This window comes from Monodon monoceros, unplaced genomic scaffold (assembly GCF_005190385.1).
Source record: "Monodon monoceros isolate NGI ecotype Baffin Bay Population unplaced genomic scaffold, NGI_Narwhal_1 Super_Scaffold_21, whole genome shotgun sequence".
In the NCBI taxonomy this organism is placed as follows: Eukaryota; Metazoa; Chordata; class Mammalia; order Artiodactyla; family Monodontidae; genus Monodon; species Monodon monoceros.
The window spans coordinates 67,112,956-67,182,759 of record NW_021703778.1 but is presented as its reverse complement, the minus strand read 5'-3'; the positions used below and the strand labels follow the sequence as shown (position 1 = coordinate 67,182,759).

The window sequence follows — 69,804 nt, the reverse complement described above, 5'->3', positions numbered from 1 at the left end:
GTCTGACTAAAAAAGGGGGGAATCTTAGCTACAGTGAGGACTTAGGGGTATGCGGAAGTAAGCAACAGCTCTTTATTTCTGTATGAATATTTTTGACATTAAACCCAGAAGGATTAGGTAAAAGACCCAAAGATAGTTTCTGAGAAAAGCTTTCGTTTCAAGGATCCAGCAAGTCTGAGTGACACTTCCAGTTTACTCCCCTCCATCACATGGCATCTTTGACTCATCCACCACTTTCTGCCCCTCACATTCTCATTTCCCATGTGTCAGCTTCCTGGAAAGGACATATCTTTTGCACCAGCCATGCCACAGCCCTCATCACCCCCTTCTGGAATAGTCGCTGCCTGAGCAAGAGGGGCTTCCTGTTCCAAAGACAGCAGTACAGAGCGGGTACCCGAGCTAAAGGCTGTGGCAGAGCTGTGGCTGTTGAAGGCATCAGGCCTCAGCCCCACCCTAAGCAGGGTCAGTCCTTGAACCCAGTCTGGCACAGCAGCAGCCTCGGGAAGCTTAAGTCGAGGAGGACCCTGCAACCCGATGCTTCCTGGTGATCAACTGTGGCATTGATCCTCTCCAAATGAAGAGTAGGCTATGCTGATTTCAGTTAAAAGATCCTGGCTCACACAATTAGGGTCAGGGCTTCTCCTGCCTACGCCAGGGAGCTAGCTGGCTGGGGGCAGGGATGAGATTAGAGAGAACCCTTAATCCTTTCATTGGTAGCATGTGAGAGCCTCCTAGAGTTCCAAACATCATACTTTTCTTGGCATTTGTTTGCCTTAGTTTAGCCTCCATACCCACTGACCTCCGAAGTTGCATTAAATAATTTTGCCCTCTGTATGAAGGGGCACACAGTGCAGGCTCTTCTCATGCAGCCCTGAGGACCCCCAGCCTTGGTTCAGTATAAAGGAGGATGAGACTTTCAGGTTGGGGTGTTAGACTGAGAAATAAGCCTTCTTCATCCTTCTTCCAAAAATGCCTGCTTCCGCCCTGCTGCCTAGCCTGCAGCACTTTGACGATTAGGTTTGGAATAAAGCAGCTCTCTCCTTTGGCTTTCCTGGCAGACACTGCCCACTGCCTCCAGTATGTGCACTGTAGATGGCGGGCGACCCTGTGGGTGGGTGCCAGGGGGAAGTTCCACCCCTGCAATAAGCAGAGGCAGGCAGAAATCTGTTGGCAGCTGCGGGCCTCCCGCACTGACTTGTGGTCTTCCTTGTGCTCCAGGTGCTGCTGCTTCTTTAAGAGGAAAAGGAAGAAGACTGCTCAGCGCCACAAGTGACCCGTGCCTCCCAGGAGTCCTCAGGCCCTGGGGACTCTGACTCGATTGCACCCGCAGCTCCTGCCATTTCTCATTGGAAGGGACTCCTCTGTGGGGGAGGGTGGAGATCCAAACCAAAAAGAAGAAAAACAGATGCCCCCAGAAGGAGCCAGTGCGGGCAGCCAGGGCCCAGTGGGTCAGTGGCTGCCCCTACCTGCCTGAGGCTCTGAGCAGGTCCCAGAGCCACTGGTCCTCCACTGCTTACCCTTGGGGCTGCCTGGTTGACTCTCCTTCCTATTGTTTACAGTGAAGGTGTCATTCACAAAAACTCAAGGACTACTATTCTCTCCCCTCCCCTTAGTTTACTTGCTCCTGGTTCTTGCCCCACCCTCAACCCTCTCCAGCATAAAAGCTAATGAGCTGAAGGCTTTGTCTGCTGAAGGAGCTTGAGAGGCTGGGGGTGCGGCCAAGAAGGTAGGAGGGAGATGCAGGCCAAGGCTGGAGAAGAACCTTCTCTGCCCACCAGGTGTGTCTGGCAGTATGGCTCCCTCTTCCTCTGTGCCTGTGCAGCCTCCATCCCGAGCTGGCCACGGGGTGCAGGTTACTCCCTCCTTCCCTCTTGTGAAGTTACACTGTAGGACACAAGCTGTGAGAAATCTGCAGTCTACTGTCCCCGTGTGTTGGCGTTCTTAGCTTTCTTGACAAGCGGACTCTGTTCTCCAGACAGTAGTAGAACATTGCAAATTGTTCTGAGCAAAGGACAAAAAAAAACTGACTTTATTGCACTTTTAGTTTTTTTTTTTTTTTTAAACAAAAAAACATGGCAGATGCATATTGTGTCTGGTTATATTGGGAGTTTTACTTTTTTTTTCTGTTTTGAGGGGGATGGGGCCAGCCAAGCCATTCAGAGAGAACATGGGTCCAGAGGACATTCTCAATGGAAAGAGTTGGGTCTGCAGCACCCAGAAGAGAAGAAGCCAAACTCTGTGTCATTCTGAGTGAACTCTCAGGTTGGCAAGGAAACATACTTGAATTTTCATTCGTCTTCTCAGCTGCTGAAGAATGTCCCTACCAGAGCCTCTTGACCTCATCAGCCTGCAGTTTGGACAACCTAGCTCTCCAGCACATGGGATGAGCCAGCCAAGCCAGACTGTGACAGGAGACAGTTCATCCCAGAGAAGGAGATGCTTAACAACAAAAATCTGAAATATCTGTTTCCTCCACTGCCAGGGACTTCCAACTAGATAGCCATGTGACTTCCTTAGTGACTTGGGGGACAAAATTAGTGATGAAACAGCCACCACTGTATTGCCACTAGTGGACAAGAAGGAGGAAAGTGATCCTGCCTTCCAACTGCCAGAGGAACCTCAGGATTTGGCTCATCATAGGGCCAGGAAATAAAATTGGTCTGTACTGTTTGCCCCAATAGCTGAGTTACAGCATTTGGGCTGGCCTGCCTTATCAGAAACCAAGAACCTGCAAATCTTCTTCCAGCAGGTCCATAGCTGCAGGCTTAGGCCTCAGTGTATGGGGCTATAGTGAACAGGAGGGTGAGACTGGTTAGTGCTGGAAAATTCCTGGGGAAAGGAGACTGAAATGAAAGGTGTGAAATTATCCTCTCACTTGGACTTAGACTCCTTCTAGATGAGATGGCCACGCATCTAGAGCCTGTTCTCCCCGGTACACTCTCCATGTCCAGACATGCTGCCATGAAGGGTCTTGGTTCCTCATTCACTGCTTGAAAAGTCGCCAACGTATGGAGTTAATAGAACTTCTCGTGCTTGATTTTCATTTGAGATGAGCGACTTATCCAAACAGTGACTTCTCATTCCAGATGTGATCGAGGAGAAGGGATTAATTACATCAGAGAACGAGGTCTTGTATCTGGGGGTAGAGAGAGCTAACCATGGAGGACAGTGGCTGGTGACTTAGTCTGGGGGTTTTGGGAACACGGAAATCATTGCCTCTGGCTTGAGATGTAGGGCTGTCTTTTGGACTGGAGGATGCAGACATAACTTTCTGGTAGTTGGTATTTTCTGACAAGTCCCTTGATGTGTCTTACATGGAGCAGAGATAGCAGCGGTAGCGTGGATCAGAGTTACTGGGCTTCACCTGTGTTCCACTGGTCCTTGGCTAGGAAATATCACTTCACTGGCTTCAAATTTGCCTAGCTTATATAAAGATTGTAATCATTCATTTCTTTAAAAGAAAATTTCCTATTAACAGAATGGCTGGGAGATTCAGGGTCACACTGCTTCCCCACAAGAATTTTGAATATTGGGGTTTGCTTCCTTGACATTAGCTAAGGCACTGTCACTGAAACTTACATAGTTTCTCAGTTGGCATTTGGGTAACTCTTCTCAATTTGGGTAACTCTAATTTCCCGTATAGAATCTTTAACCTCCACATCCCTGTGTAGAAAAAGCCTTGCTTCTCATGGGAGGGCAAGATGAAATGGTGGCAAAGTCCGGAGCATCCCTGGCACCCCTTACTCCACTAAGTGCCTCCCCACTTCCACAAAAAAGCAAAGGCAGTTACCAGCTTGGCTGCAGGGCAAGCCCTCTTGCAGCTGGGTTTGTGACTTTTTCAGGGTCTTAACTTTGTTTTAAAGGCTCACTATTGCGGGATTTAATGTGAGCAGTTGTGGGGTTCTTCCTAATGCACTCTTCTCACTCTCTGCCCCCCCTCAGATCTCTTACTAGATATTTGATTTTTCATAACAAAGGTGAAGAGCCCAAGTCCTTCTGGCATGCACAGTAATGGTGACCTTCCCAGGGCCATTGGTACTCCAGGGCGGTTCCAGACCCCCGAGAGAGTCTACTGTGATCTTCCTTTAAAAAAGAAAAAAAAATTTTTTTTTTTTCTTTTTAAGAAGGATACCTAAGGAGTAATTTGGCCATGAGTTTCATCCCCATCAGCACATCCCATCAGGCCTCCCTCCTCAGCCCCGTTGCTGTCGTCAAGTAGCTATATTCCTCAGCCAGGGCCTCGGGGTTGGGCACTCCCTCCACCTACCGCCCACCCAAATCCACTTGCTCTGTAGTCTTTGAGCTTCCTTCACTCCATAACCATGATACCTAGGGATCTTTTTCTTCAGGATTGATGCAGTTGCTGGGTTAGCATTAAGCACTAACAACATTAGGGGTTCTCCCAAGCCCTGCAGTCCTTCAGGCATTGCGTCCTGAGCAGATTGAAGCAAGCAGGCCAGGAATCCACCAAGACGTAAGGGATCCTTCCCTTGTGACTAGAGCATGGCTGTGTCTGTGCAGTAAGGGTTGATTACTTGCTGTGCAGCCCTTGGCGTTTCCCAGTGATTTCACTCCAGACTGCTCTGCAAGGATGTGCAGAGTGTGCCAGCAGCAGCATGCTTTCATGTCTGCCTTAATTAACATACTCCTGCCATTTTGGCTTTGTCTAGGAGGAAACGGTCTAGGAAGGTACAAAGTCAGGTGATGAGGTTGGCCTCCAATTAAAGCCCCATTTTATTTTGGGATATAGGGCCACGGAAGACAGCAGGATCCTGAGTTTTCCAGTAGAAGTGTTGATTGCCTCTTCATTCTCAGTGAACTCCAAGTTCGTAGAGACAGCCCCTGCCATTAGCCAGAAGACGTGTCCATCGCCTCTAAAGTACCTTCCAACCTGGTTCACTGGAAATGTACCTTGGGAGTACATATTCAGTGTTGGTTCTCAGTGTTAGTAACCACTTCTGTTGTCAGAAATGAGTGAGGGTAAGGTTATGTCAGAGTGGTTACTAAAGATCATAGCCTTAACTTTTTTTTATGCAAAAGAGACAGCTTGCTCCCCCTCCAGTGAGCAGCATGGCCTGCATTTTTCAAAAATAAGTACTTCCACGGCAGCCTAGAAAGGATCTCCTCTAAGGAACTTGATCTTTCTTCTGATGCATCTCTCCCAAGTCTGCATGCCTCGTGTGTCGCAGTCACCTCTTCCATTTTCATATTTAAACTAGTTTTCATTCCCAGTGAGTTGCCCTGACAACATTGTCTCCAGCGTCAGAGCCATGTTAGGGCTAGAATTTCTCAGATCGGGAGCTTGCATTGTCATACAGCCAACACTGCCTTTGTCAGGCCACTGCCACCAAGCCACTATTGCCCCAAGGTGGGCAGGTGAATTCCAGAAACCCTTAGGGAGCCAGGATAACTTGGCACCCCATATGGATTGGCCTGAGCAGCAGGTACTTGTCTCTGGGGTTCTTGCTTTTGCCAACTTCAGGGCTCCAGGAAGGTCCCTCTAGAGGTTGACGGCCAGAGTCTTCCCCATGATGGGTTGGTAGGAATCAAAATGGGATGCCTGTGGTTTGGTTTTCTTGGGTGTTTGTTTGTTTTTGATGGGGGAGGGGAGTGATTGTGTTTCTGAATAAGAAAAAGAGGAAACCATGGCTCTTCTGAGGGTTTAAGCAGTGTTTTAGCCACAAATAAGGAATCTTGGAAGTCTTTGATCAATTAAGCAGTCTTAAAAATGTTTTTCCTAATTCCTTTTGCAGGTGACTGAGTGCAAAAGAATAGGTTTCTCCATTGTATTCAGAATAGTAAGTAGGTTCCCTGGATATAGACAGTAGTAGTTGACATATTTCCTCAAAAAGCGACCAGGAAGTCCACTCCAGAGTTTGTAGCTCAGCTTGTATTACAAAGGAAAAAGTGAATGTGTACTCCATATATTTCTAGTTTGATTACCAAACTCAGTGTTATAAAGAAACCTCAGTTCTGTGGACAGAATTTATTTTGTTACTTTTCTTTTTTTACTTCTCACAATCATCTTTCCAGTGTCATCACCACCTTCAAAGCAGAGGGTTATCCATGGTAAGAAATGGGGATGCAGTGCAGTCGTCCCAGTAACACACACAAGAGGACAGCTATCCTGATTGCCCCGACCCCGCAAATCCCCTCTTTCAGAGCAGGTGAGACATTTTCAGTGTTCCTCTTTTTGAGCTCCAGACCAACTCCCAAGCCAGCCCTTACACCGAAAGCTTTTTTAAGAGGCTTATCAATCTGTTAGGAATGTCTCAGGAAGATGAGCCATTTCTTTGGCGGGGGTTTACGGGGGACTGTATCTACAGATGGGTGTGTGTGGTTGCATCTGTATGCGTGTGTGTGTGTGTGTCTGTGTGTGCACGTGCGTGCCAGCACTCATCTGTATGCATTTCACTTCCATAAAGACTCACAGCCCACCTGAAGAAAAAAAACCTCACAGCCCAGGTTGCTGGGACCATGTGTTCCTGAATATTCTCAGAAGTAAACAAGAAACAAATGAGTTTCTCAAATTGGTGTGGCAGCAAGCTGGCTCTGGGAATGAGCCCCATTTATCAAGCAGAAGAGTAAACAGCAGAAAAAAAGATGAAACCAAAAATATTATAAGCCCTCCCCAATGGAAAATAATGTTCATTCATCAATTCCCATTGGATGTATTACATGCTCTAATTTATTATATTATTATTTTGTCTGTTTCTTTAATCTTTGCCCATTGTACTTTTTAAAAGATGTTGGGATGTTGACTGCAATTTTTTAAGACTAGATAATGTATAAATCAGCTGTGGAAATCAGTTTTAATCGATGCGTGGATGTGTCTGATTATTGTTAAATGCCTTTTTTTTTAACCTTTTATTTTAGATACGTAGTTTTGTTTCATAAACCCTGGCACTGGTCTGCAAAGCTCAGCTGTGAAAATGAAACTTGTAGTATTTTTAAACATGAATGTCAATTTCAAGGGTATTTGAAACAGTTCCTCCAGGAGAGAGATTTGTACACCATTAAGTAGAAACTCCTCTGCAGAGGAAGAAGCCTTCTTTGGAGTAAATGGAAATGGGTCTTGATATTATCTCAGAGTAGCCCATTTCCTAGGGCACCATGGAAAACACAAATGTGATCTTTAAGTATACCTCTTCTCCAATCTGGGGAGGAAAGGACTCAGTTTGCACCCTTTTTGTATGTACAATAAAATCTCTTACCTTTCTTGGCTAATTTTGCTTGTTTGGTTGGTTGGTTTGTCTGCTTTTAAGCTCTCCTGGTTCATTTGTAACGGAGAATCCGTCTAGGACTCTTAGTAACAAGGCTCCAGGAATGAAAATAATGCCTGATACTTTGGCATTCTTGCGTCATTCTTTTGGGTTGAACATTGACCTCTCCTGTGGGACCCTCAGAATGGGAGAAAATATTTGCAAATGAAGCAACTGACAAAGGATTAATCTCCAAAATTTATAAGCAGCTCACTTTAAATATTTCTGGGGCTTCCCTGGTGGCGCAGTGGTTAAGAATCTGCCTGCCAGTGCAGGGGACAGGGGTCCAAGCACTGGTCTGGGAAGATCCCCCATGCCGCGGAGCAGCTGAGCCTGTGCGCCACAACTGCTGAGCCTGCGCTCTAGAGCCTGCAAGCCACAACTACTGAAGCCCGTGCATCTAGAGCCCGTGCTCCGCAACAAGAAAAGCCACCACAACAAGAAGTCCCCGCACTGCAACAAAGAGTAGCCCCTGCTCGCCGCAATTAGAGAAAGCCTGCGTGCAGCAACAAAGACCCAACACAGCCAAAAATAAATAAAATAAAAAACAATAAATATTTCTGGTAGAATTTGGACATTCATCACACATACTAATTCCTGTATCCCTGTGGTTCTTAGGTGCTAGAACACCAGGAAGTTAGGATCTGCTCTGGAACAACTATGAAATGGCAGCTTTGTAATTCTGCTCTACTGATGAAGAACATCTATACAGACAGAAGGTATAACTATGATGTGCATATATGGCACAAAACACCAGTCTGGCCATCATTGGTTCCAATTTTTTCTGTTACTACTCAATTGCTACTTAACGATTTCTTCTTTCACTAGTAAAAAACACGTTTAAGATCAGCATGAGAGGGACTTCCCTGGTGATCCAGTGGCTAAGACTCTGTGCTCCCAATGCAGGGGGCTTGGGTTCGATCCCTGGTCAGGGAACTAGATCCCACATACTGCAACTAAGAGTTTGCATGCCATAACTGAAGATCCTGTATGCTGCAACTAATACCCGGTGCAGCCAAGTATTTTTTTAAAAAATCATCATGAGAGAAAAACTTCATATTGAGGACACTGTATCCGTCAAGCTTATTTTTTTTCATTAATGCTGTTTTAGCATTAATTAGTTCCTCATGTGGAGAAGGCTACTTTGAAAACATAGCTTGGTAAACAATTTTCTCAGTGTGGGCAATGTGAGACCAGTGAGTGGGGAAAGAGGCTTAAGAGACCCAAAAAATGAAGGAGGAGAGGAAGAGGGGGTTGAAAGATCATCTTTCTCAGTGCAACCGTTTTACGTAGAAGAACCTCCACCTCATTGAGAGGTGGTCTGGATTGAGGTGTGAGAATTAGAAACAGCAAATGTTATTTGCATTTATTTGAGAGAACTGTCTGTTGAAGCTCTGCAGTGACCTCAGTGTAAGGAAGGACAAGGTAATGTCAGTGGCCATGCATAACCTCAAACTCAGGTCGGCACCTTATATAGAGACCAAATTGCCAAGTTCGACTATAGAAATGGAGCCATGTCTACCTACAATCTGGGCTGTGAAGACCAGGAATTTCTGTAAAGTTAATCTTTGAAAATTAAAGACATTTAATAATGTCATGGTTCCCAGCTTTAGAAAGATGTCAGTGGCAATTTTGGGTGTGCGTGTGTGCTAGACTTGCAGTACTTAAGTATATATGTTGCGGACTGTTGGGAACAAGCGTCTTCGGAGCCCTGAAATACTGCTGGGGGCGCATCTGACGACTACTCCTGACCTTCCGGGAGGTTTCTAGAAAAGAGGGACTCAGCCTCAGACCCTTGCAGATATTATTTCCCACCTCAGTGCCAACGTGACGGCTGTTCCATCCAGCATTTGTTGAGCACTTAGCCCTGAAGCAGTTGGGGGAGCTGTATACAAAGTAAGAGCAACAGTCCGTTTCTCACCAAAATAAATAAATAAAAATTTTAAAATGTAGTTGCTTGGGAAAACAGGTAAAAAAAGGAAGTTAAGAACCACAGTATACAATAGTGTGCGTTGACTCATACAGCAGTAAGCACAGTAAGATTAGAGAAGGGAGAGAAAAAAGGTAGGACAGTGACAGGGATTAAGTCAAAAGGAAGTGGGTTTTGAAGCAAGTTTTGCAAGACAGACGGAGCTGTATAAGGTTATATACTCTGGGTAGGCATAAACGTGCCCTGAGTTTTTGGAGGCTACACATTTAAACCCAATTCGGTGTGACTAACCCTTGACTGGCCCAATACGGACAACGACCAGTGTCTTCTGCCCCATCCACAGACTTCCTAACCTAAAGCCTCGGTCACCACCTGCCAAACGACTTCCACTCCCACAAAGGCGCGGCGGGCCATGGGGTCTCTCCGCTTGGGCTGGTAGCCTCTTCAGAAGCCCAATCCGGGGCTCTTGGAGAGGGCGTCGCCTTCCGCTCATCCCCTTCCTGTTAGTGGGCGCCGACGAGCTGTGAAGCCAATGAGGCCACAGTAACGTGGCAGCCACCCACGAGCCCGCGTCTCCGCCCGCCCAGTCAGCGAGCCGGGCTCCGCCCCCCAGGGGGACCTACCATCTGGCGCCCAACCAGAGGGGGAAATGGGGCCTGCCTCCCGCTAGGAGGCCTGCAGGAGCCCCGGTTCCCCCCGGCTGCGCTCGGTGGAGGATCCGGGCCCACGTCGCCGCGCCCCTACCCTCCTCCAGCCTCGGCAGCCCGGCCCGCGCTAGCTTCTCCCGGTGGATGCTGCGCCTCTCGGAGCGGAACATGAAGGTGCTCTTCGTCGCCGCCCTCATCGTGGGCTCCGTCCTCTTCCTGCTGTTGCCTGGACCTTCTGCTGCAGATGAGAAGAAGAAGGGGCCCAAAGTCACTGTTAAGGTCCAGCCTCCCGTCTCCAGACCTGCCTGCCGAGGCCTGCCCTCCGCCGCCTGGGTTCCGGCCTTGGCGCCTCTGGTCACGCATGTCCGAGGCATTTCGGGTCCCAGAGCTTGGGCCTGGGCGTCCTCGGCCTTGGCTCTGCCCCTCCCTAGTTTCCCTGTCGTGGCCTCTTGGCGCCTGGGCCGTCCTCCCCCATTCAGACTGGAGAATGACCCGGACCCTCCCCGAGAGCCCAGCCCTGACCCAGGCGTTGGCGCCCAGGATGCCCAGCTGGGGCCGGCATTGCAGACTCAGAGTCGCCTATTTGCAGATACCCCACAGTGCTGAGGAAATGGTGAAAGATCACGCCTGCCAGATTGCCAGTCTTTTCTCTACGTAGGCCAGATTTTAGCCACTTCAGTTACAAAGCACAGCAGTGTAATAGTTTACACCTGAGTGGTGTGCTTAGGCTCCCATCTTTATGGTGTTTTGATGTTAAGTTTTAGAATCTGGGCCCATTATTTATTTAGAGCAAAGGTTGTTACTCTAGTCTAAGGAGAGTGTAAACAAATGGAGCTTTCATTAGATTCTCATGGGGTTTTTGTCGCCACCAAAATCAGATTCAGAAACTTCTCTTAAAATATGGGTCTGTTTTCTCGCATCCTCCGGGTAGCTTCTTGGACCCTCGGTTCCCTAGGAAGGACCCTTTTAAGAGGCTAAGTTTGAAATTGTCTTTTTCCTCAGGTGTACTTTGACTTGCGAATTGGAGATGAAGATATAGGCCGGGTGGTCATCGGTCTCTTTGGAAAAACTGTTCCAAAAACAGTGGATAATTTTGTGGCCTTGGCTACAGGAGAGGTAAGTGGCTAGAGCGGAGGTAGCCAAGCTCACAGGCAGTGGAGTTGGCAAGTAGGGTTGGCGGGAAACTGAACTGCAGAGCGTGGCCCACCCATAGCAGTGGCCGTCACGGAGTACCAGCTGTGTCCTCTGGCACTGGGAACCCAGTATTATCATATCTTCTCAGTTTTTTTTAACTAAATCCAGAATTAGAATTTTTTTTTCTTTTTTTGAGAAAATTTTTCATCTTTGAGACTTTGCAGTAACCAAAGAAAACATCCAGGGAAACTAGTTTGTGGTCTCTGCACCAGAGTGAGGGGCCCAGAGCTTTCCAGGTTTTAAGGAAATGAAAGCCCCATTTAAGAAAGTCTGGGGCTTCCCTGGTGGCGCAATGCTTGAGAGCCCGCCTGCCGATGCAGGGGACACGGGTTCGTGCCCCGGTCCGGGAAGATCCCACGTGCCGCGGAGCGGCTGGGCCCGTGGGCCATGGCCGCTGAGCCTGCGTGTCCGGAGCCTGTGCTCCGCAATGGGAGAGGCCGCAGCAGTGAGAGGCCCGCATGCAGAAAAAAAAAAAAAAGGAAGTCTGCATTCCAACTTCCCATTGGGTCGGCAGGTAACTTTTTTTTTTTTTTTGGTCAGTTTTCTTCTCTTCCTATGATTAGATTAGGAAAAAACGAGAGGGGAAAGGTGGAGGCATTATGTATGAAGTAGAATTGTATAAAGGCAGAGGAAATGTGCGGTCTTATAGCCTTTCCTGGATCTGTGTGCTCCAGGCCTGGCCTTTGATTACTGGTCACCCAGTGGCACGTTGAAGGATGAATCTGCCAGCAGGGGTTTCTCTTCTGTGAGCAGTTGTTGTTGTGGGCTGGGTTCCTGCAGGGCCTATTTAATGTCTGCCTGGTGCCTCATGCCGCCTTCTCACCTTCTCATCCCTTTTTCTAGAAAGGATTTGGCTACAAAGACAGCAAATTCCATCGTGTGATCAAGGACTTCATGATCCAGGGTGGAGACTTCACCCGGGGAGATGGCACTGGAGGTAACCTCAAATCCTCTGGGCAGAGGGGTCTGTCGGTGCAGCCCCCAAGGTGGGAGGGCCAGGGAACCCAGTACAAAGGAGAGGGAAGAATGGGTTTCAGGTGGACATAAGAGACTCTCACGCAGCTGGCAGACCAGCTGATCCAGGCCTACAGCCTCGGTGACTTGCCTCGCAGTACGCCCTGCGGGGAGGGGAGCAAAGTGAAACACCTGTAGGTGATTCTAGGTCAGGCATGCAAAGCTTGTGTGGGCGGCCTTGGAAGCCCCAGCAAGGGTGGGAGAAGTTGCTCTCCTTGGCAGTCTCCCCCCAGAGACCACTTGACAAGAGCTGGCAGTCTCACCTGCGCTACTTGTACAGTAGGACAGACAGACAGCCTGGACTAACCAACAGGTCTCACCACACTTGGGTGCACAGCCTGCTGTTCCTTTAGACCACAGCTGCAGCTCACCCCACCGATCAACATTTACTGGGCCGGGCTCTGTGGTGGGTGCCGAGGATGCAAAAACCGGTGGGACGGCAACTCCCTTTCACTTCCAGCACCTGAAAAGTCACAAATGGGCTGTAACACAGCTTTTAGGGCTCAGGCTCTGTCCTCAAGTGGTTTATCGTCGAGGTGGGAAGAACGAGGAGAAAACACTACGAAAGTGACATAATACAAGATGTAAGTCGTAGCTAGCTGGACGACAAAGACAAAGCAGACGTGATACAAAAGCACTGTAGTCATGGAGTCACACACAGTTGGGTGTCTGCCACCTTCTTACTTTGTGACCTCAGGCAAGTGAGTCCTCTGAACCTCAGTTTCCTCTTCTGTAGAGTAAGTGGTAAGAGTTGTGGGTGCTGGGAGGGTGAGGTGAGATGTTGAGTGCGTAGTGCCCAGCGAGTGGTAAGTAAAGTCAGCTGTCGTCAAAGTGCCGACAAGTAAAGGACTCACTTTGCGCCAAGGTGATCAGGAAATGGCCTCGTAAACGTGAGGACAGATTTGAGCGGGGACAGATCTGGCTGGGGAGAATTTGCATGGGCAGGGAAGAGGCAGGGTTAAGGCGTGAGCTCAGGTCTGGTCTGCGGCAGGAACTTGGCCAAAGGTGGGGTCAGGAGGATGGAAGTGAAGCTCCCACCGGGAACCCAGAGTGGCGGGCCGCGGCCAGGCCAGGGACCCAGGGCTTTGTCCTCCACGGAGTGAGGATCCGCTGAAGACTTGAATGGGAGCAAGGCCTGATCGCAAAGGAGTTTGAGGGATAATAATGTGGCAGATTCAGGACATGGACACAGGAGAAGCAGACTGGCAGGGGTGTTGGTGCAGCTGCCCCTGCGTTGGGCGATGTGGGCCTGAACCCAGGCAGGATACCTAGTGGGTAAGAGCAGAGATTCGAGAGCCAGACCACCTTGATCTTGGTTTGAATTCCAGCTCTGCTACTTCCCAGCTGGGGTGCCTTTAACCTCTGTACCTCGGTTTCTTCGTCTTTGAAATGGGGCTCTTAGCTCCTGCCTTACAGGGTGGGTTTTTTATGCTTCACATGCTTGCACCAGCCCTCTGGCACAATGGTCCCATTCTGAGCATTAGCCGTGATTGCAGCGGGGGTAGCAGGAATGGGAGAACAGGATGAATCCGTGATGGGGGTGAGGACAACATTGACAACGCGCGGAGGAAACAAACGTCCAAAGAATAACTGAAGTCTGGAGAGAAAGGTGACAAAGTATGTTGAGTTTAAAACCTTCACTATCCATTCAAGTTTGGGACTCCTTATATCTTGGTAAAGTGATTGGAGCTAAGGATATAGACTTGGGAATTTTCTGGATAGCAGCAGTAGTTGAAGTCCTGCAGTTCACTGAGATGTACAAAGAGGATTCTCACATGGGAATCCTCTTTTTTTAAAGAAAAACTAAAAGAGTTGACAGTTTTATTTTCGCATTTCACATTACAAATAAAAATTGCTTTATTTGGTCCCACTACTCCCCTCCAAACCTATTCTCTCTTTGATAGGAAGGGGGAACAAGTCTTCCTTGTCATGCTATTAGAAAACACCCCAAGTCACAGCGCCGTGATCTCTTGGTGAAGTAGAACAAGTAATATAAAACTGATGTAAAGAGGCTCCCCAATCTCCTGTCTGGTTGAGTCCTTCCTGGCCAGGTGATTTTCAAACTTCCCACTTACTGTACAATCAGAAATACCTCCTCAGCATCAGTCTAGGACAGCTTCCCAACCTGGTTCCACTCTGTGGGAACCACAAGATGAAAATACGTGTATTGAAGAGGAAAAAGGTTTCGTACGCAAATAAGTTTGAAAGGTGTTGGGTAAAACAAAATGAAAATTACTTCTTTGCTGCTGGGTTTCCTGGGGCCTCTAGTGCACAGTGTGAATCTCTAGGAGAGGACAGGGACAAAGAAGGGTGCAGTATTTCTCCTGGAACCAGCCTTGGGAACTTAGGTTAGGATCTCTGGAATGGGGTAGAGATCCTCTCGGCTCCACTGTCTTGTATGCTGGCCCCAGACCCTCCACAGACAGACACAGTAAACACACTCAGAGCCACCTTTTATTTTGGTTCATGCGTTGATGAGAGGCTCTTGACTTTCCAGAACTGAAATGGCGGCCCCTCTCTCTTGCTTCTCCCTGCCCCTCCCCACTCATCTCTCCTCCTGCTTTGGAGTGTCCTCAGTATCTTTTGGGCTCTTAGGAAGAAAAGCTGGTCAGCCACAGCAGTCCTCCTTTTTCTTTTTCTTTTTTTTTTTTTTTTGTGGTACGCGGGCCTCTCAGTGTCGCGGCCTCTCCCGTTGCGGAGCACAGGCTCCGGATGCGCAGGCTCAGCGGCCATGGCTCACGGGCCTAGCTGCTCCGCGGCATGTGGGATCTTCCCGGACCGGGGCACAAACCCGTGTCCCCTGCATCAGCAGGCGGACTCTCAACCACTGCGCCACCAGGGAAGCCCTAGTCCTCCTTTTCTGGAGGGTTCTTACCTGCCCTGCATCCTGCACAGCACCTCCCTCCACTAAAGTAAGTCCCCATGGCAGGCCTCTCAGGCCACAGCCAAGGTAGTTTTTAATATGTGCCTTATTTGAAAGTCGTAAAACTATACTCTCAGAGTAATCATTGTGTGAGCTATTCACTAAATCACCCTGGCCTCATGTCCCACTTGGGCTGTCAGTATGGTTTGGCTCCAGGGCCAGAGGGTAGGAAGGGAACCGCTTGTACGTCCTTGTACTCCACTGGAGCCTGGCCTGGCACGGGGGACAGGTTCAGCCTCTGGAATCCTCGCCCCGAAGATCTGCTTCGTTGGGGCTCCCCCAGCTCCCCTGACCTACTCTTTCTTCCCAGGGAAGAGCATCTATGGTGAACGCTTCCCTGATGAGAACTTCAAGCTGAAACACTATGGCCCTGGCTGGGTAAGCATGGCCAACGCAGGCAAAGACACCAACGGCTCCCAGTTCTTCATCACAACGGTCAAGACAGCCTGGTTAGATGGCAAGCATGTAGTGTTCGGCAAAGTTCTAGAGGGCATGGTGAGTTTGGGGGGGGAGGGACTAACTGTAGGCAACCCTGATCAGGGATCTGACACAGACCCCAGGGCAGGGGATCCATATATTTTATCCCTTCCCCAGAAGGGAATGTACAGATTCTGACCAGTGTTTTTTTCTACAAACCTGGGGGGAATTGAGACTAAACAGCCTCTCTATGCCCCCGAGTTTTTTTTTTTTTTTTTGGTCATGCCGTCTAGCGTGCGGGATCTTAGTTCCCCGACTAGGGATCGAACCCGTGCCTCCTGCCATGGAAGCCCAGAGTCTTAACCACTGGGCCGCCAGGGAAGTCCTGCCTCCAAGTTCTAAATCCCTCCAGGCCCCAGGCAGAGGCCAGCCAGGAGGTCTCGGTGAGGCTGCACAGTTGAGGACCCTCCATCCCGTTATTCAGTCAGGCATGTCCTGGCACCACCGTCGGTTGTACAGGGCCCAGCCGCCCCCCTCCTCACCCCTAGCCCAGCCTGGGTCATACTTCAGAGGATCGAAACTACTGCATCCTCCTGTTGTCAAATCTGGGTTCTTCTTGCCCTGGGCTGGCGCCCGGCCACGATGCCCTTAGGATTTTGGTGCCTCGTGGTTCGTACACTGTTCATCACGTGCAGGTTTCAGCCCTCGCAGCCGCACGCTGGGGCCTGTCTCCCTCGACCAGCAGACCGCCTGACACTCTGCCTTCCTCCCCAGGATGTAGTGCGTAAGGTGGAGAGCACCAAGACAGACGGTCGGGACAGGCCTCTGAAGGACGTGACGATCGCAGACTGTGGCAAGATCGAAGTGGAGAAGCCCTTTGCCATCGCCAAGGAGTAGGGCCCCAGGGACCTCTTCCCTTTGAGCGACTGTCTGTGTGGCCCTGTTGCCCTCCTGGGGGTGAAGACAGCCCGCCACAGGGCTCCATGCTGCACTGGCCGTAGTGCTGGCATCTGATGGAGCGGACCCCTCCCCCCACATTCTGCGGGCCCGCGGGCCCAGTTTTGTAACAAACTCCTACCAACAAACACTGACGGATTAAAAAAAAGGTGTTTATAATCTGCGTATGGGCTGGGTTCTGGGGCCTCCGGCACACCCACCCACCCACCCGACCCTAAGTCCAGTGCCAGCCCGCCTGGGGCTCCTGTGGCAGTGGTGCCTGTCCCCTCCTTGGGTTCCGGCCTGAACCCTTTCCCTCCAGAAATGAGGGAGAGATGAACACAAACCAGACATTTCCAACTGGCCACACAAGTCTGGGAGGGCAGGGGGAAACAGATCTGGACATTCACAGAAAAATGTGCTACGCACAAAATGTCAAACAGAAGCTTTTACCCCTTGCTTCTGAACTTGGCTAGCCACTGTGCCTCAACCTTTGCATGTCCCCGCCATGCCTTTCTCCTGACGTAGGTAAAGGAATACACCTGCCCCTTTTCATAGCCCACCTCCAAACTGGTGGGCTATGAACATTCTAAAGGAATTCTCCCTTTATTCCCTATTCTCTGTTGTCCCCACCCTGGCCCCTGGGCTCTAGGAGTGCAGGATCCTACCACCTCAGACACCAGTGCAGCTGAGTTCTGAGCCTGGAGGGGTGGAGGGTGGTGAGTCCGGGGTCCAGGCCAAGGCTGACCCAGCCCATGTCCCTTTCATAGGATTGAGGTCCATGACTGTCCTGGCAGGTGGCCTAAAGCCCTCTGGACTGGTCAGGGCATCGGTGGCACTGGAGCAGGGTGACAGGCAGACTCTGGCTGGGCTTTAGCTGTGCTGGCGCTGAAGCCATAGAGGCCCTGGAGCACACCGTTCACCACCACGTTGGGCAGAGGCTCTAGGACAGAAGGAAAACAGGAGTAAGGGGTAGGGGCTTCAGGGCAAGAGGAAGTGGGGCGGGCCTGGCTGCAGGCCTGCAGCTCCCTGAGCTCGGGCTCATAGGCTCAGCACCCCCTGTTCCCCGAGAACAGGGGTCCCTGCCAAGGCAGCAGGTAGCAGCTGGCCACCTCAAATGAGGCCTTGGCATTCCCAGTTCACATTCTGTTCACATCTTGGTAAAGCCAGGCTGGTAAAGAATGGAGACCAGGGGAGCCAAGCTCATTTCACCATGTCTACTTCCTGGAGGAAAATACAAAGCAGGCTACAGGGGCACAGGAACAGCAGGGAGGTGTGGCCCCAAAGGGGGGCAGTAGGAGGGAGATGCTGCCTAGGGGTCCTGCGAGCTGAGAAATATCAACTTCACCCTCACTCCCACCCTGGTACCTGGGCCCTAAGTGTGGATTATGGGTCAGAGGCACCTCCTCACCTGGGGATGGGATGCAAATATAAGGATCCATGCAGAAGCTGATAACAGGCCGGTGGTACAGCTGTGAGCTAGGAAGAAAAGGGGTCATGAACAGTGGAGGGGGAAACAGAAAAGTGTCAGGTTGGGTGGAGACTAAGGACTGAGATCACCAGGGACCCACAGAGGAAAAGTGGGAAGTGGGCTCAGGAGGCAACAACATGAAAACCTGGAGCACGGGGACAGGCCAGAGACTTCAGGCCCTGGCGTATGGCCACGAGGGGGCAGCAGGAACCCAGTGCAGACAGGGACTTGGACTTGCCTGCTGTTGCCGGGCAGGAACTCCCCCAGGGCGCTGAAAAGAAGAGAGGCTGTGAGCTGCCTGGGGATGCCCGTGGGGGGGCAGGGGGGCGTGTGGCAGGGGTGGAGATGCGGAAGCCCAGAATTTCACCTCCCAGGGGACTGCTGCTTCTATTTCTAACAAACTCAGCTCGGGAGGCACCCGGGGTAGCCAAGGCTCTTCAGAAAACAGCCCCTCCACAGGGGTCAAGAAAGCCTACTGGGGAGGTGTGTCTTAAAGAGGAAGAACCAGGCTAGGGCCTGGCAGATACAAGAAGGAAAGGGGCTTGACCTCTAAAACCTTTCCTCGCCTGCTGGCTGCAGAGAGCCCCTGTCCCCACAACACTGGGGCCCCTCTCATGCCAAGCGCCTCTAGAGATGCTCACCCCCAGCTGCTGGCCTTGGGGACTATGGGCAAGTGGCGAAGACTCAGGAATTCCAGTAGTTCCTTGGGCACATCCTGGTTCAAGTATAGGATGCCCTGGAGAAGAGAACAGAGGCAACCTGTAATCAGATTCAGCTGTGTAATACGCAGAGCCTGGTGCAAATTGAAAACACGTGGGCCCTTCCAAAATGATAAAGAATTTCAAGACAGCCAGAGCAGAGCATTAAACCAAGCTAGGGCCCTTCTGAGCACTGGCCCTGGGTGACTATACAGATTGGCCCACGAAGCCAGCCTGGCCTGCAATTGGGCATAACCGTGTGGGAGAGGGGGGAAGGATCTCCACCCTCATCAGGAGGGCAGTACAGGATCTCACCCTGGAGGACAGCTAGCCTTTATTTAACTGGGACTACCTGCCTCCTAGGTACCTCACTCAATCCTACCAATTCAGAGAGGGACTAGAACATGGCCAAAATGTAGGTCCCCTTCACCCCAATCCCCCGCACCTCTCTGCCGGTGTCACACCTCTGGTCCAGCAGGCTGAGAGGCAGAGTGAGACCCACACGCACCTGGATATAGGCCTCCAAGCTCTGCCGCCGCTGCTCCAGTCCTCTGGTCCTCCAGTTGGGCAGGCGTTTCGAGGGGAAGTCGGGCACTTTGGACAGTTTCTTGATCTGCCAGGAGGTTACCGCAGTGCGATCACAGCATCCCGATTGAGCCCTCAAGCTCACTTCATCCTAGCCAAGAGCCCTCCCCAGTCCTCCCTGCCACCCACACCCCCAAACTTCAGGCTGTACCCTGAGACACGCCCGCGTGGTGAGTAGTGGTTGGGACAAGGGCGAGAGGCGCCCCCAACACCCCTGTCCGCCCCCAAGACGCCCGACGCCAGACCAGCCGCGCAGGGGCACGGGCAGCACGTGGGACCTAACCATTTGCGCGCGTTCGGCAGCCCGCAGGGAGGTCTGTGCCCACGACCTGAGCTCTCTAGGGCCCGGTAATGGGGGTGGCAGAGGCTGGGGCCCGCCAGCTTGTCTGCCTGCCTCTCAGGGCTTGGGAAGGAGCCGGGCCGGGGTCGGTCTGTCGGTGGTGGGCGCAGCCTCACCCGTTTGTGCAGCGCGTGGAACTCGCTGTAGCGCCTCTGCACGGTGTGTCTGCGCCCGTGGCACAGCACCTCCACTCGGAACACCTGGCGGGCGCGGGAGGGCAGCCGGGTGCGCGTGAGGCCTGGCGGGTTGGTGCAGCAGGACCGGCTCCCGGCGACGCACCCACCCTCCGCCCTCAGAGGCGCAAAGCGGCCTGGGAGCGCCGCTGCTCTCCAGGGACCCTCCCAAGTCCCCACACACTTGGGGGCTCTGCTCCGTGCAGTCAGTCCCTCAGGAGCCGGGACCGCCGTCGGCGGGGCTGGCAAGTCCAAGCGGCCCAGAGACCCTCGGCAGCGTGTCCCCAGACGGCCTGGGCCGCCGCGCTCGGACCCCGAACCCGAGGTGCGGGGTCCGCATTGCATTTGACGCAGGGAAATCCGGCGGGTCCCCGCGCCCCTTCCCATCCACTGCCCCCGCTCACCATGTGGCCTTTTTCGGGGCTCTGCCGGGTCCCCTCGGCCTCGGGCCCCACCGACGGGATGCGAACTTCCAGCATGCACGCGCCGCTTGCAGCCGAACTCTCCGCGCTCCGACCAGAGACCGTGGCGTCGCCGGCCCCGCCTCCTCGTGCCTGCGGGACCCGCCCCTACGTTGGCCCCGCCCAGGGCGTTCCCCAGCGCCGCCGGGTCCTGCAAGGGGCTGATTAGGCTGGAGCCCGATGGCGCGAGGCGGGCGCCGCCCACTGAGCCTAGTGGGGCCGCAGAACTTGGAGACCCTTCGGCAGAAAGCCATCTGTTTGTCAACATGTCCACATTCACCGACTCCCCAGTGATTGACAGGAATGCGGGAGAGCCAAATTTCACCTGCTCTCATTCGAGCGCCTGCTAAGGGCTGTAAGCCCCTGTGGGCATTGGCAAGGAGGGAGGCTGGGCCCAGATCCACCAGGGGCGTTCCTTGCGTTCCTCACACCCTTGCCCAGGACCAGGCTGCACCCCCATCTCCTTCCCTCCACCTTCAACGTGGACCCTGGGAGCGCGGCCTGGGGTAAAGCTTGGACGCACTCTGGCTTTGATGTCCCCCTTCCCCCAGCATTCGTAGGCCCCATTCATTCATTTTTTAAAAAAATATTTATTTGGCTGCATCTGGTCTTCTTTGCGGCAGGAAGGCTCTTTGTTGCAGCACGTGGGCTCCAGAGCGCACGGGCTCATTAGTTGCAGCACACGGTCTCTCTAGTTGTGGAGTGCGGGCTTAGTTGCCCCGCGGCCCGTGGGATCTTAGTTCCCAGACCAGGGATCAAACCCACCTCCCCTGCACTGGAAGGTGGATTCTTAACCATTGGACCACCAGGGAAGTCCCCATTCATTCATTTTAAAAATCCATTCCTCCATTTCAATCATCTTTCAGCCCAAACCTTCATCAGGCGGAGGAGAGGCAGTGTAGGGACAGAGGCTCTGCTTTAGCGGTCAGACAGCTTGGGTTTCCCCAACTGTGTAGATCTGTGCTCATCTGCAAAATTGAGATAATATGCCTCCTTCGGGCGAGTGTACGAAAACTGAGAGAGATAATCCCTGCTAAGCCCTCAGCAGAGTAGGTATTAGGAAAATGGCAGTTTGTGGGCTCATCCTGGAAACACAGGTGGGTGATGCTGGTATGCAGGGCAATGGATGGGGAAGAGGGACTGTGGGAGGTGGCACGAGGCTGCCCTTGCCCACTCTTCTGGCAGAGTCTTTCTGGGTGTGTGACAGGATTTAATCCAGAACTCTCTCACCTCCTGTGCTAGGAGAGGCTTCTGCTCCCACCTCTCAGCGCTCTTCCCCCACCCGCCTAAGGGAGCTTTCCCATTCAGCACAAGCCTCCACTCCACTGACTCCTCCCCAGATAGTCTTGGGGGGCAGTGGAGGAAGGCGAGGCCCCTGCCTCCCAGAGCTCACCCCAGCAGAAAGCTTGATGGTGGGAAGGAGCAGAGAACCTGTCGTAGGAGCTGGGGTTGGGGGACCACTGACTCCCTCCCTCCCTTGCTAGTGCAGAGGTGTTTCTGAGCTGGAGCAGAAACTCCCCATTCCCAGCTCTGCCCCCAGAGAGAGGCTGAGAGGATGACCCCATAAGGGGGCAAGCAGGTCTCACCAATACTATGTTCCACACTTTCCCCCCGCCAAATTCCATCTCACGGGGGCCTCAGAATCAGGAAGCTGAAACCTCCTGGAAGGGAAACGATCCACCATGAGGAGAAGTGCTGGTGTTTCATTACCTCCCTTGTTCTCTAGGGCCCCATCAGTCAGGGACCCTGCTCTCCTTGTCTGCTGTTCAGGGAGTCCTCTTCTAGGACCCTCAAACCTCTAAACTTCTTGGTCGCCCATCCTAATGAAGGTCTGCCTCTGTCTCTATTCCCACCACCCAGAACACTGCCACATCTTCTAATGGACCTCTCTTGTTTTTCCTGCCTCTCTCCCTCATACAAGGTCTACTCTCTACCTAGTAGCACAGACCTTCCAAAGGCTTCACGTTGTGCTTAAAACAAAACCCGCCCTCCCCGCCATAGTCTACACAGCTCTAAATGACCCAGCCCATCTCTCATTTTCTCTCCTACCCTCTCATGCATGGGGCTCCAGCCACAGCGACATTCTTCCAGTTCTTCAAACCTAACGAACTCTTTCTGCCTCAGGACATTTATAGTGTTTCATCTCTCTGAAACACTTTTTTTTTTTAGAAGTTTTGTGGGTTTTTTTTTAATTTTTAAATTTTATTTATTTTTGGCTGCCTTGGGTCTTCATTGCTGCGTGCGGGCTTTCTCTAGTTGCGGCGAGCGGGGGCTACTTTCCGTTGCAGTGCGCGGGCTTCTCACTGCGATGGCTTCTCTTGTTGTGGAGCACGCGCTCCAGGCACGTGGGCTTCAGTAGTTGTGGTGCACGGGCTCAGTAGTTGTGGCTCGTGGGCCCCAGAGCACAGGCTCAGTAGTTGTGGTGCACGGGCTTAGTTGCTCTGCGGCATGTGGGATCTTCCCAGACCAGGGATCAAACCCGTGTCCCCTACATTGGCAGGTGGATTCTTAACCACTGTGCCACCAGGGAATCCCTCCCTGCAACACTTTTTCCTTACTCTTCACCTGGTGGGCTTTGCCTAAAACTTCTAATTCTTAGCCTAAAACTCACCTTCTCATAGACACCTTCCTTCCTGACCATCCTATCATAAGCACCTTGTCTCTGCACTCATTCCAATATTACTGTTACTGTTTGTTTATTGTTTCTCCCTGGTGTCCCCAACTCGGCCCCCAGACTCAGTACCAGTGAGCCAGGGACATGGTCTCTTGTCAGGGTTTTGCCACCATGGTGCCAAGCATGTAGTAGATGCTCAAAAGAAGCATTGCTGATTGAAAGACTGTATGAATCAATGGGGGAAGGGGATGATGGGAAGAGGCTAGGGAGAGGAGGGAAGGCCTGGGAAAGAGGCAGGAAGGGAGCAGGGTTGCTGAAGGGTTACAGGAAGGCCTGCAGAGGGATAACAACAGAAATCCTCTTCCTACCTTCAGAGTTAGACTCTTATCTCTCGCTCTCTCTCTCTCTCTGAAGACCATCATCCACCTCATTCACTTACTTGATTTTCAGCTGTTCCTGAGAAGTCTCAAATCAATGGATTTTCATCCCCATTGATAGAGGGAGATTTGATGCACCTGACTGGTAAAATATTTGGTAGTAAACCTGCAGCTCCTTATTCCACAGCATTTCATTCAGACCTGAGTGAAGATCCAAATGAAGAAAAACAAGATCCTTGACCTGGAGACATTTATGTCTTTGGGGAGATAAAACCACTTATGGAGAATATTTTCCTGTAAAGAGGAACACGTGACATGATGTACACTCCAAAGCAGTTATTACAGTCAGGAAAAGTTTGTTTCCTGTATACTTTAAACATTGGCCCTCTCCGTATGTGAACAGTGACCTAAGTTCCAGTCTCAGATTACACGGCCCTAACCGGGGTTTTCCGAATGCATACTCCTGGCGTGGAGTCTGACCCAGTGCGCTTTCCACAAGGTCGCTGGTGATGCTTATGCTCCTGGTTGGGAGCCACATTGTAAACACCTGTCTCTTGACGCCCACACCAGCCCTGCCAGGGAGGCGGGCCATTCTCGCCCCACTGTACAGACGTGAAGCCTGGAGATGAGAATCAAGGGCCAAGCAGAGGGCAGGAAGGGCTGGGGGCAGAGGTGTCCACCCCCGACACGCCCCCTCTCCTGGGGCCGCCTGGTCGCGGGCGCGCAGGTGGGTTGGACCGCGTCTCCGCCCTGGCTCGGCCCTCGCCTTCCACTGCCCTCACACAAAGCCCCTTTCACGGGCTCGGCTTCTACTGGGCGGCCGGCGCTGTTCCGGAGGTTTGGTTAACCCCGTTAAGAAAACAAACAGCTCCTGGGCCTCGGGCGGGCAGGGGGGGCGCCGCTGGGCACAGAGACTGGATGCTTTCCCCTCCCCGCGGGTGGGCGGAGGCGGACTGACCTGGAACCCCATTAACCCCGGGCAAGGCTGGGCCTGGACTGCTGGGATGGGGGCTGGAGTTGGAGGTTCTGGTCGCCAGGGCAACCTTTGACAACGCCCATGCCTCAGCGTCCTTACCTGTACCACGGGGAGTTGTGTGTAGACTAAGTGACATCATGCTTCCAAAGTGTTTGGCATGGGGCCTGGCACACAGGAAATAAACATTAGCTATTCTTATTCGACTGAATTATACGAATTCGCTGTTTTTGCAGGCCAAAACTGTGGGGTTTTGCCAATTACATATGGTCCGTCCAATATATTGTTAATGATTCATCTCTGAAACAACAAAAGCAAATTCTTCTATTCCTTTTTCAGTATCCTGAGGTTGCAAGGTTAGCTTAAAAACAGACAAACAAACATTAGTTACTCCAACTACTAACTCTGTGATCAGGCTTTTCCTGATTTTCTCATTGTGCAACCAGAAACAGGTAAGAGAATGAATTAGAAGCAGAGGTTGGTGTAAATCAGCGACCATCCTGTCCATCCTAACAGCCTCAGAGCACTTACTAACTGCTTAGTAAGTACATCTTATACATGTGAAATAATAATAATCAAAATAAAAATTTTTATGTTGTGAATATTGGACTTTGGTACAGATGTCTAAAACATCAGTTCTGCTGCCACATTTTAAATTACTGAGCTAGTCTAAATTCATCATTTTATAGATGAGGAAGCTGAGGTGTGAGGAAGGGAGAAGTGGGCTGTGGAAAGGGCTGTGTTAGGAAGGCACCTCTGACAAGCATGTCCTGCCTGAGCCCTGAGAGCAAAGTCTGACCCCCCGTTAGACTGGTGCCCGGCTTCCCAAGGGACAGGTAGGCTCCAGCCAGCAGTGTCAATCCCAGGAGACCCCCCGCCTCTTGCCCAGAAGACAGGCAGCTCAGCTGCTTCAGACAACATGATGCAAGGCCAGGGCAGGGGGAGGCAGAGACCCCTCCAGCCGCCCGGCTTCGAGGCAACAGCTTCCCGGGGAGACTTTTCTGGTGCTACAACGACTCCTAACATCCCTTAGGGTGGTATGTCAGGGGACCAACTGATTGCCCTTCTGGTGCGCCCGCACCAGGGCTCAAGGAATAAAGACATGCTCAGGTACCCTCAAGTCACAGGACTTAAGCATGGAGGAAGCCGTGGGACTAAGAACTAAGGACGACAGGGAAGCTGAGAGACCTCCAGGTCTGGAATGGAGATGCACCTCCACCCGCTCTAGCCCTGGATACTGTCTGGGGTTTCGCAGCAAGTCGAGTTTTTACTCTCTGCCATTAATGGTCCCCAGCTACCCACCCAAGCTGTTCTCTGTCTTCCAGCTTCTGCCCCTGCCACACACTGAGCACATCTGGGGAGAGTATCTCACAGGGTGAGAGAAGCTCAAATGCCTACAAGGTCAGGTGGGTAGCTTCTCCTTGACAGGCCTGCTACATGGATTTGTTCAGGTCTTTAAGAAAACAACTTAGTGGGTTAGTGTCTAGGTCCTCCTTGTCCATCCCCGACTGGATCGTATGGGATATGGGGGTGCAGACAAGCCGAGTCAAGCAGATTGAGTTCAAGTCTTAGCTCTGTGGTGCGACCTTGGGCAAGCTGCTTAAGGTCTCTAAGCTTCAGTCTTTTAATGTAGATAACGACGCCCACCTGGCAGAGCCGTGGTGCTGGATGTGTTTCAAAGCCCTGAGCCTGCTGGCACAGGGTAGGTGTTGAACGCATGGCAGCTCTTGGTTATTAGGTCCCGGGGTGGGATGGAACTATCGGGGCAGTCTGGACGCTGCCCTGCATGTGTTCCTGGCTGCCACATGCCTCATCATTTTTTTCTGGTGAGGCTGCTAATATTCCCAAGGGGACACCTGCTACTGGGCCCCTGTGGTCATCATCACTGTCACTCATAATGGAAGAGGAAGCTGAGAGCTCTGAAGCTAGGAGGGGGCAGTCATTTGGAAACAATCGTCACATCCCTTTAGGGAAAGGTCCTATCTCAGTTTGGACAGGGTTTTTCTTTGGGGTTTTTTCTGGACCCAGAGGCCGAGCAGCTGGCTTCCTCTGAGCAGCCTCGGTGGTGGGGCTGTGGGGATTTCTGCCCCAGAGGTCTGGTCATCAGAGCCAGAGGGGCATTTCCACAACAGACAAAGGCAAAGGGGGGAGGCCTTTCTGAGGCAAGCAGTGGAGCAAGCGGCTATCACCTCCCCGCTTGCAGGCCCTACCTGGAACACTGAGCACCGATCCTGCCAACCAGAGCAAAGCCTACTGAACCCCAAATCAGGCCTGATTTCTGGATCTGGTGAAAAACCCCAAGATCTGGGCCCATAGGCTCGTAAAACAGTAATCTCCACAGCTGAAGGGCAGTCACTTCCCCCTGAGGCTGCCTTTGGAAGTGGAGGACGGCACCTAGATGAGTAGGAACACAATCCATGACCTTAAGGAGTTCAGAGCCATGGAGGCTAATGAGATAACATAACAAACACAAGCGAGAAAGACCAGAGGTTTAAGAGGATGACAAAGTGCCATGCCAAGAGCTATAAAGGAGGCAGGGCTCCCACTCCAGTGTGGGTCGGGGGTGGGTGAAGAGTAGATCAAAGAAAGCTTCCCAGAGATGTACATATAAAGTAGCCCTCAAAGGATGCAGTTGATTGTTTTCCCATAATGAAAATAGCTTTATTTAATATTTACGATTATAAAAGTAATACACAGAAATTCCAAGCAATATCAAATAGTATAAAAATTTTAAATAATGCAAAATTCCATCCCTAGAGGCAACCATAGTTAACAATTGGATCAACATCCTTCCCATATATATATAATTTTATATAAATGCAGACCATATCATACATGTAATTCTATAACCTACTTTCATTCAAAAATGAGTTTTTCTTGTCAATAAATATAGCTATATATCATCTTCAATGGCTGTATAATATCTAATTACGTACCATAATTCATTTAATCCCTTCCTGCTGTACATTTAGATTGATTTCAAATTTTACAATTGTAAACAATGCTATGATGGGCCTCTTTGCACAGTCTTCTTCATGGACTTGGTTTCTAGAGGTGTCTATGGGAATCCCCAGTGAATGTTCTGACACATTAACCAATGCCCTCATCTCTATTTATTCACACTCTTATCCACAATACTGAAGGCTGGCTGTTTCAGACAGGTGTAATTCTGAGATTGAAGGGAGGGATGGGGGCTGAGATAGGGTGCTTCAGGAACAAAGCCCAATATTAATAAAGGCTTCTTAGGCCACACAGAGTGAGGAAGGAAGGAGCACATGTGGAATCCGTTTCCATGAGGTATGCGCACCGCTGTGAAGGACTAGGAGATAAACAGGAAAAGGAGAGCTGGGGTCCTCTCACAGAAGGCTGTGAAGGCCAGGTGGCAGAGCCTACAGCTGGAGATCACTCAACAGTTACCTACTGATATTTGGCACCTATTTTAAGCCCAGATCTTTTCAGGGGCCATGGGGTGATAAAGATGTTCCACTTTGGAGAGTTTATTGTCTAATTTTTTTATGCCTTAAATTGCTTTTTGTGCTTCAGTCACCTGCCTCCTCTCAACCTATCCCTTGTAGCAGTTGAGCTCCTATTGATACTCTAAGGCCCAAATCAAATATTACAGAATTTTTATTGTTTGGCAGAGAGAGCCAACATTAAACCACACAAGTGGTATCACAAGACATTGGCAGATGTCACACCAACCCCGGGGCCAGAAGACAGGGATAAGCTGTTCTAGTGCATTTCTAACTCTGAGCTCAGGCCTGCCTCTTCCCCAGTGTGGAGCTGAGAATCTCAGCCAGTGACTCTGAAGACCGGGTGTCCGGTTCAGTCATGTGGCAACTGCAGCAAAGGTGTGTCCTTCCTTGCTGCAGGAGGGATCACCATTCTCTTCCCTTTCCCCTCCTCTCAACCCCCAGGCTGCTTGAACTGGTGGGGAAAATCCCACCACCTTAGGGCCTGCTGTCCCTCAGAATCCATGGTCTTCAATCCCATGTGGGCCCTAAGCACGTTCAGCAAAGGACACTCCTTCCATCACCATGTTCCCTCCTCAACCAGTTCCTGACCCCATCTTTAGATTTCCATTATCTTCTCATGCTTTTAAAAATTTGAGCTGCACAGGCATTCTTTATTTTCTTTAGCGTTCTCAGCTACAGGTGCATTCACAATGAAAAGCATCTGGAAAGAGCTTAATGTTACAAATATCTCTAAGTGTGACGCTTCCGATCATTTCTACTTCTTGCATTTGTTCTGTCACTGACTACTCATCCTCCCTGGGGTCCCTCCAGCTCTAAACCCTCACCTTCAGGACTCCAGAGCCCAGAGATTCATGGGGGAAATAACCCAAGGGGAAGCAGGAGAAGTAAGACTCATCTCCATACCTCTTCTCTAAACCACTTGACTCAAAATAGGTAAACTAGATATTCCTATCTGAGAACATTTTAATTCTTCCCCAGCCACACAAAGCAGCGAGGCTCCCTGCTCTGTGCATTTTTGCATTTACTCCCAGACAGGGCTGATGGCTATTCCCTTTATCTCCTCTGAATTTTATTAACATGCTAGGTCTGACCCACCTTTAAATAAATCAAAGCCAGCTTTCACTCTGGATCTCCCGCATCTCTCAGCACAGTCCTCCCTTCCCATTTAGAGGAGCCTCTGACACGGTCAGCACTTGCTGTGCCCTCTGCTTTCCTGCCCATCTGCTCCAAACCCATTCGGCCTCCTGTATTACCTATGTCATGAAAGGCTTCACCGTCTACCCTGAAATCCAAGCCAGAAGCTGGCGGCTCATGCCAGCCACCATGCTCTCCCTTGGGCCTCTCATCAGATCGGTGGCCAGACCACAGTGGCTCTTCGCCAGGTCCTCCACCTCTCTCTGAGCTCCAGCACCATTACTACGGCCCTCCTCGGCACTCTGGCAGGCTCTCCTTGCCTCCAGTCTCATACCTTCTGATATGTCTACATCACAAATGTGACCATGTTATTTCCTGCTTAGGTCCCTCCAGGAGCTCCCCATATTTGCAGGATAATGTTCAAAGTGCCCCACAGGTCACAGGCACTGTGTGATCCGGCTCTTGCTCGTCACTCTCCGTGGGCCATCCACTAACTTAACTCTGCCCACATCGAGCCGCTTGCATTTCCCTACATGTGCCCACCTCCCACTACACGACACAGGGAGGCAGAATGGTCCCAGCAGAAGAAGCAAACACCTCTTCACCTTTAAGACAGCTCAAACATCCCCTTCTCCAGTTTCTTTCTCCTGAGTCCCCAGGTGGAATGACTCCATCTTCGTGGCACTAACCCCCCATACAGCCCAGTACACTTAACCTGCTATTGGCCTTCTTAATTTCCATGTCCGCAAGCTCTGCACAGAAATGCACAGGCCCCAAAGACAGCTGGCCCCATCAGCCTCGAGACAGGAGGCCGAGGAGGAAGTTCTGAAACCAGAAGGGAGCCCATCCCAAGGAAATAATAAAAACAGGCTTACATCAAGATGATCACTGGATGGAACATAACAAAGCAAGGAGAAAGTTTTAAAATTTAGTCTGGAGAAAAGAGTTACAAATATGGAGAGGATAAGAATAAACTTTATGGAGCTAGACTGAAAATATCAGTGTGGATTCATGATTTTTAATATCTAATTCTTTATATCATCTATCTCCGTCTCTCTCAATATTTCCATATATTTTTATCTGTAGCTATTTCCTTGCTCTGTCTGCCAAGAGCCTAGAAGCAATGACATTCCAGTAGCAATGGGCACACTCAGCACCCAGCTCCAGGTTTCTAAATATCATTCTCCATTAAAAGGAATCAAGATTCCCTGGAGAAATGGCTGATTCCAGGGCTGGGGCAGGGAAGATACAAGATAAGCCTGAAACATCTTGTTAAGCCAGAAAGTAAGAAAGTGTTAAAAAAAAAAAAAAATGAAGGGGATATGTTAAAAAGACACAAGAGCCGGCTAGAAATCTGGGACAGTTTGAGAATCAAAACAAATTAAAGCAATGGCTTGCAACTTTGAGTAAATAGGAATCCATTGATCCGTACTTATAAACAAGTAGATTAATAAATAGGGAGGAAAAATGCTGTTCTTTAGAAGTAGAATGCCAAACAATAAATGTAGAAGAAACTATGGAGTGAGAAAATCACACTGGATGAGGAATAAAATATTTACATGATATCAAAGTATCTCCCCACAAATAACTTGTTAATTACAAAAGGGAAAAGAGTAAATTTAAAAAGGGAAACCTGGCAGACATCAGCTTAACCAAGAGATCAGAGTTAATGTCAGCATTAATGGGACCAACTAACATCACATGCCAACTTAAGATGCACTGAGGACATGTCACTTCTGTGGTGTTCTTGCCCAACATACAAAAACCTAATCTAGTCATGTGGAACCATGAGACCAATCCAAGTTGAGGAACATTCTACAAAATACCTGACCGTATTCTTCAAAAATGCCAAGGTAATAAAAGGCAAGGAAAGGCTCAAGAAGTCTGGATTAAAAGAGACACATGTAATCATGTGTCACAACTAAATGTAACACATGATCCTGCACCAGGAATCACTATGAAGGACATTACTGGGACAGCTGACACAATTTAAATAGAGAGCACATGTTAGATTAACAGTATTATTATTTTTTTTTCCGGTATGTGGGCCTCTCACTGTTGTGGCCTCTCCCGTTGCGGAGCACAGGCTCCGGACGTGCAGGCTCAGTGGCCATGGCTCATGGGCCCAGCCGCTCTGCGGCATGTGGGATCTTCCCAGACCAGGGCACGAACCCATGTCCCCTGCATCGGCAGGCGGACTCTCAACCACTGCGCCACCAGGGAAGCCCAGATTAACAGTATTTTATCAGTGTTATACTTCCTGTTTTTGATAAGTGGTTATGGTTATAAATTATGAGAGGATGTCCTTATTCTTAAGGAAAGGCATACTGAAGTTTTGGGGTAAAGGGGTACAATGCCTGCAACTTACTCTCAAATGATTCAGAAAATACAACATATAAATACAGATAAAGCAAATCGTAAGTCATAAAGCAAATGGGATAAAAATGTAAACACTTGGTAAATGTGGGTAAAGGATATATGGGAGTTCTTTGTGATATTCCTGTAACTTTTCTGTAAGTTTAAAATCATATTAAAATTTTAAAAGTTACCAAACAAACCAGGAATCCAACAGCAAGGGATGAGTCAGAATTATGGTACAGTCACTCTATGGAAGCCTTAAAATTACACAGCCTTACAAATAAAGTCTGTGAAGATAGATAACAAAATAGAAAAAATGCTTATAACTTATACAGTGTTGAATGATAAAAGCAGGATACAAAATATTTTATGTGTATATTATTACAACTAAGCAGAGCAAGCATATAAGACTGGAAGGATAAAATCAAAGGTGGTAATAAGGATATTAGGGGAAGCTGATTCACTGTTACACAGCAGGAGCTAACACACAATTGTAAAGCAATTATACTCCAATAAAGATGTTAAAAAAAAAAAAAAGGATATTAGCGGGGAGGGAGAGATTGAGTGACTTTTTCTAAAAAAAAAAAAAAAAAAATCCACATATTGAAAAAGTACTTGCCGGCACTGGCACTCCCCGTCAGGCTGGTGGACTGGAGATCAGCGCTGCTTGCTGTTTACTGCCGGTTCCTGCCTCACGCTGCCCTCCCCAAAGGTTGACATTGCCCCCACAAGAGCTGACAGAGCCGGGCATCTCTGCAGCTGGTAGGGCTGGGAGTGGGGAGGTTCCTGCGTGCATGCAGCCTGCCAGCTTGTCCCACAGAGCAGCTTCACAGTCTGCTCTGACCAGCAAGCTTAGCGGCTGCGGACAGCTGAGGGGAAGCCCAGCACGGGTGCATCCAAGACTGGGCCTCCCTGGCCAGGCCAGCACAGAGACCCCTTTGAACGCCCTCAGCTTGTGCTGACCACACTCGGGCCTCTTGCTGGCATGCTCCCTCCTGCGCACAGATAGTGAAGCTTCTTGGAACTCAGAAGGTTTAGGAATTCTGGGATGACTTTATCTAGAGCCAGAGTGCCTGGTTCTGTTGTCAGTGGGATAAAGTGCTAAGTCCTTATCAGTCCTTTACATTTTTAACATGGACCAGTCTACTGAGGACACGCTTTGATGGGCAGCAAAAAGATGTTCAGAACGCAAGGCTTTGCGATCAGAAAGCAAGACTCTCAGAGAACCCTGGGCAGCTGAGGGAAACAGGGCAGGAATAAAAGTGAAAGCTGGCCTCCTCTGCAGGAGAATTGCTTTTGTCTCTCTTATTATAAGAGATGTGTTTAAAACTCCTTCCCTAAAGAAGTAGGAGTAAGAGTTATACAGATTAAGAGACCCTCAGAACAGGTAGCTGAGGTAGACAGAGAAAAGGAAATTCCAGATCCATAGGGAAGCAGGAGCAGAAGCTTGTGAACTCCTGTGGAGAGGAAGTAACTATACCTGGCTATACCTGGGCATTTCTTGGTTAGGAGTATTCCAGACCTGCTTCCCAACTGCTCCCCAGCCTAAAGCAAAAAGCACCACCATTCTGAGTCATGTGACCCGATTTTAAAGTATTTTATTACATAATCTTTTCATGGCACCATCAGGAGTAACAGAAAATGTTATTCCCAGTTCCTAACCACATCCTGAAAAATATACATTTGTATTTATATATTTATATCAATACTCCACCCCATCCCATAATTCCACCATCTAGTATAGGTTTTTTGCTTAAAGCAAGAAACTATTCTCTCAGGTAAGAAAATATATATGGAAGCTAAATGAAGGACTGGTTAGAGTGACTGGGGACAGCTTGGCCATGGGGGCAGGGAGGAAGGGGTGAAGTCCAGGCTAGGCAGGATGCATCACTGGGGTCCAGCAGAGGTGGAGGAGGACAGTGTATAAAAAGGCAGCGTCAGGCAGGTGGACTCTGGTGTCCTTGGTCCATTAGGAGATGGCCTTTGCCTCAGGAAGGAAGGCTTCCCAGTACTTTGCCAGCTGCAAAGAAGTGGGGTCAGTAAGCAAGTGTCCCCATTTAGTGGCAGAGCCTGAGCCTGGAAGGGGAACAGGCACAGTGCCAGGGCACTCTCCCAAGTGCCGCAGCCACCCACAGGGAGGCCTGGGCTAAGGCCAAGCTGAGGAAATGGCTTTGCTGACAGTGGACCTTGGGACAGATTGGCCAGCCAGCCACACTGCCCTCACCTCTCTAGACTGAGGGAAGCATCAAGTGCAAGGGCAATATCTGAAGACAGTCCTGGTTCTACCCTGGAGGAAGTACCCCCATGGGGGCCACAGCTTGGCTCAGCTCAGTCAGCTCCTCACAGGCAGCCACTGTTTCACATACTGATTGGGGCCTCAGCCTCAAGAGGGTTAGGTGGTATCACGGGGTTATAGGGAGAGGAGAGCTGGGGTTTGTTCTTAAAAACTAACTCATTGTAGGATTAGGGCAATCCTGCTTAGGAAGAGACCCTACTGGATGCGCCACGTTAGAGAACCAGGACCTACTTTCAAGTATTGATTAAGCAGGGCCCAGCCCCTCTGAAGCAGGGCCAGATCATCCTGTCACCAAAGCCATAAGTAGGCAGCTGGCCTTCGGAGCAAGCAAGAGAGGATGAAAGCCATGCATAAGTTACATACCTGCTGCTGTGAATACAGGAGTGTCTCAAGGTACTTGATCACGTGGTTTTTGAAGTCCTTGGATTTCTCTTTCTAAAGGAGACAGGATTCTACACTGACCATCCAGACAGTTGCTCCTTCCCCTCTTGATAGGGTGCTGATTTTTTTTGCTGACCAAGGCTGAGCACAGCCTCAGAAAGTAGAGACAGCAGCTGGATTGGCTATAATTTCCAGCCAAATAGCCTCTTGCAAGGTTTTCTTGAATGGTGGCAGGGTGGGGAAGGGGAGTAGAGGGTTTATGACAGCTGCAAGCTTTGTTTTGTGCTCTGGTCCAGCAACAAGTGTAGGACAGCCACTTTGCCTCAGGAACAAACACACAAACATGAACACACACACACACAGAAGGCCACGCCTGTTCACAACAGCTGCCAAGTCACTGGCACCGCCATCTGTCTCCCTACTCAATAGAGACTTGGACAAAACCAACAATGTTACTAAACCAGGCACTGCACACTTGTGAGAAGTAGGATCTTCTATCTCACCTCAAACCGTATCACTTCTTTTCGGACCACAGTTGAAATCCTTTCAAAGTCCCTTTCATACTGAGTCACCCGAGACTCCCACTGGGAAGAAAAGGAAAGAAAGGATCACTTAATATATTATGGTATTAAGTCTTTACCTTTGAATAGAAATTCTGTATCTGAGACCTCAATTGGCATTTGTCTGTCCCTCTGGGTAAGATTAGATATGGAGATTCAGCACGTAAGCCAGAGTCCAGTAGAAAGCCATCTTTCAGGCTGGCTGGGAAAGAGATGCCGTGTGCCTCAGGCCAAGCCTGGTTCCTAAGAAAGCTCTGGTACCCCAGAGGCTCTGGTTTAGGTATTCGCCAGCAAAGCTGGGAGCCCCACAGAAATGAATTTAGTTCTTACCGGGGGGGGGCACATCTGAATCATCTTGGAGCTTTTCAAAGACCCAGCCAGGACTGCTCCTGCAGAGATTCTAATTTGGCAAGTTTGAGTGGAACAGGAAAGGACAAGGAGGGCCAGGTCTCATGGCAAGCCTGGATCATTCTCAGAGGCTTCCCCAGCAGCTGTCCTTTAGACTCAATCAGTTCTCTTGCCTGCTGTGGGGTTCTAAGCATCTGGGTGGGATGGGACCCAGGCTCATTCAGGAGCCAGCAGAACACCCCTGCTGGGCTGCCTCGGGGGCCTCACCTCTACGATCTCATCCTTGGCCTGTTGCAGCTTGTCAGGCTTGTTGGCCCACAGCAGCCGAGCCTCAGCCTCCCGCTTCTTCTGCAGTGTGGCTTGAGCATCCTGCCAGCGCTGCCACATCTTCATGCGCTGGTCAAAGGCGGCCTGTGAAGGTGGAGGTTGGGGAAGAGCACAACCAGCCCTTCAGGAGCTCTGCTGGCTCTGCCTTGGGGGGCTCTCCCAGCAGCTGTGCTAGGGAAGGACCGAGCAAGGGCAGGTTCTGCAGCCACGTGTTAGTGCCCAGCTGGAAGTTTAACATCCAAAAGCACAAGCTTGGGTAAGACTCCTCTCCAAGGATCCAGTGGGCCAGCGCCATGCTGCTTCATGCTACTCCCAAGGCTGGAGGGCTGGGAGCACAGTAGGTGGCCTGATGCTGGTGCCCAGTCCTATGGCTTTGGAACTGCCTCTCTCAGACCAGTCAGTTCATGAGTCTACACACTTTCCCTGAGTGTCTGCCATGTGCCAGGAGCTAAGAATACAATGGGGAATGAAACACATGGGCCTGCTTTCATGGAGCTTGTAATCTAACAGGAAAGGCTGACACTGTATTACTAATTGCCAATAAGTAATTATAAGTATAAAGAGTACAGAGAAAACAAGCACAGTACTGTAATAAAACTGGGGATCTAGCTTAGCCTGGGAGATACATCAGGGAAGGCCAACCTAAGGAAGCAAACTTTAAACTGATACCCGAACAATATACAGGGTGAGCTTAACAGATCTTTAAATAAACACTTAAACCTACCACAGGGACACACTGCTTTCATCTCATCCATACATTCAACTGTTCTAGGCTATCAAGGCCCCCAAGAAGCTCTCCAAAGTCCACCTGCTGGTTTTCCATGTTTCTAGCTCCTTGACCACAATCAGTGTTTCCAGAGGATAGCTGTTTGGCCTAACAAAACCATCCTGCACCACCACTGGCTTTGTAGGCTTCAAGAGGCCTGGATGAAAGACCTGCGTCTGGGGCAGCCTCCCAGCCCTGCTCCTTTTGCTCCCCTTCCCTACAAGAGCTCCCTGGATGTTTTCTAGGCCTCCTTAGTGCAGGCCTTTGCTGAGACTTGAGCCTTAGGGAGTGAAATGACACCAAAGTTACCTTCCCCCGCATTGTCACTGCTGCTCACCTCAATTTCTAAACAGCTGAATGTCAAAGGATTAGATAAAGGGTGACCTCAAATCCAACCTAATCCCCTGGGCTAACTGTGGTACAGCTGCAGGTTCAGCAGAAAAGAAACATCTGTTCATCTCTCCGACCCCATAGCTAGCTCATGATTACGAGGAGGGCAGGTGAGGGGTCTCTGAAAAAAGACGAGCTTGCAGTTCTGTGCTCTAAGGCGAGCTGCCCCAGCTAGGCCTCCCTCACCCCTGTCCATACTGGCTCACCTGGCTTGAAGGTCATATCCAAGCGCTGAGCTCTCCAGAGACCCCAAACAATACTGCTCTCTGAAAGCTTCCCCAGAGAGAACCCTTCCCTGGGACGGCTCTCCAGTCTAAGTAGTCTGACCAGTTCCAAAAACTCCCAAGCAGGTTATTTTTTCAGCCTCTTATCACTCTGGAGTTAGCAGCAAAGCAAACAGCAAGGGGAGAGGACAATGAGCAACCTCACAGGCTATATTAAGCACCTCTACCACGGAGGAAATGAGAGTCCTGGGTGCAGCTTGGCTCTTGACAATACAGGAGCTCTCTGGCGAGGGCGAGGTTGGGGACGGGGAGTGGAGGTGGCTCTGCTCCAACTCAGAGGCTCATACATTCTGGTCCCAACCTGGGTCAGGCAGACTCAGGCCCTTTTAGGGCAGGCGCCAGGCTCCCTCTTGGCTCTTTCCTCTGTCTCAGGGAGGCCATGTGAGAGCTAATATCACTGCCCGGTGAAGCTTCCTTGGCCACTCTGAAAGGTCAGGGGAAACCAGAGTGCCCTGGTCACCAGAAGAGAAGGTGAGGTGCTTGACCTGAGGGGCAGGCTGCAGTGTTTCTACCGGTGTGGTCAGCAAAGCTCACAGAGGGCTCTGGTGACAAGCTCTCTTGGCCCCCTGGCCACACTCCTCCATGCAGCCAGTGCCAAGCCAGTTCTGTTTAGTTACCTGACTGCCCACATTGGAGGGACAAGTGGAAGCCAGCAAGAGCTCTTACCAGGGCAAAGCCGCCGCTTACTGTTAAGGAGGCAAAGACCAAAGGACTGAGGAAGTCACTGCTCCAGGGGGACAAGACCGCAGGTCTCTAATAAACCTTGCTTGAAGAAAGGAGCATAGAGGATACTGTCCAGCTTCAACAATAAGGAGGGCCCTACTTGGAAATTCAAGAGTGGTCTTTTCTCCAAATTCATTTAAAAAACTGGCTGTGGGCCTCAATGTGACTCAGTGATAACTAAAAGTTTAATGGACTTTTTGGTTTACGAGACACCTTCTCTTTTGAGAGTAGAAAAAATTATTTCGAGCTATAATGGATGAAACCATCTTGGGAACGGGAAGAGCAAAGGAAAAGACAAATTAAATCAAGTGGAGGAGAAAGAGGAAAGGAATGAGACGCTTACACGGACTATGGCCAGGAGGCGAATATAGTCACTCAGGAGCTCAGCAAGGAGGAAGAAGTCATTGTTGGCCTGTTCCTGGTGGAGCTGCTCGATCTTTTCTTCCACCTCAGCCAGCTGGGAGAGTGCCCGTGACAATGCTGTGTTGTCCTCAGAGCTCCCGAGCATGGCGAGACTCTTTGCAAACTGGGATGTGTTCAGCGCTAGCTCTGGAAGGAGGAAGATAGCAGAGACCTCTGATCTCCCAAGGAAAAGGGACAAGTCGGCTGGCACTGCAATGGATGCCTTAGCAATGCTGGCCCCCGCATGTCTGGCAACTGTGGGCTCTGTAACCTAGTCACTTACACCACAGCTAACTGTATTCAGAAAGTGAGGGCAATGCAGCTCGGTCACTTGAGCAGGGAGAGGTAACTGCTGATCTTAGTTTCCCTAGGTTAGGCTTACTTGGAAGAAGCAGCTCCAATATTCCTGGAGAACCAGGGGCCAGTTAATAAAAACAGGCCAATGGCATGATTCTGATTTTTACGTTAGAGCTTGTGGTAAACAGCCTTCTGCAAGAGTGAGTGTACGCACACTGCATAGTTTTGCATGCGCCAGAGCAGGACAACTTTGTTGTATTTTAAGCTTTGGTTCACTCTCCCCGCCCCCCCTCCCCATCTCTTTAAAAATGGAAAAACCATTCCCAACCCAGAGCAATAGGCCCATGGCCAGATACAGCCCATGGGCTGGGTCATATTTTGCCAACCCTTACATTGCCCTCATTCTAATGGTTTTCTGCCTGTTTAGAGTTCTGATTATCAGCATGTTTAAGGCAGAAAAGGAAAGCATTCAAACTTGGTAAATTTCACTAGCTCTTAAGTAAATCTCACCAAAGAAAGGTGAAGAAGGGTCAAGAGACATATATGGTTTCCCGCATTTACATATTGCTCATTGGACCATGTAGCTAAGGCATGTAACATCATTTTGGATATAAGCCACCAACTCAAATGCCACCAACAGAAGCCTACATCCCAGGTCAAGCTGTAACTGGGATGGCTTCCCTGTACCTCTCCCAGGTAAAGAGTACAATGTCCTCAGTGGTGGAGTCATGTTTCTTGCCAGGAGATGCAGGGCATATCTTTTCGATAAGAACATCAAGGACCAGGTGGGCTGAGAATTTCAACTTGAATGGCTGAGGCTTGGGAACAGCATACCCTCCCATCTCCAGCTCACTGGAGACATCAGTTTCCCCCACTTCCAAGTGCATTTCGGAGGTTTGTTACCTTTCCTGTGGTTGACTAGAGTTTCTACAACGGCATGCAGTTTCCGTAAGCGCTGTTCCTCACACTCTACCTCCTGGAGCTTCTCCTCAAACCACTGAAACACACAGGCCCAGAGCTTTAAAGGAGGCTACTCATACAGGTGTAGAGCAGTCTTTCCTTAGCAGTTTTTTTGTTTGTTTTTTAAAGGGACTGAATTATCATAAAAAGAAAGTCTCTAATCTCAGAAATTTCAGGACTCCTCAAGGCTTCTGACCCATAAGCCTGAGGGGGTACGGAAAGCTGAGAGGCACAGGGCTACTCACAATGTCTGATTCATTCATCTTGATGGTCATTTTGCTGACTGCATCTGTGGCTCTGTTGAACATCTTGAGGAGACCAGCACCACTGAATGTCTGGGTACCCACGGCGCGTGGCAGCTACAAGACCAAGAAGGCAGGGTGGCAAGTTATCTGCTGCCCCTATTTTAGGTTCAGAAGAATTAGTATCCATCAGATGGCATGCCCAAAACTTGCCAAACAAATTATTTGAACTGTAGCTTGTTATTTTCAAAGGCAGTTAGACAAATCCATAACTAGCATGTAAAGAGAAAAAAAAAAAAATCAAAGGACCACATTAAATAGAATCAGCAAAATTTTCAGCTTCTGATATTGTGTGCAGAAAGAAAGCAGAGTGTGTTATGTGGCCAGGTGACCTCAGGTTGAGATAGTCTGCCCACCTAGGCATGAACTGCTTAAATACCAAACACGCTTTTGTTAAAAGTCAGAAGTTCTTTTGGATGCATACTCTGCACACAGCTAGACTTAAAATCTTGAGACACTTTGAAGTCGTGCTGCAATTCCATTTGGATTTTCCTCAGTGAACAAAGGTCCAAGGACAAGAACATAATTTATTCAGATTGAGGCTACTTTTAGGGACAACCTAGTTAAGTCAAGCATTCCGAATACTTAGAAACAATTTGACTAGTTCAGTCTTCCCACTCCTTTCCGAAGGCATGAAAGGGATGCTGAAGAATCCATAGTGTATATAGTATACCACGCTGAACAATTAGATTTTAGTGCCCAGGACTCTTGAGGCACTGGTTCTCAACTCAGGGCCATTTTGCCCGCTAGGGGACATTTGGCCATGTCTGGGGATAATTTTGCTTATTAAAACTAGAGGCAGGGGGGACTTCCCTGGCAGCGCAGTGGTTAAGAATCCACCTGCCAATGCAGGGGACACGGGTTCGATTCCTGGTCCGGGAAGATCCCAGATGCCGTGGAGCAACTGGGCCTGTGCACCACAACTACTGAGCCTGCGCTCTAGAGCCCGCGCACCACAACTACTGAGCCTGCGTGCCTAGAGCCTGTGCTCTGCAACAAGAGAAGCCACCGCAATGAGAAGTCCAGGCACCACAACGAAGAGTAGCCCCCGCTCGCTGCAACTGGAAAAAGCCAGCATGCAACAATGAAGACCCAACTCAGCCAAAAATAAATAAATTTATAAAAAAATAATAATAAAACTGGGGACAGGGAGGTGGGGGAGGGTACTGGCATCTAGTGGGTGAGGCCAGGGATGCTGCTAACCCTACAAAGCACAGGACAGCCTCCACAACAAAGGATGATCCAGCCCAAATGTCAGCAGTGCCACTGGAGAGAAACCCTGCTCTAGGGGTACCAAGCAGGGCGTGAAAATGAAAAGTGGATTTAGGGATCCCAGAGGAGAAAAAAGATTTAGAGCATTAGACAGAGAATTTTTAATTTAAAAAGTTCATTTTGGGGGCTTCCCTGTTGGTACAGTGGTTGAGAGTCCGCCTGCCGATGCAGGGGGCGTGGGTTCATTCCCTGGTCCGGGAGGGTCCCACATGCTGCGGAGCGGCTGGGCCCATGAGCCGTGGCCGCTGAGCCTGCGCATCCGGAGCTTGTGCTCCGCAGGGGGAGAGACCACAGCGGCGAGAGGCCCGCGTACCGCAAAAAAAAAAAAAAGAGTTCATTTTGGGGGGGAAAATAACCCATATACTTAGTACCATTTTCTTAATTAGAGTAATACATAGGATATGCAAATTAAAGAAAAATGTAAAAATAAAATGAAAAAAATAAATACAATAGTCCTACCCTGTCACTTATTTTCTTCTAGTTTTCTTTCCTATGAGATATAACATTGTTTTATTCCAGTGTTTCTTTTGATCCTTAATGACTAACATAACATATTTCTTCTGCTGTATTTATATGTTGTTTCATGTTTCACTTTTTATAATTCTTTTTTTAAACTGAAGTATAGTTGATTTACAGTATTGTGTTAGTTTCAGGTGTACAGCAAAGTGATTCAGTTATATTTTTTTTCAGATTCTTTTCCATGATAGGTTATTACAAGATACTGAATATAGTTCCCTGTGTTATACAGTAAATCCTTGTTGTTTATCTATTTTATATATAGTAGTGCATATCTGTTAATCTCATATACCTAATTTATCCCTCTCCCTCATAATTCTTTAAATGTATGCTTCCAATGAATTTCTGTATATTCTCTGTTTATGATGAGAATTAAGTATTTGTTGTATCGATATATTTCACCTAATTCTCCAATTATTAGCAACTGAGCTGTCTCTAGTTTTTCACAATCATGAATAGCCTACGCATAGCCTGTTAAAAAAGACTGTCCACTTGAATCAACACTTTTGCTATATGCTGGCAGTTCTGTGCTCTGTGGTAACTGGTTTTGAACTAAAACCCCTCAGCTCCTGGCACAAAATAAGCATTCAATTTGAGCCAAGTAGTAACCTATGAAAGACATTCCAAGGACCTGCCCAACAGATCACTGTGTTGATCTAATAAGACAAAGACAAAACTAGGTTGCAGTTTGACCTCTACAACCAGTTACTTTTATTTATTTATTTTTTTGCGGTACGCAGGCCTCTCACTGTTGTGGCCTCTTCCGTTGCAGAGCACAGGCTCCAGACGCGCAGGCTCAGCGGCCATGGCTCACGGGCCCAGCCGCTCCGCGGCATGTGGGATCTTCCCGGACCGGGGCACGAACCCGTGTCCCCTGCATCTGCAGGCAGACTCTCAACCACTGCCCCACCAGGGAAGCCCTACAACCAGTTACTTTTGACTGCAGGCAGAGCTTCTTTTATTTCAGAGGCTGAAGAATACTTGTCACTTTTGGGTGCTTACAAACTAGGATGTAGTCTGAGACTAGGCTATACACGGGTGCTCAAATATTTGTTGAATGAACTAGTTTCATTTCACAGGGGCAGATATGAATTGTGAAATTCAGTTCGTACAATACTAACCTCTTCTTTTTCCAAGAACTCCCTGACATCAGGGTCCTGTAACATGGTAGGATGATTCACAATCCTCTGAAGGTACCTACGGGGTAAGGAGTTATCTGGTTAGCTGACCCGGCCTCACAAGGTTTGGAGTATCATACAGGGGTACAATGTCTCTCATTACTTTAAAATGTCCTCAGATAAGGCACTTAAGTACAAGCACATTCAAGTTCATATTCTTCACGTTTCCAAAAAGGGAAGAAAAATCACTGCTCAGAAAGTGACCTCAGAGCCATTCATGTTTGACTGTTGAAGGAGAATTTGATTGCTCACTCAAGGTGGGGAAAGAAAAGAAGATGTTCTGTTCCTGAGGTGGGAAGGAAAGAGACTTAGGAAAGGTTAGAGATAATATGGAGGTAGGAATCTTTAATTCACTCAAGTTTCACCACTACTAACTCCAGCAAGTATCTCATCGTAATTAAGTCTTAGTTTCTGCTTCTCATTTGTTCTCATGGTATTCAAGAAAATAGTTTTAGGGTACTTACCTTTCTAGAGCAGCCCTCCGTTTTTCAAGAAATTCTGCAGAAGAAGAATCTTCCTTCCCAACTTTTACTTTTGTCATTCCTGGAAAAGAATTTAAAAAGCAAAAAAAAAAAAAAAAAAAAACCCCATATATCATCATGAAAAGCATAAGGCTGTAAAAAAAAAGCCCACAGGAGGAAGGCAATGAGGACAGCTCTACAAAATACAACCGAAGTCCACGTCTATGTCACGAGCAGGCATGAACAAAAGGTTCTTTTCATGACAGTCAATTTTTAAACTAGTCTTAAAGTGCTGAAGGTTCTACGCTCTGGGATTTCCAGAGCATATGTTTTCTAAAAGGGGGCCATGGGGCTCTGAGTAGAGATTAACAGACATCAGTTGATTGTAATGGGAAGATTCCTTGCCCCATCTCCTTCCCCTCATTCAGTTAGTACATTTCAATCTGGAAGGAACAGCAATCATTGAAGACTCCAGGATACCAATACAAACACACACACACACAACTGTAGAAGCTAAAACCAGAGCCTCCTATTGCACTCAAAGAAAGAGACCATGTCAAAACATACTATTTCTCTAGACCACGTGTAATTTATAGGAAAATGCTGGAAATAATTTTTTTAATTAATTAATTTTTGGCTGCGTTGGGTCTTCGTTGCTGCGCGCAGGCTTTCTCTAGTTGTGGCGAGGGGGGGCTACTCTTCGTTGCAGTGCATGGGCTTCTCATTGTGGTGGTTTCTCTTGTTGCCAAGCACGGGCTCTAGGGCTTTAGTATTGTGGCTCGTGGGCTCTAGAGCACAGGCTCAGTAGTTGTGGCACAAGGCTTAGCTGCTCCGCGGCATGTGGGATCTTCCCAGACCAGGGATCGAACCAGTGTCCCCTGCATTAGCAGGCGGATTTTTAACCACTGTGCCACCAGGGAAGTCCCGGAAATACTTCTTTTCTAACTGCAAGAGTCTATGCTGCTATTAAAAGTAGTCTCATATACTAAGTAGAAAGTATATGGCAGAAAGAATGCAAAGGAAAGAATCTAAGCAGAATTAAAGACCACAGGCTTACCTATTAGGCTCTTCTCCGGGGGAGGAGGGACGATAAAGCCATTCTGGGAGTGTTTCTCTGAAAGCTTCTCATAAAGACCCAGAAAGTCACTAAATCTTCTTTTCACTGCAAACTGTTTACTTCTGAACATTGGTAAGCTCGTCTTGGGGAAAGAAAAAATACAAGGCGATCTCATTTTAAATAGGGGATGAATGAGTATCTTAAAAGTCATCCAGCTGACATCAAGGGAATCTTTTTCCCAGATCCCTGTCATTTAGCCACTTGGCAAATAACTTTCTCTGAGATTCTTACTCTTGTTTGTTTGTTTGTTTGTTTTCTGAGCTATAATCCCCTCTGGCTGTCTGGGAATCTATGGAGCCCTTCTCAGAATAATGATTTTAAGTGCATAAAATAATATACATTAGATTACAAAGGCAACTAATTAAATTCAAATGTGGTTTTACTTGCAGGTTAAGGGCCCTTGCTCTAAGGAAAGAGATGTTGCAATCTAGTTTAAAGCTAGAATTCTATGGTCCTCTATTAACCCATTCACCCTGCACTGACTTATTAAGGGTATTAGCTGCTGGAATTAAAGCAGCCAAACGGAAGAAAAGACAGAGTAAACAATGCCCCTAAGGGGGGAGGGTCAGACGAAATCTCTATACTGTAGACACTTTAACCTTTAAAGTGTCACAGGATCTAGAACACAGGGGCAGGTCAACAAGTAGTAGAGGGATAATATAAAGAAAACTTCTAGTAAAAAAGACTAGGCCTACATCATATTGAGAGATCATTTAATACTCACCAGACAGGCAAAATTTAAGAAGGTGGGGCCTTGCCAACTGCTGGCAGAGAAGTGTGTCAATGGGAACTTTTACATACCGCTGATGGAAGTATAAACTGGCACAAGGACTTTAAAAAGCAGTTTGTATTCCTTTTCTTCAACATTTGCACTACCTATGACCCAGGGGAACTATTCCTGAGTATATACCCAAAAGAAACTCTTCTTATGTGTACACCAGAAGACATGTGCAAGTATGTTCACAGCGCATAATTACAAAAACTGGAAACATGCCAAATATTCACAACAGGAACATGAATGTATTATGCTATAATCACAAAATGGACTAATTAACTACAGCTACACACAACATGGATGGGTCTGAGGAACAATGGTAGTAAAGAAAGCACTATATTTAGCATGATACCATTTTAATGAAACTCAAAAAAAAAAAGCAAAACAGTACATTGTTTAGAGATACATATGGGAAGACTTTTTAATAAAGGAAATGAGAGACAACTCAGGAGAGTGGTCGCCTCTAAGGTGTGAGGCAGGGGATAGGAGAGGCAGAAACACGCAGGTAGATTCAATGGTACTCATCTTAAGACTGGTGGTAGGTTCGGGGCTTCATTTTTTATGCTTCATAACCTGCATACAACAACGTGTAAGTTTTGTATGCATTAATATTATATAAAAAAGGAAGACCAGACCCGAGGGGCAAAAGGTTAGGGAGAGCATTAAAAGAAGTTCCACATAGGAAACCTCAGAAGAACTGATGATTTTTAAACAGGTGATATAGTTTGGGGTGATCCGCCAAACTAGCTCTAAGCCACATAGCTCTTAAGAGGGATGGTACTATATCAGATACACCACATGTCTTAATAAAACTTACAAAGTTTCACACTGAAGTGTTAGCTCTCTGGAAGAAAAGTGGAAAGGCTCAGATGAGATTACCAAGGGGATGCAGACTTGCTCCATCTTGAGTAAACTTGAAGGAAGATGTTGACAAAGAAACTAAAGAAATACCCAGAAATAATCTGAATGATGACCTTCTTGGTATGAGCACCCAAGTCTATTAAGGTGGTCATCAGCAGGGTCATTTGGACTCACCTGTGTTGTAACTTTGTAGGCCACATAGGCATTCATACCATCCCCTGTGGGGAGAAAAAGAAAGCAGGAGAGGATTATTCTGTAAACCAAAGCAGAACTAATCTTGCTAACATTTAACCAGGAATCATAAGCCAGCCACAGGAGCTGTGTACAAGAAGGGATATCTGTTTCATCTCTAAGCTTTATATACTATCCTATAATCCAGTTCCTACTTTGTCTCAGGACCTCTGTGGCACATATCATGGCCCCATGGATGCTGGCTGGGCCCCAGTTTAAGTCAGACAAGAGAGTCAGCCTCCTGTTCCAAAGCCAGGCTCTATTTATACCCTCCACAAAGCAGCACTGGATACTGACAATCCATCGCTTGTTGCCATGCCAGTATTTGGGCTAGTTACACACATCTGTCTAAATCCAAACAATTCTCTTGCTGTATAAAGCAGGAGGAGGAGAAGGAAGCAAATGATGTAAAAGGAAACAAGAAGTTCTACCCTAAGCTAGCTCTGGGCTCCATTTGCTCTTTCAGAAGTACTGCGCCGGTCCCTCCACTGGTGCTGGGGGACACTGACCCCTCTCATCTAGCATGTTCACCCAGGGCAAAGGGCCTGGCAGGAAGACACTTCGGCTGCCTGATGTCACACAAATCTCTCTTTCCTGGAGGAATTATTTTTCTGAAAAAGGCTTTGACTGTTCAATAATTTGGGATTCAAGCAATTGTTTTTCTCTGTGGTAGTGTCCTGACCTCAACCACTTAGGGACATAAAGGCACCATTGACTCCCTGAGCAGTGAAAAGACACACATTGGACTCGAGACAGACATAACTCCAGTGCTGGGCTCTGGCACATTAGGCTGGTTTCATTCCCTTCCTTCCCACCCCGATTCTTCCCCACACCAACCAGGAAAACGTAGGTCAACAATTACTAGCTGCCAAAGCCTCTGAACTGGTCCTGGGGTAAGGGCCCAGGGGAGGAACGTGCAGTTCTAGACCTGCAGGGTCACATATTACAACTTGGGTTCACCGAGATGGCTGGGAATAACTGCTATTATAAATTACACAGAGAAGTTGGAGACTGTACAGGAAGAGAGGGCTTGCTTTCTTCATCTATCCAAGCCCTACCAAAAGAGCAATGTGACACAGACCTACTAGAGAATGGACTTGAGGACACGGGAAGGGGGAAGGGTAAGCTGTGACAAAGTGAGAGAGTGGCATGGACATATATACATTACCAAACGTAAAATAGCTAGCTAGTGGGAAGCAGCCGCATAGCACAGGGAGATCAGCTTGGTGCTTTGTGCCCGCCTGGAGGGGTGGGATAGGGAGGGTGGGTGGGAGGGAGACGCAAGAGGGAAGAGATATGGGAACATATGTATATATATAACTGATTCACTTTGTTATAAAGCAGAAACTAACACACCATTGTAAAGCAATTATACTCCAATAAAGATGTTAAAAAACAAACAAAAACCAGAAACTATTTAAGTAAAGCTTTAGAAATTATATTTATTACCACTGTTAGTTCTCTTCTAAACCACTTAAATTATATCGCCTAATACTACTAAGGATGCTTACCACCGATAAAAGGAAAAAAATCTAAATTTACTTTGTAAACTTTCAAATTTTCATTCACAGTTGCATAGTCATGGTCAAATGTCCAAAAGGTCAATTCCATGATTTAGTGCCTGCAATTAAGGAATGACTAAGTGCAAACATACATAAAAACACAGTAGTGAAGTAGGATCTTCAGACACTTTGCCTGCTTATCAGCTGTTTTTACTGAGGCAATGTGTAAAAAAAGAGACATACTTTCATGTCCAGAGCTTATAAGATATGGAAATGTCCTAGAAATGCAGCACTTTTAAATTTGTTAATTTCCTAAATAATTTCAGGAAGTTGAAAATGACATATGCAAATTACCAAGGCTCTCAAAAGCAATATCCTGGTAGTGAGGCTCTTATTTAGATGCATGTGGGAATGAGAAGCTCATGTTGAGTACACAGCCCACGCAAACAGAAGGTGCTGTTATAAAGATCAATATGAATCTTGACGTAGCTGGTTTCTTGGCATCGACATGACTAAGAATCTACTATGGTGCAAAGGGATGAAGGTTTATCACCAAAAGTGATTTGTGTTTAAATAAATCTGATCCACGGGATGTTTAAATTACTGTTACACATTGAACTGTGTCCCCCTAAAAAAGATATGTTGAAAATCCTAACCCGTGGTACCTCAGAATGTGACCTGACTTGAAAACAGGGTCTTTATAGAAGAAATCAAGTGAAAATGGGGTCAGTAGGGTGGGCCTTAATTCAATATGACTGGTGTCTACATAAAAAAGGGACCTTTGGACAGAGACAGACACACATAAAGGGAAGATGATGTGAAGGCACCAGGGAGAATGCCATGTGACAATGAAGGCAGAGACTGGAGTGATTCATCTGTAAGTCAAGGAATGCCTGAGGCTCCAAAAGCTAGAGGAGAGGCACGGAACAGTCCTTCTCTAGTGCCTTCAGAGGAAGTATGGCCTCACCAACACCATGACAAGACTTCTGGCCTTCAGAACTCTGAGAGAATAAATTTCTGGTTTTTTTTTTTTCCTTTTTTTGCGGTACGTGGGTCTCTCACTGTTGTGGCCTCTCCCGTTGCAGAGCACAGGCTCCGGACGCGCAGGCTCAGCGGCCATGGCTCACGAGCCTAGCCACTCCGCGGCATGTGGGATCTTCCCGGACCGGGGCACGAATCCGTGTCCCCTGCATCGGCAGGCGGACTCTCAACCACTGCACCACCAGGGAAGCCCTCTACCAAGGATTTAAAGCAGCTAATAACTAGCCTAAAATCAATGTTTATATAGAATATTCATAAATATTAGAGAGGCAAGAGAGAATCTTAAACATGTAATCCAAAATTCTGGTCCAGGTTCTACCACGGGCCATACATTGTGACCTGACAGGAAGGCTACATTTCATTTATTGGTTCTCAATTTCCTCTACTGGTGGATGAGGGAATTGTATAAGATGCTCATAAACATCCTACCAGTGCACCAGTCTAGGAAAAGTAAAACTCTACAGTTTAATAACAAACCATTTTGGCATAAAGTCTAATTAGATTTTAAAAATTCTTGTTCCTAGTTCAGAACAGACAAAGGGTTGGAAATCACATTTTTCCTCTTAACCATACAAATATCACCCTTACTTAATAGGAGGAAAAAGCTCTGTGCAGCCTCTTCTCTTAGAGACTATACCTGGAACAAGGAAAGTCGAGGCCTGTTTGCTTTCCGCTCACTAAAAGGTCTCACAAGCTTGAGACACAGGAAGGCTATCCTAAAAATCCACATTCTGGTCAAAGTTAAGTATTGTGCTTTTTGAAAATCTAATTTAAATTTGATCAAAATTCAACCTGGGTTCTTTAATCTTTACCTATGAAAGAGAGATGCAGATTTCCCCACTTTATTAGAATATCAAGAGTACATAGTAAAAAGACATGTAACAAGAAATCCAAATTTCTTGAGGGAAAAATAAATCCAGCATCCCAAGATTTTAAAACGTGTTTTTAGGGTGCTTAAATGGAATTTATGATCTCAAGAGGGAATAAAATGGTGTCAACAACTCTGTGGGAGAAGCCAATTTTGGGTTTTTAAAAAGGGATTCGAATAATATTTGATTTTCTGATTTTTCTTTCTTAAGCCAGAAAAGGCCTAAATAAGTACTGGTAACTGCTGTTTCTGGCCTTGGAAGCATAGCAAGGGGCATAGTTTCATAGGAAAGATAATGATGAAGTATTTCACACTAGCTAGTTCAGCTCTGGAGGTAACCATTAAGAAATTAGCTAACTGTGCTTTCCACAGCCATATCCTAACATCACAGGGAGTCCCAAGTACACTTACCTATCTTCTCAGGATCAGTTATACCAACTGTCAAGTCAAATTGGTCTTCCTCTTCTTCTTCCTCTAGCTTTTAAAGAGAAGACAAATCGTGAGATACCCCAAAAAAGGCTATATTAATTTTACTCTGCATTAACATTACATCAATATAATAACATATATTAGATATATCCTTCTACACATCAGTGTTCAGCTCTGTCCATTCCCAACAATCTTGATGAAGCAACTTCCACTACTTTAAGTTGGAGCTTGCACGGAGGTCTTTGTTACATCTATTCTCTTAAAACATTATTTTGATCATAACGAATAATTACTAGGTTTTGGAAGACTTGCTGCTGTCAGGCTAAGAAGGGAATGAGGAGACACTATACTCTTGAATATGGGAGCTTCGGACACTAAATATCATTAATGACCATTGAAAGCCTCTGTGCCATCTTCTGGGTAACAGATACTCTGCCCAGGAAAGAGTCCTTTATTGGATTTTGGCTGTCCATTAACCATAAGAGTCTTCTTCAAGAGTCATACATGTTATATCAAGGTTCAAACTCAACTGAACTTCAGACTGGCAGCACAGTCCTAAACATCCAAAAGAAGACCAACAGCACAAATTCTCACCTCCTCATAGCTTGGCTGGGGCTTAGAAGAATTTGTGGCCTCCTGTGGAGGAAGAGAAATGAGTGTTTTGGCTGGCACCTTCTTCTGATTATTTTGTGTGCTGTCCAGGGATAGCTCCACTGTGGCATCTAAAAATAGTTGATATTTTATAATGAAAGAAGAGTCAGAAAAACTGTAAGCTAGAAAAAATGGACCTAAGATACAAATGCAGTAACACTGGGGGAAAAGTACTGTTTGCCACATCTGAAGATGACACTGTTGTTTTACCACAGTTTAAGAATGTTCACAATTACAGTTTTAGATCATCTTGCAAAGATTAAGTTATGTTTAATATACGCTGTCCAAGGGGGATAAAAATATATTGCAATATCTGAAAATCTTTCTAATCAAAATAGTTTAAAAAAAAAGTGCTAAAGAGCTGTCTTTGTCTAGGAAAATCTCAGCTGAACAGAACTCATTCCCTAAGTGCTCTAGGGAGGGGACTTTTAAAAGAGCATTATGTACCATTTTTAGGCATTACAATTTCTTAGGCAAATAATAAGAACGCACTCTCAGCTAGGAGCAATGGAGCTAGAAGTTCAAAGCCTAAATAACTGAGATTTTTTTTTTTTTTAATAAAGAAAAATATAAACATCCATTAGGGTTTGGCCTGATCAGTAAGTATTCAATTCTAGCCTTAGGGAATTCAAAGAGAACTGTTTCTTTTTCTTTTCTAGACTTTCATTTAGAGCTAAAATGAAACCAGACAGAGGGGTCTATAAGGCATAACCAGGTCCTAGATCAATGTTATTGTCATTAAAAGGGCTTCCCTGGTGGCGCAGTGGTTGAAAGTCCACCTGCCGATGCAGGGGACACGGGTTCGTGCCCCGGTCCGGGAAGATCCCACATGCCGCGGGGCGGCTGGGCCCGTGAGCCATGGCCACTGAGCCTGCGCGTCCAGAGCCTGTGCTCCGCAACGGGAGAGGCCACAACAGTGAGAGGCCCGCATACCACAAAAAAAAAAAAAAAAGTTAATCATGTCTATAAACAAGGTTGCCAGACTGTCAGAATCCTATCAGGATTCTTTTCCTCATCAGGAAAAGAGAGGTGGTAATATAATCTGGCCCTACTGTAGGAGTACAAACCACACAAAAAGTATGCGTAATGAACATGCTAGGGTGATAGGATTCTTTGAAGCAAGCAACCAGCTAAAGTATGTTTAAGAAATTCATATCATGCAGGCACCACATAAATAATTAAGTTATCCAATCCAATAAATGTGACTGAAAACGAAACAGGAATTCAAACATTTAAAACCTTTGGCTTATTAGAGTGCTACTGAAAGCCTTTTGAAGAGCTGTGCATTTTTTATTGAGAGTCCTGTGACAAATGTGACAAAACTTACATCAAAAATGCTTTTTTCTTTGTACTCTTGATAAGAGTAATGGAAGAGCCACTGGACTCCATCACAGAGATTCTGACCATCACTAAACTAATCATGTAGAAAGTATTAGAACATTTAAATTTCCACAGTCAATAACTGAAATATCTGAGAAACTACTCAAGTCCTAAACTAAATGTATCACTGTAGGCATTCCTTTCTATAGATATCTTATGTTCCTTTCTTAGTAATGAGGCAGTCATTGGCTGCTTTTGAAAACAGTTGGGGAATGAAGTAAATCAGAACCTTCATCAGCAATAAATATGTCCCTAATAAAGATCTTCTACATGTTCCTATATAAAACCCAACCATGGGGTAACTCAGTCACACCAAGATTTCAGGTCTTCTTAAAGGGCAAATCATATAAATGTTAAGTTCCCAAAGACAGAAAAACTTTCTTTGCAGTCTGCCATGTACCTAGATGATTCATTATTTGCATTTCTCCTCCAGAAATTTTATCCCAAATGTAAACATTAGCAGAATGAACAGTGGGCACTTAAGTTTCATAGAGGAAAGGAATTGGAAAATATTTGAAATCTTTATATTCCTTCTTCTAACCTCTTCTTCCCTTGTCATGTCTTAATTTCGCACCGAGTTCAAATGTGAGAGTCCTCCCAAGATCCTCCCTTCCCAAGTCCACCCTCTCATCTCTTCCCTTCCTTATCATTCTCTCCTTTGAGGGTCTCATTCACATGGCAGTTTCAATTACCACCTCTAGGAAGTTGATCCCCACATTTAAAATTTAAAATATCTAAAACCCAAACTCACTCTCCCCACCTTCCAACTCAAAGCTAGTTTCTTCTGTAGAATGTAGTTCTCAAAATGGTACCATTTTCTTCCTAATCCTTGGGCTTGAAACTTTTGACTGTCTTCAATCCTTATTTTTGGACACCCGTTATATCCAATCACCAACACCAGATTCTGTTGATTTCAGTTTTTGAAAAGTTTTCACCTTTCTTTTCCTATTTCCATTACCTTATTTTTGGTCTTTACCATTTTATTCTTGAACTAATTTGTGATTGCCTTCTGACATCTCCAGTCTTTGTCCATTGCAATCCATTTTATATAATAATTTTACCAGGTCAGTCTTTCCTCACTTTGCCCATATCACTTTCCTTACTCAAAACTACCAATGGCTCTTAATTGGCACTAGGATGAAAATTCAAATTCTAATTATTACTGTTATCTAAAATCCTCCTAAACAACATTTCCAGACTTACCTTCCATGGCATCTCTAAGAAGCCCCTGTTTTGGCCCACTGAGTTTACTGACTGTCCCTCAAACACACCATATACTTCCTGCCTAACCATTTGCGCCCTTTCTCTTTTTCCTACATAAATCCTGCTTCTTCCAAGAAGTCTTACAAAATCACTCTAGAGCAGAGCTTATCAATGAGGGCACTACTGATATTTTGGGCTGGATAATTCTTTTTGGTGAGGGGCTGTCTGTGTACTGTGGGGTGTTTAGCAGCATCCATGGCCTCTACTCAGCAGATACCAGGTGTGACAAACAAAAATGTCTCCAACCATTGCCAAATGTCTTTGGGGGTGGTGCAGGGGAAGGACCACCTTTTGTTGAGAACAGGGCAGTCCCTCTCAACAAAAAATTATTGGGCCCAAAATGTTAATAGTGCCAAGATTGAGAAACTCTGTTCTATACTAGTATTTTTCAAACTGCAGTCTGTTGTTCACTGGGGAATTGTGACAGTGATTCAGTGGGTTACAAACAGCATTTTAAAAAAAGAGAAACAACTGAAAATTTCAGATTGTATGGAGGGTAGTAAAGGCAAGTCATTTAATAAAACTTTTAGTTTTATACAAGTGCATAAATATTTTGGATTATGACACAAAATGTATTTCTTACTATGAGTCTTGGTCATAAAAGTCTAAAACCACTGCTTTAGTCTCACCTCAGACCCCTCTGAGCTCCTGTGACCTAATATTTCTATCAGTCCTCTGGCCACATTTATATTATTGTTTAACAATTTGTCTAAATCACATTCTTAAATAACTGTATATTTATGTCTTACTCCCTAAACCTGTAAGAATCGTGATGGCAGGTACTGCCTTTTATTATGTTTTGTTTATTACGTTTTAAGCTAGATTCCTAGCTTAAGTTTTGAGTCCATACTTGCCTGCAAAGAGATCCTGTGGCTCTTGGTCTTGTTCCTCATGGATCCCATTTTCTTTGGAGCCACTGTTGATGGGAAGAAGGGAAGCAGTTCTCTTTGGAGACTGGGGCTTACTCTGAAAACAAAGAAATACTCTGAATACTATGAATAAAATTGTACCATTAAAAACAAACCTAGAGGACTTCCCTGGTGGTCCAGTGGTTAAGACCCTGCGCTTCCACTGCAGGGGACACGGGTTCAATCCCTGGTTAGGGAACTAAGATCCCCCATGCTGCTTCACATGGCCAAAAAAACCACCAAAAAACAAACCAACCTAGAAAGTGACTTCTGATGCACCCCTCAGTTGCTCCCCCAGGTGTTTAGGGGTAGACAGGATCACTAGTCAGCCAGTTTAATAAGCAGCAAATCATTATTAGTTATGTAAGTGTGGCCTGAGTGATCACAGAGCTAAAATAAACTCACACATTTTAGGGTTAACTTCTAACACTATAACCCTGCTGAAATGCCCTACCCCAAAGCACATGATGCCAACATGGGTATGTGTATACAAAGATAATTTTCAAAAGAACCTGTCCAAATGCATTTCTCCTCAGTTGATGACCTTTATTCTTTCAAATGCTGACAGGGCACATTCTAGTGTCCAGGACACCACACTAGAGACCATAAATCAAGCTCTGATCCTGACTTATTTTGTGGCCTTGGCTGAACCATTCACTGAAGCCCAGTTATGTGGATATTACCGACCCTCCCGACAAGCAAAGGAAGGTATGACACTTCAATGTTGTTTGTAAATATAACTTATCTTTTCATTCTTAACTTATAGAGACACAATTTTCAACCAGACTCGTGTCAGGCTAGCAGAAGAAAAACCAGCCATGCTTAGCCTACAGGCACATGGTGAAAATACAGTCAGTCCATGGCCTTTATCAAAAGCTCAGTGATCCGCCGCAAGCAAGTGTGGGGTGAGGCCCCAGACCGGTACCAGAGTGAACAAAGCTGGATTGTGTAGAAAACTAACAGAAAGCTGAGAATCTGACTTCAAAAGCCATGGTGTCATATTAGAGGGTTGTGAAGTCAGACCCCAAGGCCAAATCAGTTAAAAGACCTGACTTAAGGAATCTTTTATGAAACATTTCCTTAACAAATCTGAGGGTGTTTGTTCCTTGGAAACAGGCCCTTTCTGACCCAACAGAACAAAGTGAAATGACAGATTTATTGGGTACTTTGAGTCTGTCATGCAAACAGCTCCATCCCAGTACTGGGGCCACCCTCAGGGAAAGAAACCGTTACCAACATGTAGATTTATACTAGCAAACAACGAAATTTTCTACGCTAATAAAATTTAATGAGCTTTTAGTTGTATGTGCTTAAATGTTACCAATTCTGTTAGAGACAGTGATCCTGTCTTCTAGCTGCTTCCACAATCTTAAAAAACAACCAAAAAAAAAAAAAAATCACTGCCGAGACACAGACCACAAATAATAGGGCAAAACCAAACCCTACACTTCCCTTTTGCCTCTTAAATTGCCAACTACTTTCTTACATACACACGTCCATCCTATACATGCTCTTGTGCTCTTGTACAGTATAGGGAATCTCATAAAAAGCCATCTGATGTCTTTTAATTCAGTTCCCACTAATACCAGTTGCCTCTCGATGGAGATCTAAGAGAGATTAAAACTCAGATACATTAAGAATATACGTATATAAATGTAATTTACTAGTAGCTCACCAGAGAGACTAAAGAAACAGGAAAAGAACAGGTTAGAATTTACCCATTTTTAACAACACCGAGAAGAACCCATTCTTGTGATACGAAGATGAATAAAGGCACCTTTCTATTTCTGTTTTATCATCTAAACTTGGAAGTTTAAAGATTAAGAAAATTTTCTGGAGCAACGCTAGAATAGCAGTCTGTCTGGGAGAAAATATTTGCAAACGATCAGACCGACAAGGGCTTTATTTCCAAAATATACAAACAGCTCATACAACTCAATAACAAAAAACCAAACAACCCAATCAAAGAATGGGCAGAAGACCTAAAAAAACATTTCTCCAAAGAAGACATACAGATGACCAACAGACACATGAAAAGACGCTCAACATTGCTAATTATTAGAGAAATGCAAGTCAAAACTACAATGAGGTATTGCCTCACACGGGTCAGAAGGGCCGTCATTAAAAAGTCTACAAATAACAAATGCTGTAGAGGGTGTGGAGAAAAGGGAACTCTCTTACACTGTTGGTGGGAATGTAAATTGGTGCAGCCACTATGGAAAACAGTATTGAGGTTCATTAAAAAACTGAAAGTAGAGTTGCCATATGATCCAGCAATCCCACTCCTGGGCATATACCCAGAGAAAACTCTAATTCGAAAAGATACACACACCCCAATGTTCACAGCAGCACTATTTACAATAGCCAAGACATGGAAGCAACCTAAATGTCCACTGATAGATGGATGGATAAAGCAGATGTGGTATATATATACAATGAATACTACTCAGCCATATTGCATGGACCTAGAGATTATCATACTAAGTGAAGTTAGACGGAAAAAGACAAATATGATATCACTTACACGTGGAATCTAAAATATGATACAAATGAACTTATTTACAAAGCAGAAACAGATTCACAGACAAAGAAAACAAACTTAAGGTTACCAAAGGGGAAAGGGGATGGGGAAGGGATAAATTAGGAGTTTGGGATTAGCAGATAAAAACTACTATATATAAAATAGATAAGCAACAAGTTCCTACTATATAGCACAGGGAACTATATTCAATATCTTGTCATAAACCATAATGGAAAAGAACATGAAAAAGAATATATACACATATATAACCAAACACACACACACACACACACACACACACACACGTATAACTGAATCAAGTTGCTATACACCAGAAACGAACACAACATTGTAAATCAACTATACTTCAATCAAAAAAACAAAAGAATAGCAGTCTGTCTTTCCCTATACTAATCAGAAAAGACAGATCCAGATGGATGGGATACTGTGGTGACAACTAGAGCACAACTACTGTCATTCTTCCTCTACCAGATCCTCTTCAAGCCCAAACCATACTTTGCTTGACTAGAACTGTGATGAAAACAAAAGCTTGTGCACTCTTAGTAAGCTAGGTTAACAACTACCTTTGAGAATAGAACACTGCTCCTCAAATATACTCTGGGACTCCATTCCAAAAACCACTAAAGGCTCAGTTCTAGGAAAGCTGAACATAGTTAGACTGATTATTGTATTTACTATTCTAACTTTTCCTCAGTAGTTCTTTTATAAAATTAATCTATGTACACAAAACTTTGTATTCTGTTTTTGCCCCCTTTGTCATCTGAGCAGTTTTTTCATGTCTTTAAGGTTGTACAAAAATCCCACTTTTAGTGACTTAACTCTCTATCATATGCGTATACTACAACATAGTCATTTCCCTAATGATGGGCATTTAGACAGTTTCCTGGTTTTTATTTTTATCATCACAAAAAATATGGTTTGTCTATCCCTATATATAAGTCTACATCTGATTATTTCCTTGGGATAGATTCTTAAGCAGAATTATTAAATGAAATTTTCAAAGGCTCTACTAAGCTCCCTTCCAGAAAGATCACAATTTGCATCCACCCCCAGGCCCCCACCCCACACCACCACAGCAACATTAAGCATTCTCTCTCTCTCTAAAAAATCTTTGTATGTTAACTAGTTATAAGTTGTCTTGTTCCCACATGTTTACTGGCCATCTGAATCCCTGTGATGTGTTTTGGTGTCCTTTGCCCATGTCCTTTTTCTATGCTAAGTTAGCATTACTTAGATGTACACTTCTCTTACATAAGTATGTTAACTCTCTCTCCGGCATATTGTATAGTACCCATGCCCCCAATTTTATCTCTTTTCTCTTTGTTTTATTTTTGATCTTAGCAAATTTATTCTCAATTGACTGATTTGGATTGGCACTGGCCTATTTCTTTAGGCTGAAGAGTACCCAGCACACAGTTGTCCTTTGAGGCATATTCTCAAGTTTTACTTAAAATCAAATACAAGAGAAGCTGAGCAGGACTATTTTTAAGGATAAGAAGAAATGAACCCCTGTTCATGGTACCCAACATTTATACAGGACTGTTAATAGAAAACAAGTCTTCCATGAGACTAGAGTTTATAATAGCTTACTTCTCATCAAAATAAATAGCCACCTGGTATTAAAACATATTTCATATGCCCAAGGTTAAAAGGCTAATTTTCATCAGTATTAAGGAATGATTTATATTAAAAAGCTAATTTTGAAGCAACAGTTTAAATTTTAGGAAGGACTCATTTTTGGGGTTGGAGGCACACTGATTACAGAGTGACAAAATCAATACTAAAAATAAGGCTTGCTTTATAATCCATATTTTAAAAATCTCTTAATAGTCACAAAACTTTGAAGGGGGCTAAATTTCTAGGCAATAGATAAAACTATTTTCTGTGATGAAATTTTTTTAATTTATTTTTTATTGAAGTATAATGTACAATATTGTATAAGTTACAGGTGTACAGAACAGTGATTAACAATTGTTAAAGGTTATACTCCATTTATAGTTATTATAAAATATTGGCTATATTCCCTGTGTTATACAATATATCCTTGTTATTTATTTTATACATAGTACTTTGTACCTCTTAATTCCCTATCCCTCTATTACCCCTCTCCCTTCCCTCTCCCTTCTGGTAACCACTAGTTTGTTCTCTATATCTGTGAGTCTGCTTCTTTTTTGTTATATTCACTAGTTTGCTGTATTTTTCAGATTCCACATATAAGTGATATCATACAGTATTTGTCTTTCATCTTTCTCTGTCTGACATATTTCACTTAGTATAATACCCTCCAAGTCCATTCCTATTGTTGCAAATGACAAAATTTCATTGTATTTATTTTATATTTATTATTATTATTTTTTTTTGCGGTACGTGGGTCTCTCCCTGTTGTGGCCTCTCCCGTTGTGGAGCACAGGCTCCGGACGCGCAGGCTCAGCGGCCATGGCTCACGGGCCCAGCCGCTCCGCGGCACGTGGGATCTTCCCGAACCGGGGCACAAACCCGTGTCCCCTGCATCGGGAGGCGGACTCTCAACCACTGCGCCACCAGGGAAGCCCCAAATTTCATTTTTTTTATGACTGAGTAGTATTCCCGAGTGTGTGTGTGTGTGTGTGTATGTGTATTTTTTTTTCACCACATCTTAATCCCTTCATCTGTTGATGGACACTTAGGTTGCTTGCATATCTTGGCAATGGTAAATAGTGCTGCTACGAACATTGGGGTGCATTATCTTTTCAAATTAGTGTTTTATGGATATACACCCAGGTAGAATTGCTGGGTCATATAGTAGTTCCATTTTTAGTTTTTAAAGAAACTTCCATACTGTTTTACAATTCATATATATGTGTTGCAATTCATGGTCGTTATTATCATTACTTAAGCTCAAATCATTCCATCATTGGCCAGTGGGAACCTCTTCAAGTTGGCTCTGAGTATTTTTGACGTGACCCTGTAGTTTTTGAAAGCTTCCTTGTTAACTGTAATGACAAGATTGTCCAGGCTCTTTTTGTACGTTTCCTACCTCACACCTGAAATCAGCCTGTTCTACGAGAACCAGAAGCCCTGGTTTTTTGAAATACTATTTCAAGACCACGGTCTGAGCACTAGGGGTATTCAGAGGTACCTGCGTTCATCAGTGTGTCTAGAGCTTTTCAGTAGAAAGATATAGATACACACATTTGTTTTTAAAATGTTTCATGTGTTCATACTGACATTTTCCATTCAAATATCAAGACTACAAATTTCAAGTCTCCTTTCTTTCATATAAGAATTCTGATTCTCGAGAACACAGTGGATGATAGGATTAGACTGTCTCATAAGTATTCACTTGATTTATCCCACATTACAGTCTCAGGATAACAATGCTGATACTATCACCAACTACTATGATTACTGAAAACAGTTAAACATTTTTTTGCAAATGTTATCCCCATTCCCTTTCCTTTTTAAAAAATATAGTTGTGGGCTTCCCTGGTGACGCAGTGGTTGAGAGTCCGCCTGCTGATGCAGGGGACATGGGTTCGTGCCCCAGTCCGGGAAGATCCCACATGCCACGGAGCGGCTGGGCCCGTGAGCCATGGCCGCTGAGCCTGCACGTCCGGAGCCTGCGCTCCGCAGCAGGAGAGGCCACAACAGTGAGAGGCCCGTGTACTGCAAAAATAAAAAATAAAAAATATAGTTCTTTTGTATCTGTAGTGTCAGAGCGTATGACCATGACATATGATGCTCTCTCCTTCTTATTCCTCCTTAAGTCTGAATTCTATAGGCAACTGCATCTTCAGTGCTCACCACCGGTCCATATGTCTATGTGTCTTCCATCATTCTGGCTGTCTAAGGAAGGGCTCAAAGGAACAGTATTCTCTGGGTTCTTGTGCTTCTGTTTGTACTTACAAGAGCACTCAGACAGCCTAATCCTAATTCTCAGAGAGTCACTAGAAAGATATGCCAGCAAGACAGCACTTAAGAGCAAACAGGTATTCCTTGCCAATTACTGGCTTCAAACCATAAGGCTCAGGCTACTAATGAAATTTTCTTAGCTCAGGGAAGGACAGATGTGGGCTTCCTGTCCCCCAGAGCTGACAGCCATTCAGTACTGAAAAGTACTGCTGTGATTCCAGGTATCTTCCGTTTACTTTAACCAGTTTTGATTCTTCCTCATGTTGCTCAATTGCTCTTTGCTCCAGGCAGAATCTTTGCATTATGTTCAAGGGACCTCAGAAGGGTAGTACAATTGAAATTCTCAACTGCATTTAGAGGATGAATCCAAATAAAAAGCTCAAGTAACAGTGCTTCTGGAAAACTGGGTACATACTCATTTTCCAATGAAAAATTTGGATAATTTAGTTAAGGCAATATGGAGCTACGGAATTGTGTGACAAGGAAAGGACAATTAGGAATAAGTCAACCCCAGAAGTTATACCCAGATGATAAAACGGCAGTCACGAAGTCTTTAAAAATTACCCTGGTAGGGCTTTCCTGTTGGTGCAGTGGTTAAGAATCTGCCTGCCAATGCAGGGGACACGAGTTTGAGCCCTGGTCTGGGAAGATCCCACATGCCGCGGAGCAAATAAGCCCGCGTGCCACAACTACAGAAACCCACACGCCTAGAGCCTGTGCTCCTCAACAAGAAAAGCCACCGCAATGAGAAGCCCGCACACCACAACGGAGTAGCCCCCGCTTGCCGCAACTAGAGAAAGCCCGCGCACAGCAAACAAAGACCCAACGCAGCCAAGAAAAAAACTTACACTGGAAGATCTTGGCATGAAATACTACTCCTTTTGCCACCTTTACTTCTGGGGAGAAATGAGCTAAGTGGGTCAGTGTATTAGTTTTCTATCATGGCTGTGACAAATTATCACAAATTTAACAGATTAAACAATGGAAATGTATTAATTTATAGTTCTGCAGAAATCAATACAGGTCTCACTGAGCTAAAATCAAGGTATCATCACGGCTGCATTCCGTCCTGGAGGTTCTAGGGGAGAATCTGTTTCCTTGCTCTTTCTAGCTTCTAGAAGCTGCCTACATTCCTTGGCTCATGGCCCACTTCCTCCATCTTCAAAGCCAACAATGTTACATCTCTCTGTGCCTTTCTTCTGAAGGTAGTGACTCTCTGTCTCTTCCATTTTTAAAGAATCCTTGTGGTTACACTGGGCCTACTCAGATCATCCAGGATAATTTCCCTACTTTAAGGTCAGCTGATTAGCAACCTTAATCCCAACTTCAAATTTACCCTTCACTTTGTAACCTAAGACCTTCACAGGTTCCAGGAATAGGAGTGGACATGCTGGAGGGGGAAGTCATTCCGCCTACCGCAAGCAGTGACTCCTCTCCCACACCATGTTTCAAAAATGGCACAGATGCACTAAAAGTTTCTGTGCTTAGGAGAATGGACCTTAAGTGTCCACTGGATTTGGTACATCTTACTCTACAAACTGGGTGAATATCTAACTAACCCAAATGATTTCACAATATTACCCCCTCTCATAACTTAAGGAGTTAAAGTAGGGATTCTAATGTGGGGTCCATGAGCCACAGAATTGAGAATTGGGCCTATGAATTTAAATGGGAATAAAATTACAATTTACTTTTCACTAACCTCTAACTGAAATTCAGCATTTTCTTCAATTATAAAGACAGGCAACAAACCATGAGTAGTAGCAGTACCTGAGACATAGCTAATAAAAATTAGATATTTTTATTTGATATTACAGTTATTACAGACCTTAAAATATCATTTATGCTATCTCAATTTAAAAATCACGGTATTAGACCTATCCCTAGATATTATTTAAAGCATTTTTTTAAAAAGGATATAACATAAAATTATTCTAACGTTTTGATAATTGCATTTCAGTATAACTGGTTTCCTTTGTAATATTATGTATTTTATACATTTAAGAACATTATTCTGAGAATGGGTCCATGACACAAAAAAGGTAGAGAACCTCTGAGCTAGTTCCTCTAGGACTAATGAAAATGGAAAAGGGGGAGGTAGAAGGGTGGGGAAAATGAGCCTGAAACTGACCACTGAGTTAGTAAAGGAAAACCATGAGCAAGTGCAGTAGAGACCTCAAAGTGAAAGGCCATCCATGATCTACCAAAATTCAGCTACAGACATTCTACTGCAATCTCTGGTGTAACTTCCATACCAAATTTTTGGGGTCTCACACTAATAACTTGGAAGGGCCTGGAACTGAAGAAGGATCAGAGTACTAATGGTGCATTAGCTTCTAAATTGAAAAAGCAGAACAAACCCAGTTCAAATCTGCTATGAAAGCAAAACAAAGCCCCAGCTGTCCATCTGACTAAGCAAAAGAATACGCCAAAGTTGAGCAACAGACTTTTCCTGGAGATGAGATACTTATGGCTACTTGCTCTAGTAACTATCAACTACTCATGATTTATTTATGACAGCAGTTACTGAAGAGTGCTGAGAAGCTTTGAGGACCAAGGGAGAGAAATTAGAGTGTTCTTTTTCCTCTCCCTTCTCCCAGCCAAATGAATCACAAGTGGCCAAGTCATTAGAGTTACCCTGACATCTGAGTAAGTAAAGGGGCAGCAACTCCCTACAGAACCTAGAAGTCGGATCACAATGTTAGTTGCTTCTCTCATAAGCCCCAAACTCTTAATTTTATTTCATTTTATTTATTTTGGCTGCGTTGGGTCTTCATTGCTGCGTGCAGGTTTTCTCTAGTTGCGGTGAGTGGGGGCTACTCTTCCTTGCGGTGCGTGGGCTCTAGGCGCGCAGGTTTCAGTAGTTGTGGCACGTGGGCTCAATAGTTGTGGCTCGAGTGCTCTAGAGCACAGGCTCAGTAGTTGTGGTGCAAGGGCTTAGTTGCTCCGCAGCACGTGGGATCTTCCCAGACCAGGGCTCGAACCCATGTCCCCTGCATTGGCAGGCAGATTCTTAACCACTGTGCCACAGGGAAGCCCCCACAACTCTTATTTTAAATACATTTTAAGTTGGGTTCTTATTAGTCATCTTTAAGTCTTCTCTCATGCCCCTTTCTCCAAAAGTGTTTTGTAACTACTTTTGTTAGCTTCTCCTCCATAACCTTGAAAGCTAGGTTAACTGCTAGTACAAGTCTATGATCAAGAAACCAATGAGTCTATGTACTTCAGGAAAATCTAAACTTACTAGAAGTTTACAATTTGAGCTGAGCATTAAAATGAATCTTTAGACAAAACACCAGTTACTGACTTTTCCAAGAACATCTGTATCAGAACTGTGTGAAAAATGTGTAATTTCAACTTCTGATCTTTTGATCAGATCTGACCACCTGATGTGATGTTAGCTCCAAAAACAAGTGTTTGAGACAATATGCGTATAGAAAATACTACAAACTAGACGGACAGTTACCCGTGACTATTTACTAATATTAGTTGTAAATGACTATACCATTAACTAAAGAAACTAAGTATTAAATCTGTTTAAAAATACTGTTGTATAGATTAACTTTAAGAAGTCTGATTAGGGAACTTCCCTGGTGGTGCAGTGATGAAGACTCTGCCTGCCAATGCAGGGGACACGGGTTCAAGCCCTGGCCCAGGAAGATCCTACATGCCGTGGAGCAGCTAAGCCCGTGTGCCACAACTACTGAGCCTGCGAGCCACAACTACTGAGCCTGCGTGCCACAACTACTGAAGCCCGCACGCTTAGAGCCCGTGCTCCACAACAAGAGAAGCCTGCCCACCGCAACAAAGAGTAGCCCCCGCTCACCGCAACTAGAGAAAGCCCGTGCGCAGTAACAAAAGACTCAACACAGCCATAAATAAATAAATAAATAAACTTATTTTTTAAAAAAAAAAAAGAAGTCTGATTAGGAACAGAGAAAGGACAGTATCAAGAAACTTACTGAAGACATGTTATACCTTTGGGAATAGCCACCACGCATTTTGCAGAACAGAGAATTAAAATCTTAGCCAGTTAAACTATCAATTTCCTTAGAGCTTTTAATGAAATTACCAACTTATATCCAGATCTAAAAATGTTATCCTATAAGCACTCAAAAGGAAATAAACTGGTCTTAAAAAAAGAGCTGAGATAACATTGTAAAATGGTGCAACTGCTATGGAAAACAGTATGGAGGTTCCTCAAAAACTTAAAAATAGAACTACCTTATGATCCAGCAATCCCACTTCCGAGTATATATGCAAAAGAATTGAAAGCAGGGTCTCAAAGAGATATTTGCATACCCATAGCAGCACTACTCATAGAGCCAAAAGGCAGAAGTAACCTACGCGTCCACTGAAGGATGTATGGATAAATGAAATGTGGTATATACATTTGATGGAATATTATTCAGCCTTAAAAAGGAAGGAAATTATGATACATGCTACAACATGGATGAATCTTGAGGATACTGTGCTAAGTGAAATAAACCAGTCACAAAAAAGACAAATACTGTATGAGTCCACTTTATGAGGTTATCTAAAGCAGTCAAATTCATAGAAACAGAAAGTAGAATGGTGGCTACCAGGGGCCCAGGGGAGGGGGATAAGGGGAGTTGTTATTTAATGCAGGAGATCTGTTTCACACAAATGTGAGTATACTTAGCACTACTGAACTGTACAATTTAAAATGGTTATGATGATAAATTTTGTTATGTGTTTTATACCACAATTTAAAAAAAGCTGATTTGTTTTCCCCTCAGGATACATGTTATATTGATCATAGATGTAGGACTGGATTCTAAAAATACCATGCCCTTTTCTGTCTAAATGTTAATATGTAACTTATGTTTATATAATTCCCTATAGTCCATAAAACATTGTCAATCAGAAGCCAATTGCTATCCTTGACTTTTGACTACCAATAAAGGCTAGTGACATTGTTCTTTAAACACCAGTGGAAATATGTAAATAAGTCTTGATTAGCCAAAGACAATCTTTTCAATATATGATTTTTCATTTTCAAGTCCCCTGCTATTTTGTCTTTATCCTATTCTTTTTTTCTAGCCATTTCTCTAATTACAAGGGTTTCAATTTAAGAATAAGAGTGGTGAGAAAAAAAAATCTAATTGGTATAATATATCATCAAATGAAGAAGTTACCAGATTTGGCCAAAACCTGAACCAAGGATATCATTAATCTATGTTTCCCTCCTTTTTCTCAGCATGAGGAAGGCCACCACAGTTCTCCTCTTTTATTCAGAGGGCAAAATCTAATGGTGGTCCTGGCATACTGCTAAAGAGATGAGCATATAAGAGCTTCTGGGATGGCAGATAAAGAACTTGCTTCAATTTTACCTTTCCGGTTTAGAAGTATGCAAATAAGACCAGTGAGGTCAAATGAGATGTAAAAACATGTATGCTATTTAGTGTTTTTAACATAACAATTTTAAGAATTAGAAGAACCGAAAAGGGGCTCTAATTTAGTCTCTCTTTTTACTATGGGAAAAATTAATCCTATCCTAGAACTAAGAAAGTTTTAACTAAATAGATACATATCTGGATTCAGGTCCAATCAAAGATTCAGATAATATATTTAAAATTTTAGACCTTTTTATTCACAGGTCCACAAAGTAAGAGGCATAAAGAAGATAAGGTCTTGAGTATTCTTAAGAACCAGACCTTCCACAAACTGGTTTTCAGGCTTAAGGCAATGATTTCAGATTTGTTTTAATAATCCTTTTAACTCCAGTCTATCCCATTCAAATAACTGGTTTGTAGATCCTAAAATGCATATCAGGGGCTGCTCTTTCCATTAAAAATCAAATCATATTTTTATTACCATATTAAGAAAGCCTCTTGGGCTCTAAAAGAGAGCAGATGGGATGATTAACAGCAGCAGCTGTTACATCAATGTCCAGGAAATTACATGCATACCAAAAATGAGTTTTAAACTTTATATGCCTCAGCTTCTCAATTCTTTAATATTCCTCTCTTTGCCTCCAACATGCAACAAAACCTAGTATGAAGATAAACTTAAATCAGTAGGATGCTACTGAAGTCATTAAGTGCCTACTTTGATGGCTTTTAATCAAATCAATCTTATTACCAGTTTGATTTTGATAAATTATATTAACCATTTTTAGGATTAATTAAACTTTTCTAATTCATTATTAGATTTTGTGGGGTTTTTGATTCTTCGAGTAATTCTAGTTTACAAAATGCTCAACTGTTCTAAGTGTTTTACAGGTATTCTAATTTAATCCTCACAGTAATGGTGGAGGTAAATACTATTACTATTCACATTTTACAGGTGAGGAAACTGTACAGAGCAAATAAGTACCCTTCCCAAGGTTAAGCCAGCAAGTAACAGAGCCTGGATTTAAAACAGGCTTCAAAGCCCACTTTCTTAATTACTTTATTCTTCAATCTTGTTCCTCAAGATACAGAAGCACTGCAATCCATCTTCTCACACTGGCTCACAACTAAAGCATTTATTGTAATATAATTTGTATTGACTATTTAACAAAAAATTCACAGCCTAACTAGTGAGGAATCTTGGGGTCTCGGCTTTCTGAAGATTAACATCAAGACAAGCTGCTAAAAAATGGCTTACAGGTGGCATTTTAGTTCCCTCAGCAACTCAATTTTCCTGGATCAAAATCTAAATAAAAATAATTTGGCTTTCTGTGGTAGAACAAGTTCATTCTGACCCCCTCCTCCTCCCCTTAGATGGAAATTAGGCAAAGTATTTTCACTATCTTAGGAGACAAGTATGGATGCCTCTGGGAAGTAATCTGGTGAGACCAATCAAATCACAACCTCTTGAACTTACTTAGAGAACTTTAGAAAATAACAACTCATCCTTCCAGGGTCCTTTTTGAAAAATAAATCATCATTTACCAATGTGACCAATTGCTTTCAGAGCCAGAGTCTCTGTTTTCAGTTGTTCAGTCTGACTATCTACCATCTCAGCAGTTATCAACAGTCGCTGTTCTGCATGGCTTATGAGGGAATTACTAAAGGAATAGACAAAAGATTTGTTTTAAATGGGATACAGAACTAAATTAGCAGCAAGAGTTATTTCTCAGAATAACAGAGACTTCATTTGACAGTCTGAGCTGTTATATAAGCATCAGCAAACACTTTTTGAGCTGGGATTATGGACTTAATTCCTAAATACAGTACACGGAAAAATCTAATGATTATCACAGAAGGCATTGCCAAGAAACTTAACCTTTTTCTGACTTAAATGAGAGAAGCCTCAAACTTTCTCAGACACATGCTTGCATAAAGAATTTAAAGCTGTTTTATTTAGTCACTCATATACTGAGTAGCTACTATGAAGCTAAGCATTAACCAAGATAGAAAGAAACATAAATTCACTCCTAGCACTGAAGAAGTTTTCAACCTGGAACTAACTGTACCAAATGGTATGAGTCAGTATTCTTATAAAACAGCCCAAAAACATCTCCATTGGTTCCAGAACTGATTATTGATTTCCACATTCCACATATAAAGATGAGTTTTTTTCAATACCTAACTCTTATAAGAAACCCGGATATTACTATAGGAAACACCATTTCCTCTTCTCATTTACAGATTTGCTCCCACTGAGGTACTTAGGCACAAAAACCAGGGACAAAGCTTTCGATCTACGTAGTGGTTTATCTGGCAGGACCTTTTTTTCAACCGACATCTGGCAGGATTTTCCTAGAGATCAAAGGAGTCAAGTTAATTCTCCTAGACTAAGATCCAAAAGGACCTTTAGTAATCACCGGTAAGGATGGAGCTAACGAAACGATTTGTGGGCAGGTCACTATCCTGGGCAACTCCAGATAACATTATTCATCCTTGGAACAGTAAGGCGAGGTAAAGGAAAGTCTGCACCCCAACCCCTTATCTTGATCTATTAAATCAGCCTGGCAGGAAACCACCAGCAAACCAGCCCCGTGGGTCCGCAAGGCAGGACCAAATGCCCGCCTCGGAAGCTCTTCGCTGTCACGGACCTCAGCTGAGAAGCCACCACATCCCTCACTCCTCACCGTCCGCCCAGGGGCGGGGAAGCCGGGCCCTATGTCTCGGTGCTCATCTAGAACCCAAGCCACGACTACTGTCACCAACGTAAGGTCTCGCCGGGCCCACTCTGCCCAGCCTCCCCAACCCTCGCTTAGCGTCGCTTTCCTTTGGGGGCGCCCGCCCGCCTGCCCCGAGGGGTGCGAACTCACGGCATCCGCGGCGCCGGTGAAAATATCCTCCCCCTCGGTGTCGCTGTCCCCGGCCTCTGGTTCTGACCCCCCGACTGCTCCCTCGGACTCCGGCTCCAGGACAGGGAAGGGCGGAGGGAGTCTTCCCGAAGCGCTACAGCCACCACCCCCCGACGCCATCTTCCTCCACCCACGGCGGAAGCCGCAACAACAACTTTATAGAGAGATAGTGCCGCGAGCAAAGCGTTCCTGCGGCTCGAAGAGGGAAGGCCGCTACCACTCCCGCGGGGCGCGCGGGGCGGGGCCTACGCGCTGGGGGCGGGGCGGGACGACCGGGGGCTCCTTCCCAGCCAATCCAAACACTTGGTCTCAGGGCTGAGCTCTTAACCTACGGGGCAAAGGGACAGAAAAGGAGGCGCTCGGGGACATGCATGTTCTTAAGGGCTCTTTGTGCTCTAGATAGCTCTATCTACCTATCTACCGGGCTTCTTAAGGAGATGAAGAAGCGAGTCTGAAAACCTCTTCGTGCCACCAACCCATGCCAAGCACAGTGGCTACATAGAGCTTCAATAAATATTTTTTTAATTATTTATATTTTTAATTGTTGCTTTCATTGGGTCTTCGTCGCTCTGCGCAGGCTTTCTCTAGTTGCCGCGAACGGGGTGCTACCCTTTGTTGTGGTGCGTGGGCTTCTCATTGAGGTGGCTTCTCTTGAGGAGCACGGGATCTAGGTGCATGGGCTTCAGTAGTTGTGGCACGCGGTCTCAGTAGTTGTGGCTCGTGGGCTCTAGAGCGCAGGCTCAGTAGTTGTGGTGCACAGGCTTAGTTCCTCCGCAGCATGTGGGATCTTCATGGGCCAGGGCTCAAACCCATGTCCCCTGCATTGGCAGGCGGATTCTTAACCACTGCGCCACCAGGGAAGTCCTCAATAAATATTTTTGATTGAGGTCTCTGAACAGATACAGTAAAGTTTTGCTATTCATTCTTTCAACAACGTTTAGTTAATTCATTCAAGAAATAGATATTGAGCATCTACTGTGTGCCTGGCACCCTGCTATGCATTTGAGATATAGAAATAAAGACGCTTCTGGCCCCCTAGGCGCTTGAGGGAGATGAGCATGTAAGTGAACAGTGCTATAATGTGCTGTGGGAGCATAGTAAAAGAGATCATCAATTCTGTTTGGAGAAGTCGGGAGGCCTCAAACAGGAGGTGAGACTTCAGTGTCCTAAATTTGATTACAAGGAAGTTAGAATTATCCTCTCAATGGCTGTGGAGTAAGTGGAGTGGAACAGATGGCAGGGGAATTATTAAACTCTGAACTAAATTTTCCTGGGACCTAAATTATTCACTGGTTGTCTGGTGGGCCTAAAATCTAATCAGCTAGACAAGAGTTTAAAGATAAATGGGAGGAATATTACTCAGCCATAAAAAGGAACGAAACTGAGTTATTTGTAGTGAGGTGGATGGACCTAGAGACTGTCATTCAGAGTGAAGTAAGTCAGAAAGAGAAAAACAAATACCGTATGCTAACACATATATATGGAATCTAAAAAAAAAAAGAAAATGGTACTGATGAACCTAGTTGCAGGGCAGGGATAAATAGGTAGACATCGAGAATGGACTTGATGACATGGGGTGGGAGGGCGAAGCTGGGGCAAAGTGAGAGTGGCATTGACATATACACTACCGAATGTT

The 69,804-nt window shown here is 45.9% G+C and overlaps 4 protein-coding genes across 11 annotated transcripts in view; 2 read left to right on the top strand and 2 right to left on the bottom strand.

Annotated features, from left to right (window-relative positions):
- The window catches only part of CSNK1G1 (casein kinase 1 gamma 1), a 152,406-nt gene extending 144,436 nt beyond the window's left edge, over positions 1–7,970 (top strand). For 3 of the 7 annotated variants that reach the window (XM_029237452.1, XM_029237450.1, XM_029237454.1), the window contains one exon: positions 1,219–7,284. In XM_029237452.1, the coding sequence (XP_029093285.1) occupies positions 1,219–1,273 (55 nt within the window). In that variant the 3' untranslated portion in view covers positions 1,274–7,284. Of the gene's footprint in view, positions 1–1,218; positions 7,285–7,880 lie in introns of those variants that run through there. The other 4 variants (XR_003795842.1, XR_003795841.1, XR_003795839.1 and 1 more) reach the window with 4 other exon arrangements.
- Positions 7,971–9,918: 1,948 nt separating this feature from the next.
- Positions 9,919–16,504, top strand: PPIB (peptidylprolyl isomerase B). 2 transcript variants are annotated; one of them, XM_029238990.1, is made up of 5 exons: positions 9,919–10,118; positions 10,842–10,955; positions 11,877–11,970; positions 15,281–15,465; positions 16,162–16,504. In XM_029238990.1, the coding sequence occupies exons 1-5, from the start codon at positions 9,984–9,986 to the stop codon at positions 16,282–16,284; spliced, it is 651 nt and encodes a 216-aa protein (XP_029094823.1). In that variant the 5' UTR covers positions 9,919–9,983; the 3' UTR covers positions 16,285–16,504. The 2 variants fall into 2 exon arrangements, with proteins under 2 accessions (XP_029094823.1, XP_029094824.1); XM_029238991.1 differs by having other exon boundaries at positions 9,969–10,013; positions 16,162–16,503.
- Positions 16,505–16,633: 129 nt separating this feature from the next.
- SNX22 (sorting nexin 22) lies at positions 16,634–20,080 on the bottom strand. Its single transcript, XM_029238992.1, has 7 exons — positions 19,995–20,080; positions 19,534–19,617; positions 19,001–19,105; positions 18,436–18,530; positions 17,940–18,065; positions 17,735–17,802; positions 16,634–17,266 (listed from the first exon to the last, which is right to left on the bottom strand). The coding sequence occupies exons 1-7, from the start codon at positions 20,067–20,069 to the stop codon at positions 17,145–17,147; spliced, it is 675 nt and encodes a 224-aa protein (XP_029094825.1). The 5' UTR covers positions 20,070–20,080; the 3' UTR covers positions 16,634–17,144.
- Positions 20,081–32,564: 12,484 nt separating this feature from the next.
- On the bottom strand, positions 32,565–68,317 carry SNX1 (sorting nexin 1). The gene is made up of 15 exons (XM_029238158.1): positions 68,130–68,317; positions 53,419–53,530; positions 49,865–49,992; positions 49,253–49,319; positions 45,374–45,417; positions 43,504–43,645; positions 42,450–42,528; positions 41,929–42,004; positions 38,963–39,076; positions 38,661–38,754; positions 37,402–37,607; positions 34,836–34,979; positions 34,164–34,244; positions 33,643–33,714; positions 32,565–33,003 (listed from the first exon to the last, which is right to left on the bottom strand). Exons 1-15 carry the CDS (start codon positions 68,286–68,288, stop codon positions 32,953–32,955), a joined length of 1,569 nt encoding a protein of 522 aa, XP_029093991.1. The 5' UTR covers positions 68,289–68,317; the 3' UTR covers positions 32,565–32,952.
- Positions 68,318–69,804: the final 1,487 nt, after the last annotated feature.

Bases quoted from the DNA above. Each gene is read 5' to 3' on its own strand.
- PPIB (XM_029238990.1), top strand. From the start codon at position 9,984: ATGCTGCGCCTCTCGGAGCGGAACATGAAGGTGCTCTTCGTCGCCGCC. The intron at 10,956-11,876 runs GTAAGTGGCTAG...CCCTTTTTCTAG, and splicing joins TGGCCTTGGCTACAGGAGAG to AAAGGATTTGGCTACAAAGA. The intron at 11,971-15,280 runs GTAACCTCAAAT...CTTTCTTCCCAG, and splicing joins CCGGGGAGATGGCACTGGAG to GGAAGAGCATCTATGGTGAA.
- SNX22 (XM_029238992.1), bottom strand. From the start codon at position 20,069: ATGCTGGAAGTTCGCATCCCGTCGGTGGGGCCCGAGGCCGAGGGGACC. The intron at 19,106-19,533 runs GTGAGGCTGCGC...ACCTCCTGGCAG, and splicing joins TCCACGCGCTGCACAAACGG to ATCAAGAAACTGTCCAAAGT. The intron at 17,267-17,734 runs GTGAGGAGGTGC...CTTCTGTCCTAG, and splicing joins TATTTGCATCCCATCCCCAG to AGCCTCTGCCCAACGTGGTG.
- SNX1 (XM_029238158.1), bottom strand. From the start codon at position 68,288: ATGGCGTCGGGGGGTGGTGGCTGTAGCGCTTCGGGAAGACTCCCTCCG. The intron at 39,077-41,928 runs GTTAGTATTGTA...TTGGTCTTGTAG, and splicing joins AGTTCTTGGAAAAAGAAGAG to CTGCCACGCGCCGTGGGTAC. The intron at 33,715-34,163 runs GTGAGATAGAAG...TGTCTCCTTTAG, and splicing joins AAGAAGTGATACGGTTTGAG to AAAGAGAAATCCAAGGACTT.